Source organism: Rhineura floridana, chromosome 3, assembly GCF_030035675.1.
Source record: "Rhineura floridana isolate rRhiFlo1 chromosome 3, rRhiFlo1.hap2, whole genome shotgun sequence".
In the NCBI taxonomy this organism is placed as follows: domain Eukaryota; kingdom Metazoa; phylum Chordata; class Lepidosauria; order Squamata; family Rhineuridae; genus Rhineura; species Rhineura floridana.
The window spans coordinates 218,675,606-218,747,694 of NC_084482.1; the positions used below are offsets into that span (position 1 = coordinate 218,675,606).

The window sequence follows — 72,089 nt, forward strand, 5'->3', positions numbered from 1 at the left end:
TGAAGAAGAAGTTGAGGATACTCGTGAATCAGATGAGTAGTTTCTGGCACAGGGAGTCTAATGCTCATGTTCAGGTGCCCTGCCTACATTTCATAAAAGACTAGGCAACGTGCGTGTAGAACAATGCACAGCAGTAATTTAACTGCATGTGAATAAAATTCAGAAATTATTATTTTTTATTAATTATACAGCCACAAGAGTGGCTATATACTATAGTCAGTGGGGATTTTTCACATTCCGCAATGTTAAATGGAAAATATCCCCCCATGCCATTCTGAGGCTTCCCATATGTTACCAAATTCTTCCAAGCTACACAAGAAGTGGATTGGACTGTGGAAGACCAACCCAAATTGTGTTTGCATTTTGACCACTTTGTAGGGCAGTACAATATCTCAGAGAGGAGGTCAGGTCTCCTGCTTCCTTAGTGCATTCACTACAGCTGCCCAATTTCCCTGCTTTTTAAAGTTTGGTAGAAATATCTGTGGGCAATAGGTACATTCTTAAACTGCAAGGTTTTTTGCCTATTAGTGAATATGAATATAGCTAATGATAAGTGCACGTTTTCACTTATTTTAGAGATTTGTATTCATCTTCCTTTAGTTTTATACATTTCCTTTTTTGAAAAAGATGCAATCAAAACATAAGCTAACATTGTTAATGTCACATCATACTAATACATGTGTGATTTAGAACACCGTCAACCTTCACTTCAGTAGACATGAGATAGTTTCCCCATCTGTTGGCAATGAAGGAGCAATATGCTATTCAGGGTTTTTCCCCTCACATTCCTCACAGTACATATTCAGTTTGCTGCTTTATTATTTTTGCATAAGTTGTTCGACTGCTGTATGTGTTACGTCATTGCCTTGCACAATTTTAATTCCACTTGTGTTCATGATTTAGGAAGGGGTTTGCGTCGGAATCCCCTGCTAGGACTGAACTTGCTCAAAAGGACTTTCCCTCCAAGCATGTCCCCTTACATCTCAAAGTCTGCTCCAGAGGAACCTTGGAACAGATCTAGGGGCTGCGCGGGGGGAGAGGGAAGTCCCATTGTGCAAGCAGAAATCCTTGCACTGATGGGATGCATTCCATAGCACTACTTCGGATACAACTCAATGTGTCCCCCCGCCCCATAATCTAAGACAGCCTTTCCCAAACTTTGGGTGCCCAGAGGTTGCTGGACTACAGTTCCCATAACTCCTGACCGTTGGCCTTGCTAGCTGGGGCTGATGGGAGTTGTAGTCCAGCAATCTCTGGGGACCCAAATGTTGGGAAAGGCTGATCTAAGAAAATGCTTTGATAAAAGTTGCTGCCTGGTGTCCCTGATCTGTGAGATAAAATCATACTGCACTCTGTATAAAAATCAAATGTTTTAGCTTTGCATCTAGCTAAATGGTAAGACGTTTTATTTTTGCCAAGGCTATTTGCCACTGCTCGCTGTACCCAGAATTCAAGATCAAAAGTTTGGCCGTTTTCCATTTTGGGGAGCAAGAGAACATTTCGTCTCATCGCTAGGAACCAAACCCTACTGAACCATGGCTCTCTCAAGATGTTTCCAAAATCCATTCCTTGCCGCCAGGAGCAGAGGTAATCAACTTTTTTCTCCTTCGCCTCGGTCTTTTTTTTGCCCATCCTAAATGCTTTACATTTGCAATGTTTTTCGGAACAACGTGAAAACCTGAAAAATCTGGTTTGCCGGAGGCTGTGTGTCTTCCCAGCATGAGAAGAAATCCTTTCCAACGACCTTCAACTTACTAAAAAGACTGTTTGACGCTCTCCTGTGCAATGTTAGTTCGCTGGACTTGGATTAAGGGCTTTGGGAAAGGCTGCAGCTCCCACACATTCAGAGACCACAGAAAGTGGAGTGCCCATCGGGAAGGAGGCGGTGGGGGCGGGGAAATGGAATGGAGCATCCTGGGAAAGGGCATGGCAGGCCACCTGAGAAGGAGCACAACATATCGCAGCCTTTTGTTGGGGGTTTCACTTTATGCAATCAAGTCTTTAAAAGCAGTATCAATATGTATAGTGAATAATCATTCCAACTGCTGGTCATGTTTTCAACCCATGCAGACTTCAGTGTTGTTAGTCACCAGTATTAGCTGCTCTGGAGTAGGACGACTCAGGTGTGCATTGCTGAAGTGATATTCTTAAAGTCTGCATCTGTGTTGGAATTGCTTTTTAATTTTTTTTTTAAAAAACCTTTTTTAACAATACATTTTAACCCTTTTTTAACCCTCCTGATGGCATTGCTCTCAGCTTCGACACTCTCAACCCCACTCACCACGTTAAGTCGTGCATCCTAGAGGAGAGTGAGGGGAATTCTCCTAACAACACTCAAGCACCCTTAACAGTCCCTGGTGTTCTTTGGGGGAAGTCATGGCTAGTAAGTTATATCTCAATGCTTTAAAAGTACAGTGCAGATGTGGCACTGGGCTGTCATCTGTGATTGCCAACAAGCACCCGCTTCGCAATAGTGTTTAAAGCTCTTCCCAGCAGACCCTCTCAAGGTCAGTGGAGCAGGCCCTCTAGATAGTTTCAGTTCCCCTCAGAAGTTCGGGGGGTGATGGGCTGGGAGAGGGTATTATTGATGGCTGTGGAATTCCCTTCCCACAGAGATGTGCTTGGCAGTGTCATGACGCCATTTTCTTTGCATGCAGAACATCCACCTTTTCCCCCTGGCCAATGACACGTGAGATGCGTCGTGTTCAAGACCTACCCAGTTTTCTTGACTGCAATTTGCTTTATCTGATACTAATATTGTGTTTTTCAACTATCACAACCCGCTCTGGGACCTCGAGGTAAAGATCAGGCATGAAATCCAAACAGCTATGAAATCTCACAAAAGATTGCAGGTTATGGCATCAGTATTAAGGGACCAGGCTCTTGCAATTTATTAAGAACACCCCATGATATTAAGAACATATTCTTAATGTGAGCTGATGGGGGGGGGGAGGTCCCTGTTTGTTTTACTCGTTTTGCCCCTTAATAAACTTGCAATTAAAAATCAATTAAAATACTCCCTTATTAAAGATAGTGAGTTGTATGCGCATTTTTTCCCTTCTATGTTAAAATGACAGGATAACTTTTAAAAAATGAAAGTCTGAGGGGCCCAGCTTGGCAGCAATGCCAGCTTTGTTGGGAGCACCCGTGAGGGACTTTCCAGCTCGACCGGGATGTTAATTCCAAGGGGGCAAAAGGAGGAAAAGAAAGTGTGTGTGTGTGGGTCCCCACTTTTATGACTGTTTCTAAGGAAGGATATCCCGCATACGCCCTGGCGAACACACCCAAGATTATCAAGCACTTGACAAAAGCAAAAGTGCTTTCTCAGCAATAACTAATATTTCTTTTAACTATTTTTTATTTTTCATATATCCACATCTCCATACATCAGGCCGAGGAACCCATAGATCTATACACACAAAGAAACACACTTTCCTTATCAACGGGGGCTGTGGAAACTCCATCTGTGCCTCCAGGCTTCCCTTGTAAATCACCTTCACACCCTGCAGGGTCGCCTTTCCTGCCCCCCAGCCTCTTGCTGCCTTTATAGCCGTCTATGATCAGGGCAACCACATTTATGAGATGCTCAAAAGCCAACATAGGCTCAGACCAAAACCATTTTCTGAGAACTGGTCTTAGAGGATTTTCCTTCTGTTTGCAAACTATACATCTAACGCAGTATCATGCCACTTTTAAACGGTCATGGCTCCCCCCCCCAAATCCTGGGAACTGTAGCTTGTTAAGGGTGCCGAGAGTGGTCAGGTGACCCCTCCCACAATTCCCCTCACAGAACTACAATTTCCAGAGAGGTTTGACCATCAATCCCTCTTCTTCCCAAGGAACTCTGAGAATTGTAGCTCATTGGTAAATAGAGCCAGTGTGGTGTAGTGGTTAAGATGTTGCACTATGACCTGGGAGACCAGGATTCGAATCCCCACACAGCCATGAAGCTCACTGGGTGACCTTGGGCCAGTCACTGCCTCTCAGCCTCAGAGGAAGGCAATGGTAAACCCCCTCTGTATACCACTTACCATGAAAACCCTATTCATAGGGTCGCCCATAAGTCGCACTCGACTTGAAGGTAGTCCGTTTCCATTTTTCACAACTGTCAGCACCCTTAACAAACTACAGTTCCCAGGAATCTTTGGGGGGAAATCCTGACTGTTTAAAGTGGCACAATACTGCTTTAGATGTATAGAGCATATGGGGCACTATTTCCTTATTATGTTTCTGTAATAAAGTCTTTCAGCTATACAGAGAGATACAAAGGATCTCCCCAGAGTGAGATAAGTCCATGTTAGTTAGATATATTTATGGTATATATATATATTCTTGAATTCTAAGTACTGGCCTCATTGTTACCTTCTAAGTTAGAACCTCAAATTTCCTACAGCACATACGTGAGAATATACTCATTTTAAGCATTACTCTGTCTCCAGAAATACATGCGTTCACTAGTCAAACCATGACTCGCTACCATTTTCAAACTGCAAGACCTGTGGGTCAGATGGCACAAACCCCGCGCCATGGGCCAAAATAGAACTCATACTTCATCAACTTTGCCACCGCTGAAATCTCAGGAACATTTCCAGAACTCTTGAGATTTTTTGTAAGCTCAGCTCCATGAGATCCTTTGGAAACGAAGGGACCAGAAATGTGTATGGCATTCCAAAGGGTCTATCTTGCAAAGGGAGGCAGGGAGATCCCCTTTCGTACAACTGGACTGCTCACCCGATGATCAGCTGTGGTTTCTGGACCTAGCTGAAGATGCTTGCTCAGTAGCTTCCGACAGCTAAAAATAATTTTCTTTGCTGAGTCAAATCATACTACACAGGCTCAGGTTGAGGGCTAGGAGAACTTAATGCAGACAACAAAGGAAAAACTAGCCTGCAGTTCTGCAGCTGACGAAAGGAGGAGACTTGATGGGGCGGCGAGTGGATACTGCTGGCGTTGTGGCACAATTAGCATAGCCTGAGCACAACCGGCAGAGCCTGGATCTATTCCCCGCCCCTCTCTGGTCTGGGAAAGAGCACAGGGTAAAACAGTATGAAGAAATGGCAGACTCTATTCAAATGCTGATGGACTGGAGAACAGCCCATAGAATGACAAGGTTTCCTTTCTTCATAGGGGGTTTACCCACAGATTTAATCCTGGTAGTAGTAGGACTCCCCCTGCCACTGGAGACAAGGTAACCTCAAAAGAGCCTGTTTACAACATTGTTATTAGCTTGTATCCTGCCCTTCCTCCCAAGGGAGCCTGTTCTGTAAGACAAGTGCAGAGAACCTTTTGCTCTCCAGTTGTGGCTGAACTTCCACTCCTATCATCCCTGGCCGCTGGCCATGCTCGCTGAGGCTGGTGGGTGTTGTAGTTCCTGGAGAGCCAAATCTTCCTCACACCCGATATGTTGGCTCCGACTGCAGTTTGGCCCGTCCTGACACATTCTGTCTTTTCCAGGACACTTTGCATGAGAGTATAAGTTACTGCAACATTTCAAGCATTTGAACATAAGAAGTCTGCTGGATAAGGCCCATCTCGTCCAGCTTCCTGTTCTCACAGTGGCCAACCACATGCCCATGGGAAGCCTGCAAACAGGATCTGAGCGCGAGAGCACTCTCCCCTCCTGTGGCTTCTGACAACTGGTTTTCAGAAGCATACTGCCTCTGACTATGGAAGCAGAGCATAGCCATCACGGCTAGTAGCCACTGATAGCCTTATCTTCCATGAATTGGTCTAATCCTCTTTTAAATCCATCCAAGTTGGTGGCCATCACTGCCTCTTGTGGGAGTGAGTTCCATAGTTTAACTATGTGCTGTATGAAGAAGTACTTTCATCTGTTCTGAATCTTCCAATGTACAGCTTCATCGGACATCCACAAGTTCTAGTGTTATGAGAGGGAGAAAAACTTTTCTCTATCCATTTTCTCCCTGCCATGCATAATTTTATACACTTCTATCATGTCACCTCTTACTTATACCTCTTACACATTTGCGTGTGTAGATTCTCTGCTTTGTAGTAGGGTTTGTTTGGTTAGGAAAACCTCTAGTCTAATTCATTTATTACTACAGATATATACTCCACCTTTCAGTACACAAACTCCCCAAGGCAGCTTTTACAAATAACATCAAAACACGTTTTTTAAAACCACAATAACATAAACATATCACAGGTTATCAGGATACTTCTACAGACGGCAGCTGGTGGTTGATGGCCCTCTGGGAAGTGAGGGCACAGCAGAAGTTGGCCCTGAGGTGGTCTTCACCTGGCTCACTCTCTGTCTCCTGGGGTCCTTCCTACAGCACAGGATGTGGTAGAAGTTCATGGTAGCATGTGATTTTTTTTTTACATGACATTGCTGGATGTAAATAAATTGACATTAAGATCTGGGCACCTCCTTCAAGTTCCTTCTCCACTACAAACATTTCTAGTGTTCAAAGTCTCTTCTGTAGTGAATTCTTTACCTTGTGAAACAACCATTTCCACATTGAGTTTTGAAATGACTTATTTCCTTGAGTGGATTCTATGATAAGTGAAGCTGATGCTCTGACTGAAGATCTTTCCACATACTGAGCATTTGCATCAGGGGTGGGAAACATTTTCCAGCCAGAGGGCCATATCCCTTCCCGGGCAGGTTTCTGGCAGTGATGACATGGGGCCAGAGGCAAAAGCAACCAGAGCAACAGATGGTTTCACTTCGTTGTGGGTTCTCTGATGATAACTAAGGCTATTACTATGACTGAAGGTCCTTTCACACTCTGAGCATTTATATGGTTTCTCTCCTGTGTGTATTCTTTCATGTCTAGTAAGGGTTGTCCACTGACTGAAGCTCTTTCCACACTTTGAACATTCGTATGGTTTCTCTCCTGTGTGGGTTCTTTGATGGCTTGTAACATGGATCTTCTGGCTGAAGGTTTTTCCGCACTCTAAACATTTATACGGTTTCTCTCCTGTATGGATTCTGAGGTGTATAGCAAGGGTTTGGCTACAACTGAAGCTCTTTCCACACTCTGAGCACTTATACGGTCTCTCTCCTGTGTGGGTTCTTTGATGATGAGTAAGACCAGTGCTGTAAGTGAAGCTCTTTCCACACTCTGAGCATGTAAATGGTTTCTCTCCTGTGTGGGTCCTTTGATGGTTTATAACATGTATCTTCTGGCTGAAGCTCTTACCACACTCTGGACATTTATACGGTTTCTCTCCTGTATGGATTCTGTGGTGCAAAGCAAGGGTTTGGCTACAGTTGAAGCTCTTTCCACACTCTGAACATTTGTATGGTTTCTCCCCAGTGTGGGTTCTTCGATGATAAGTAAGGCCAGTGCTATGACTGAAACTTTTTCCACATTCTGAGCACGTAAATGGTTTCTCTCCTGTGTGGGTCCTTTGATGGTCTGTAACGTGTGTCTTCCGCTTGAAGCTCTTCCCACACTCTGAACACCGATACGGTTTTTCAACAGTATGGAATGTCTGATGATAAAGGAGGTCATCGCTGTGGCAAAAGCTCTCTTCAGGGACGTAACATTCATATGGTTTCTCACCTATGTGGATTCTTTGATGATAAGCAAGGCTGCTGCTCTGACTGAAGCTCTTTCCGCATTCCGAGCATTTGAATGGCTGCTCTGCTTTTTGCACTCTTCTAGGTGTGCTAAGGCTTGATATTTCAGTTGGGATAGTTGCACACGCAGGAAGTTTCTTTCTTTCGTTTCCTGTGTCACATTCTTCTTCCATTGGGATTGCATAGAAGTCAACGTCTTCACAAGCAAAAGATGCCTCCCTCCATTTCTGTTGTGTCTCAGGCTTCCTCCCCTGCTGTTCCTGCTCTTTCTCGCTCTCCCTTCCATAACCTGAAATAACAAAGAGGGGAACCTGATCAGGGAGGAACAAACCCAACTAATTTTTGTGTGAAAAGAGAAAACAAACAAACGGTAGAGAGAAGGCAGATTCTACCATATGTTAAATAGCTTCTGTTGATTGGCATTAACTGGCAATTAATGTTATGTACCAGAACTGTCACTAGAAGCTAAAATGATGAAACTGAGGTTATCATACTTTGGACACATCATGAGAAGACATGATTCACTAGGAAAGACAATAATGCTGGGGAAAAACAGAAGGGAGTAGAAAAAGAGGAAGGCCACACAAGAGATGGATTGATTCCATCAAGGAAGCCACAGACCTGAATTTACAAGATCTAAACAGGGTGGTTCATGACAGATGCTCCTGGAGGTCACTGATTCATAGGGTCACCATAAATCGAAATCAACTTGAAGGCACATAACAACAAAGTGTACTTCTCAAACTTTTTTCTCCCATGGACTGCTTGAAAATTGTTGAGGGTCTTGGCGGACCACTTAATGATTTTTTCTGCCTGTTGTAGCAACTGTAAAGTGCTGTGCTAGATGCTGTATGATTCTTAATTGTTATTTCATTATTTTATTTCTTATATTGTATTTTATTGTATTACAATTTGTGTTCCATGGAATTCAAATTGTAAGTCTTCTTCACAGACACGGCATACACCACTTGAATTGAAGCTCATGGACCACTGATGGTCCATGGACCACAGTTTGGGAACCCTCTGAATACAGCAACGACGGGGAACATCTGCAGCTCTCAAGATGTTGTTGGACTCGAACTCTCATAATCCTTGGCGGTTGGCTGCACTGGCTGGGGCTGATGGGAGTTGGAGTCCAACATCTGGAGGGCCACAAGTACCCCGCCCCAGTTATAAAGTTCTGGATGCTTTGTGTGCATGATGTTACATATTTAATTCCCAGCATTTCCAGCTGAAGAAGCTTAAACTGCATGGGATGGGAAGATGGCTGACAAGAGACCTTCAAGGCCAAGTCAGCCTAGAATAGACAAGACTGGGCAAGACATACCAGTGACAAAGTCACATGCTGGTATATTGAGTGAGCCTCTTCATATAGGCTTCATATGTGCGTTTCCCCCACAGTTTGGACAAACAATTCAGAGTTATATCCTGTTGTTTATTGGCAGTTTCCCCTGACGAATCTCTCAATAATCAAGTTGGTGATGAAGAAATATCTACCAAAAAACCCTCATTGCTAGGCATGCCTGACAAAAGGTCCCCACCACAGAATTAAGGAGCAACCTTCTGGTCTCATTTCATCCTCATAACCCTCCAGAAGTGGACCATCCAGTCTAATATCCTGTTCCCACAGTCGCCAACCAGATACTTATGGATGGGACATTAGGCCATATTCAACTAATTTGTTTTGCTAGTGGAAGCACTAACTCTTCTCCTCCCGCGGTCTCCCAAAATCTGTTCCAGAGGATCCGGAAAAACCCCGTGAGGGGAGCAGAGGGGAGATAGTTCCATCGGGCGGGCAGAAATGCTTGCTCTGACAGAATAATCTCATAGAATAGTAGAGTTGGAAGGGGCCTGTAAGGCCATCGAGTCCAACCCCTCACTCAATGCAGGAATCCAACATAAAGCAGTGCTATGTTGAATACAAACCATGGTTAGGAAAGTTTGGGGGGTGGGGGAGCTCTAGATCTTTTGCACCTGGGCCCAGGAACTGTATCCAACTGAGCAGAGCCACTGGAATTAACGGAGCTTATGTTAGCCACGTCAATCACTTTCAATGGGTCTGACTCGGAGTATGACAAACGTTGGACACATCCCCCTTATCTTAATTAAAAAAACAAAATTAAAGTCTGCTTAAACTTTATTTATAGGGCATTCCTCTCCCCGGCATGCCTGTTGGATGGCCAGAACCTTCTGGCCTCCCCTTGGCTTTCCCAGTAGACTTTGGGGACCTGGTCAACCTCCTCTTAGTCCCATCATGCTTGATCTTTCCTCCGTCTTCCTTTTTGACTCCCCCAAGTTGCTTAGGGACTCGTGTCAATTAAACTGACTAGTTCTATGGAGAGAAAGTGGAAGAAACCGAAGTGGCTGAGAGGAGGGAGGGGGACTTATTGTCACATAAGGAGAGGGAGGGAGATAGGGATCCAGCTTGCTGTAACGGAGGTCAAAGTGGAACAAGGTACCTCAGAATGTAAATGACACAAGTTACGCCCAAGCAAAGGTGGAGCGGAGAGAAAGAGGAAAACGAGGAGACTGTAATTAACCCATTTCCCCCTTTCGCTTTCATTTTCCTAAACTTGCTTTGCAGTCCGCCTCTGCTTGAGCCAAAGCTGTGTCATTTACATTCTGATTTTATCCTGTTCCACTAGATGAAGAATTGCAGCAATTCCACCGTCCAGGATCTATCAGGCAAAGCAAAGAGGGATCCTTACCTAGAGAGGCCAGATTCCAGTAATTCTCCGCCATGACTTCCCTGTGCAGGTCCCTCTGGCCTGGATCCAGCAAAGCCCACTCCTCCTCTGTGAAATACACGGCCACCTCTTCAAAGGTCACCAGATCCTGGAAGAAGAAAAAGAAAATAGTTCCTGCTCACAGGTAATGTAACAATTCATTTTTTTAAAAAAAGAAAGCAAAGGCAAGTTGGCTGGAGGTTCTCCAGAGCTTCTTCATGAAACTGAGAGCCTTCAGAGTGGGCATCTTCAAAAGAGAAAGAAGCAGATACTCTGTGTGACCCCTCCGAGGGAGGAGCAGGGGATGGCCTTCAGAGTGGTGGCTCCCTATTTATGGAATGTTTTCCTCAGGGAGGCATGTCGGACTCCATCTCCCAGGTAACAACATTCTTTTTCACCCAGGCATTTGGACCTTAATTTTTTGCTTATCCTTTAGTGGGGATCTGCTCTTTCATTCATTCATTCATTCATTCATTCATTCATTCATTCATTCATTCATGTATATCCCGCCCTTCTTCCCAGGAAGAGCCCAGGGTGGCAAACAAAAACATGAAAAACACTCTAAAACATCTTAAAAACAGACTTTAAAATATATTAAAACAAAACATCTTTAAAAACACATTAAAAGAAAGCATCTTTAAAAACATTAAAAAAAAAAAGCTTTAAAAACATCTTGAAAAGCAGTTCCAACACAGACTGGGATAAGGTCTCTACTTAAAAGGCTTGTTGAAAGAGGAAGGTCTTCAGTAGGTGCCAAAAAGATAACAGAGATGCCACCTGTCTAATATTTAAGGGGAGGGAATTCCAAAGTGCTGGTGCCACAACACTAAAGGTCCACTTCCTATCTATAGTATTTGGTGCATTTTTTGGTTACTTTGTTTCTGGTTTCACACTTGTTTTCAATGTTTGCTTTTGTAAATCACTTTGCGCTCACCTTTCTGAAAAAAGATCATCATCACCTCCACTACCACTACTACTACCTCTTCTTCACCAGGAAGAGCTGCAGGGCATGGTCACCTGGGCTGTCCCCATCTCAGTTCTCCAATGATTATTGTCCTACCTGATTTGGTGACGGCACAGCAACCATTTCTGCTCCAGCATAATAAGGAAAAGGCCTAGAAGCCATCTCTCCTGTACTTCCACCGCCTATGAGGGAGAGAAAAGGGAACAGGGAGGTATTTGACATCAGGCCTGTAGCTCGGTGGCTAGAACATCTGCTTCATATGCAGAAGGTGCCAGGTTCAATCCCCAACAGCATCACCAAGTAGGACTGGGCAAAGACAGTAAAAAGCTAGAAAAAAGGCAAATGCTGTACTAGGCTGCATTAACAGAAGTATAGTTTCCAAATCGTATGAAGTACTAGTTTCCCTCTGTTCAGCACTGGTTAGGCCTCATCTTGAATACTGCTTCCAGTTCTGGTCTCTGCACTTCAAGAAGGATGCAGACAAACTGGAACAGGTTCAGAGGAGGGCAACAAAGATGATCCGGGGACTCTTCAAGTATATGAAAGGTTGTCACATAGAGGAGGGCCGGGATCTCTTCTCAATGGTCCCAGAGTGCAGGACATGGAATAATCGGCTCAAGTTGCAGGAAGGCAGATTTCAAATGAACATCAGGAAAAACTTCCTAACTGTTAGAGCCATACAACAATGGAACCAATTACCTAGAGAGGTAGTGGGCTCTCCGACACTGGAGGCATTCAAGAGGCAGCTGGACAGCCATCTGTCAGGAATGCTTTGATTTGGATTCCTGCATTGAGCAGGGGATTGGACTTGATGGCCCTATAGGCCCCTTCCAACTCTACCATTCTATGATTCTGTGATTTCAGAGATGCTCAAGAAAGAGACCAATGCTATTCCTTATTCGTTCTTACCCAGCGAGGTGTCAGCCAACTGGGGGGTCTCCATAAACGGTGGCGTCAGTCCAGTGTCCATCGCAGCTCCCTCTCCCTCAGTGGCCACTTCTGCTAACAGTCCCTGAAAAGCAGAGATATTTGTAGAGCTGGAAGAAGTTCAGAAAAGGGCAACCAAAATGGGCTGGAGCAACGCCACTGTGAGGAAAGGTTGCAGCTTTTGAGGCTCTTACGTTTAGAGGAAAGGTGGGTGAAAGGGGGCATGACAGAAGTGCATAAACTCAGGCATGGCATGGCAAATGTGGACAGAGAAACGGTTTCCTCCCTCTCTCGTAGTCAGAATTCGTGGACACTCAACGCAGCTGAATATGGAAAATTCAGGGCAGACAAAAAGTACTTCTTCATAGAGCGCATGCTTAAAACTGTGGAATTTTGATGGATTCCCTTTGGGGAAGGGGCGTAGTTCAGTGGTACAGCACTTGCTTTCCATGAAGACGGTCCCAGGTATGATGCCTACCATCTCTGGATAGGGCTGAGGATATCTCCTGCCTGAAACACTGGAGAGGCCCTGTGTGACACCCTTCCCTGGCTCTCCCTGTCAGGTTCCTACCTGCTCGTGGTTACTGCCTGTCACTAGGCACCACCAGGGACTCCACCAGTCCGGACTGTCCTTTTTTATGGTTTCACTCCCCGCTCTAGCACAGATCTCAACAGATCCCCCTGCTAGGCAGCACCACCAGTCACGTCCTATAACCAGTCTTCCCAGAGACTGCCTGAGTCTCTCTATCAGGTTACCTCTGTGACTGAGTGCTTAAGCTGTCCCACTCCCTTTGTATCAATGCAGATAATTCTGGTTTGCTCTGAATACTTGTGGTGTTATATTCTCCCCTTCGCCGCTGCCACCATTTGTTAACCTTCAGCCTTGGTATTTACCTTACCCTCCCTTCTGGTCTGTGAAACCCCAGCCAAGGATCAGGTCTTTGGTAAACCAAAAGTATTTATTAAATAACAAAGATAACAAGATTACTTTAAAAGGCACTTAAGCATATGGTGTCATCTATTCCTGAGGTACTGGTCTTAGTATTAATCTGAACTCCACACTCTCCTCTCATAAACCTCCAAACACCCAGCTCCAAACACCTCTCAAACACCTCTAAAACCCACCAACGTCCACCCTCCACCTCACATCCACACTCCACCTCACCATGTATCTCCTATACAAACAGCACTTACCATATATACACTAATAGAGGAACATCACATTCCCCCCCCTTAAAACAACGGCAAAGTATTATTCCTGTTCCAGGATTTATACGTCGCGTTAACAATATAACAAGTCTCTATGGGGAAAATGTCTTTTTTTGGTTCCTTCGTCTGGGTCACGTCACTGCAGTCCTGGCCACTTGCCTGGAAAGTCCATCGGCCAGTACATTGTCCTTGCCTTTTATGAACTGGAAGTCCACTTGATAGTCTTGTAGGGCCCAGGACCACCTCTGCAGCATAGTGTTATGGTTTTTCATAGTCTGCAACCATAACAAGGCCCGATGATCCGTTGTTACCATGAATCTTCGTCCCCACACGTATGGGCGCAACTTGTTCAGTCCCCACACGACCGCTAGGCACTCCTTTTGGACCGATGAATAGTTTTTCTCCCTCGGCGTTAGCTTGCGACTCAGATACGCCACTGGATGTCTGGTGCCTTCTCTCTCCTGCAGCAAGACGACTCCCAGCGCCAGGTCTGACGCATCTGTAGCCACGATGAATGGTTGCTCATAGTCTGGTGCTATTAATATGGGTCCTTGGCACAAGGCTTGCTTCAGCAGATCAAAAGCCTTCTGACATTCATCCGTCCATACCACACGCTCAGAACACTTCTTCTTTGTTAATTCATGCAAGGGGTTGCTATTTCCCCAAAATTTCTCACAAACTTCCTATAAAAACCAGCCACACCTAGAAATGCCCTAACTTGTTTTTTGGTTAAGGGGATAGGCCACGCTTGTATTGCCTCCACCTTGCTCCATAAGGGGGTGATTTTCCCACTCCCCACCTTATGTCCTAAATAGATTACTTCCTTTAGTCCAAACTGGCATTTCTTAGCTTTTATTGTGAGGCCTGCTTATCTTAATGCCTCTAATACTGTGGTGATTACATACGTCACTGTGTCAAGCCTTTCTCTGATGGTATATGGTCCTTCCCAGTTAGCCTGTAATCTATCATGTTTCCTGGGTATGAATGCCATAACCATATCTCCCACATCATACACACGTTCCCTGGCTGTTCTGTCATACCAGTAACTTTGCTTCTGCTGAGCTTGACTCAAATTCTTTTTCACTACTTCCATCATTGATGTTAATTTATTGCGGAATTCCAATACAAAATCTACTACAGATGTTTTGTACTCTCCCAGGGTTCCTTCCCATGAATTTTTTAACAGTTCCAAAGGTCCCCTCACTTTTCTAGTGAACATCAGTTCAAAGGGTGAGAAGCCTGTTGACTCCTGAGGGACTTCTCTGTATGCAAATAAGAAGCATCCCAAACGTTCATCCCAGTCTTGTGGGTGATCTTGAACATAGCTTCTTATCATGCCCTTCAAAACTCCATTAAATCTCTCAGTTAGCCCATTAGTGGCGGGATGGTAAGTAGTGGTCTTTAGATGTTTTAGACCACAACATTTCCACATACATTGCATCACTTCTCCCATGAATACACTGCCTTGATCCGTCAGCACTTCATGAGGGAAACCCAGCCTCATAAAGATTTTTAATAAAGCCTCTGCCACCACAGGGTCTTCTACAGATCTTAGTGCTTCTGCGTCTGGGTACCTGGTGGCAAAATCCACCACCACCACTAGATATTTCTTGCCATGCCTTGTGGGTTTGGAAAAAGGGCCCACCAAATCTACTCCCATTCTATAAAAGGGTTGTCCAATTATAGGAAGGGGCTTTAAGGGTGCCTTAGTCTTTACTCCACTTTTTCCCACCTTTTGGCATATACCACAAGATAGACAATGTTGTTTTACATCTTTGGAGATGTTTGGCCAATAATAGTGTGCAGCCAATCTCCTCTTGGTCTTTTTTATTCCCAGATGTCCTGCACATGGGACATCGTGGGCTACCTCTAGCAATCTGGTTCTGTATTTGCTAGGTACTATCAATTGCTTCACTGGTTCACATTCATCCTTTCTCTCAGCAGGCATCCACAGTCTATATAAAATCCCATTCTCACATACAACTTGATTCCTCAGTTTGTCAGTGAAAGGAATCTGTTGGGTCAGGGCTTGCTCCTTTATTTGATTCAAACTGGTATCATTCAGTTCTTCTCTGAAATGCTCTGTCTCTTCCCCAGAGACCAGTTGATACAGTTTGTCTCCTTCAGCAGGCCTGCCAAGGGTTGCTATGGGGACCTGAGGCTCGCAGATTCTACCCTGTTTCCTTCAGCCCCCCTTAACATGGCTTCTGTTTCTCTGCCAAGTTGCTGTCTGGTCACCACATATATTTTCCCTTGTGCCCCCATAACATCTCTTCCCAGTATCACTGGTTCTTGTTGCTGGGCATTAATACTGACTTTATATTTTCCCTCTTTATTTCTCCATTTCATTTTCACTAGGGCTATGGGTAAGCTTTCTGGATCTCCCCTCACTCCTTGGATAGTCACCGTTTCCTGAGGTAATATTTCTTCAGATTTTATTAAATCTGGCCTCAGTAATGTCTGAGCGGCACCAGTATCAAGCAATGCCCAATAATTTGCCCCTTGTACACTCACTTCCTCTCTCAGACTTGAATCAAGGTCTGTTACTTCTGTCCAGTTTATCTGGCAGAACTGAACCTTTTTTGTGGTTAGTTCTTTTGATTCTATTTTTACTGCCCTTGCCTGAGCAGGATTACTAATGGGGTTGGCAACCTCACATTGAAAACGTAGGTGCCCCGGTCTACCACATTTGTAGCATAATTTCTCCTCTGTTTTAGGGTACACAGATCCACTCTGGGGTGTCCTGTGCCCTTCAGATTTTACTGGAGGACTCACTCACTGTGGCACCACATCCTTTCTGCCACCATTATATGGTCTGGGTTTAAACTCTCTTGATGTTTTCCCCACCCAGCCAGTTCTGTTGGAGGCAAAGTGATCCGCCATCTCTGCAGCCTCCTGCACCGATGTAGGGGAACGGTCTTTGACAAGGAGCCTTATTTCTGGTGGTAACTGATGGAATAATTGATCCAGTATCATGAGGCTTTTCACCTCTTCCACTGACTGAGCTTTGGCACTACTCATCCACTTTCCAAATATATCCATCAACTTAGCTCCCAGTTCAACAAAAGACCTCCCTGCTTGGATCTGACAGTTTCGGAATAATTTTCTAAAGTAGTCAGGTCCCAGTCTGAATCTTTTGTATACTGCCTCTTTAAACTCAGCATATGTGACGGGCTTGTCTGAGGGGAAATATTGGTATACCTCAGCCAATTCCCCTTTGATCAGGTTTGATAAATATTGCATATATTTATCCTCTGGTAGCCCCCACAACTGAGCTGCCTTTTCAAAAGTGCTGAGGTAAATCTGTGGATCTTGTCCAGGCTCAAACACTGCAAAGTCTTTTGGTGTAACCTTTATCTTTTGTTTCATTTCTGTCCTTTCTTGTTTCATCAGAATGAAACCTCTCCCTTTCAAACTTTAACTTTTCCACCTGTAATTCAGCATCCACTCTCATTCTCTCAAATTCCAACTCCCTCTGTTTTTCCTTCTCTGCACCTTCCATCCTCAATCTCTCAGTTTCCAACTCCCTCTGTTTTTCCTTCTCTTCCATTTCAAAGACCCTCTGCTTGTCTTTTTCCTCAGCCTCCCTCCTCAATCTCTCAGTTTCCAACTCCCTCTGTTTCTCCTTCTCTGCACCTTCCATCCTCAATCTCTCAGTTTCCAACTCATGCTCCCATCTTAACTTCTCTCTCAAGTACTCTATATAAGCGGGATTGCTTGAGTATCCTTCTGGGGTCTCTTTCCTGACAGGTTGTTTTTGCTGGGCAGTTGCAAACCCTATAAGTGCTACCCTCAATTCATCTACCCCTTTACCCTCGTGAGGTAAATTGAATGTTATGCACTTCTCCACCAGCTCCTCTCTTTTCATTTTTATATATTCAGCCATGGTCACTCACTCTTTGCCACACACTCTTTGCCAGTCACTCTCACAAGTAATCCTGTTTTGCTATTTCTGTTTGCCACACCACTGTTAGGGATTCTCTAGTATTCGTATCTGGATTCTCTGTTGTTCGTATCCCACCGCTGTGCTACCACATGTGACGTTCCTTCCCTGGCTCTCCCTGTCAGGCTCCTACCTGCTTGTGGTTACTGCCTGTCACTAGGCACCACCAGGGACTCCACCAATCCGGACTGTCCTTTTTTATGGTTTCTCTCCCCACTCTAGCACAGATCTCAACAGATCCCCCTGCTAGGCAGCACCACCAGTCACGTCCTATAACCAGTCTTCCCAGAGACTCTGCCTGAGTCTCTCTATCAGGTTACCTCTGTGACTGAGTGCTTAAGCTGTCCCACTCCCTTTGTATCAATGCAGATAATTCTGGTTTGCTCTGAATACTTGTGGTGTTATATTCTAACCTTCACCGCTGCCACCATTTGTTAACCTTCAGCCTTGGTATTTACCTTACCCTCCCTTCTGGTCTGTAAAACCCCAGCCAAGGATCAGGCCTTTGGTAAACCAAAAGTATTTATTAAATAACAAAGATAACAAGATTACTTTAAAAGGCACTTAAGCATATGGTTTCATCTATTCCTGAGGTACTGGTCTTAGTATTAATCCGAACTCCACACTCTCCTCTCATAAACCTCCAAACACCCAGCTCCAAACACCTCTCAAACACCTCTAAAACCCACCAACGTCCACCCTTCACCTCACATCCACACTCCACCTCACCATGTATCTCCTATACAAACAGCACTTACCATATTATACACTAATAGAGGAACATCACACCCTGCCACTCAGTGTAGACAATACTAAGCAAGGTGGACCAATGATCTGACGGTGTGTGCGTATAGAGATCATACAAAGAAGAAATTCTAGGGACGCATAGATCAGTAAATAAGCCAGGCCAGGCAAGTTTCTTGTAAGAGTCTTTACTGACAAAAAACTAAAGCACAGTTCTCTCTCTCCAAACTACTTTTTTCCCCCACACCAGAGCTTCTGCAAGTTCCTGCTTATCTACTTGCCCACCAGCTGCTGACCTTGGCAAACCTGGCGCTCTGTTCTGCTCTGCTTAACCCGTTTATTGCAGGTTTCCTTCTCTCACTAGAAATCCCTGTCTGTGAGTCTCATAGCTTGCTTTACTGAACAACAGCCCCCACCTGAGACTCACAGATTACAAAACTACATGTCATTGTAACTTTTATACATTCTTAACTTGTCATTTCAATACACTTCAGTACATGTTTCCTTACAGTATCTATTTACATTTACATTTCAGTTTTTGTTCTTTATTCATACAGGTTTTACAGAGTCATTTATATCACGCACGTTAAGCATCTGTACTAGAGATTGATACTTATCTTCACTGAGTGGCTTCGTCAGTATGTCTGCCAACATATGCCTTGTGTCACAGTATTGTAGCTTAATGACTCCCTGTTGTATACAATCGCGAATGTGGAAATATCGCACGCTGATATGCTTTGTTCTTTTTGTGTGAGCTTCCGATGTTGCCAATGCGATACAAGTCTGGTTGTCCTCGAATACTGTTATGGGAAATATAGTATTCACATGCACTTCTTGACCAAGTTGTGTAAACCATTGGATTTCATTACAAGCTGCAGACAGACCCACATATTCAGCCTCAGCACTGGATGTTGCTACAATATTTTGCTTTCTGCTGCACCAATCCAGTACTGAGCCATGCAATCTAAGTATAATGCCTGTTGTAGATTTTCGACTGGCTAGGTCTCCAGCATGATCTGCATCTACATAACAGTCTATGCCTCCTTGTTTCTGTGCTGACAGCATTAATCCCTTTGTTCTTGTGCCTTTCAGGTATCTCAGCACTCTTTTGACCCCAAGCCAATCATGTTCTGATGGTTTTTCAACTTTTCTACATAAAATGCCCACGGCATTGCATATATCTGGTCTAGATACCTTCACTAGGAATTGCAGTTTCCCTATAACATGTCTGTATAAATCTGGCTTTTCATATGCTTTGTTGCATTCTTCTTGCTGGAATGAAACTGTCATTGGTGTACTTACAGGATTGCATTCACTCATGCCACAAGTCTCTAGCAGACTATCTATCTTCCCTGTCTGCAATAGGGCAAAACCACCATCAGTAGTGCGTATTATTTCTGTTCCTAGATATTGTGCAACTGGCCCTAGGCGCTTTGTGTCCACTTGCTGTTGTAAGCTATCAAAGAACTGTCTTTCTTCTGCTTCTCCCGGGCAAAAAAACAGAATGTCATCAACATAAATAGCACAATACGTTTTCTTGCCATTTATGTTCTTCACATACACACACGTATCAGCAACACATCTGGAAAAACCCATATCTTTTAACACTTCATCCAATCGCGTGTTCCAGCACCTCGCACTTTGACGCAAGCCATACAATGATTTATGCAATTTACACACTAAGCCTGGTGTTTCGGTGAACCCTGCTGGCTGTTCCATGTAAATATCTTCTGTTAACACTCCATGAAGAAAGGCAGTGCTAATATCATAGTGGAACACCTGCATTTGACTTATAGCAGCAATCTTTAGTAACAGCCTGATTGATTCGAATTTTACTACAGGCGCAAACACATTATCATAGTCAGTGCCATAAATCTGTGTGTAGCCCTTTGCTACTAAGCGGGCTCTATATGTTGTGACTATACCAGCACTATTCCTTTTTCTCTTAAATATCCATCTACATCCCACAGCCTTTTTTCCTTCTGGCAATGTACATAGTGACCATGTTTGGTTTTTCTTTATGGCATTTAGTTCTTCTTGCATTGCAGCCTTCCATTTTTCTTGCTCAGCACGAGGTAATTGAGCAATATCAGCCAAATTAGAGGGATCTCCTGATGTATTGATTGAGGCTGAAATGGCCTCCTGGGATGGTTGTTCTACAACACATTTCTTCACCTCAGCTTGTTTAATATCATGCACCTGTCTTATGAATGCACCATTTTTGACATTGTTGACACCAAGCTTGCACTCTACCATAAACATTTGGTTCTGTAATTTCCCTTGCATACAGATTTCACCATCTTTTCTCACAAAACATCTATCCCCTTCAAATGTAATTTTACAACCTATTTGAGCTAGTTTTCGTACCGATAGAATGTTATATTTTAAACCAGAAACTAATAACACATCTGTCAATATAGTTCCCAAACTACTTAACTTGAGCGTGCCTCTTGCAATTGCGTCCTGAGTCGATCCGTCAGCCAGATAAATCTTCTCCTGCACTGGCTTTGATGTGTAAAATAAACTAGAGTCTGTGATCAGGCAATTAGACGCTCCGCTGTCTAACAGCCATTTAGAGTTAATTAGTTTATTGTCCTCCTTAGTAACAAAGTTCACGCTTGTTCTCTGACGTCCAAAGTCCCTGTTATTTCTCTTCTTACTTAAACAATGTCTCTGTATATGTCCCCGGGACCCACAAAAATAACATATTTTATTCTCTTGCCTGTTTCTTTGATATTGATGTTGTTGTACAGCCTCAGTCTCCTTTAATTCAGTCTTCTTACTCTCTTGTCTCCTATTCCATTCATGTTGAAGTTTTTGTTCTACAAAGTCCAAATTTAAATTTCCGTCTGGTAAAGTTTCTAAGCTCGAGACCATTACATCCCATTTTCAATCAAATGAAGATAACAGTATATAGACCATCTGAATGTCACTATGATGCACTCCTCTTTCTTGAAGTTCAGCAAATAATCTACGAAATTCAGCCAGATGCTCTGTCATAGTCACTTCATCTGTAAAACGCGTCTGATAAAGTTTCCGTGCTAAACACAGCCGGCTCCCTGCGGTTTGCTGCACATGAGCGGCCCTTAGCTTCTCCCACATTTGATTAGCTGTCGGCTCATTACTCACCAGCAACAGTTGAGAATCAGACAGCCCCAGAGTAATAAAAGCCTTCGCTTTCTCATCTTTCTTCGTCCACGCTGCTGAAGGAGCTGCCGGAGGGGGGTTTTCTACGACATCATTCAAATCTTCTTTGATCAGAACTGCTCTCATTCTCCATTTCCAGCTGGAGTAGTTTACAGCATTCAGTCTCTCCATCGGCATCCCGGATGACAGGTTTACAGCCATGTTGTCCACTCTTACTTGCCTCTTTCTTGCACTTTCTTTTCTCTGCAGCAACGTCACTCGAACCCCTTACTTTGTATGATAAGCTGGGCCCATGACCCCTGTCGGTGTGTGCGTATAGAGATCATACAAAGAAGAAATTCTAGGGACGCATAGATCAGTAAATAAGCCAGGCCAGGCAAGTTTCTTGTAAGAGTCTTTACTGACAAAAAACTAAAGCACAGTTCTCTCTCTCCAAACTACTTTTTTCCCCCACACCAGAGCTTCTGCAAGTTCCTGCTTATCTACTTGCCCACCAGCTGCTGACCTTGGCAAACCTGGCGCTCTGTTCTGCTCTGCTTAACCCGTTTATTGCAGGTTTCCTTCTCTCACTAGAAATCCCTGTCTGTGAGTCTTATAGCTTGCTTTACTGAACAACATGATCTGCCTCAATATAAGCAGGGCTGTGGAGTCGGAGTCGTGGAGTCAGAGTCAAAAGCAATTTTGGGCAGAGTCGGAGTTGGTAGAAATGTACCGACTCCGACTTCAAAATAAATTTTGGTTGACAATTTTTTTAAAATATAAATTCAAAATGTCAAAGAAGCTTCCCATGAAGTCAGCTGTAGTTGAGCATTTCACTCAAGATGGAAAACATTTTGTGTGTCAGTGTATGACACAGGACCCAGACAGACAAATGCTGTGATGCCAAGATCAGCACGTATTCAGGCAGCGATAAAAATGCTCCTATGAGAGCTTCCAATTTAAAAAGACATTTACAGCCCTTTCCAGGGTTGTGGAGTTGGAAGCAATTTTGGGTGGAGTCGGAGTCAGATAGTTGAAAAATAGAGGAGTCAGAGTCGGAGTCGAAGGTTTGGCGTACTGACTCCACAGCCCTGGATATAAGGCCCCTTCTTAGGTTCAGCTGCCCTGGTCCGCCCTCTTTTCCGGTCTCTGAAGGGAGCAGCAGAATTTAGCTTCCTCTTCTGGATTTTAACTTTTTTCTGTAATACAGAAGGATAGCACAGATATCTGCCTACAGCCATACCACCCTGAACAAGCCCGATCTTGTCTGATTTCAGAACCTAAGCAGGGTCAGGCCTGGTTAGTACTTGGATGGGAGAACACCTGGGACTACGACTACTACTACTACTATTAATATTACATTTATCTATTTATTTGATTTATATCCTGCCCTTCCTCGCAGCAGGAGCCCAGGGCGGGAAACAAAAACACTACAAAATTAAAACATCATAAAAACAAACTTTAAAACACATTAAAACAAAACATCTTCAAAAGCATTATTTAAAAAAGCTATCAAAATATCTTTTAAGATTAAAAACATTTTAAAAAAGAAAGTTTAAGAACGTATTAACAAGCAATTCCAACACAGACACAGACTGGGATAGGTCTCAAGTTAAAAGGCTTGTTGAACAAGGAATGTCTTCAAAAGGCACTGAAAAGATAGCAGAGACGGCGTCTGCCTAGTATTCAAGGGGCGGGAATTCCACAGGGTAGGTGCTGCCACACTAAAGGTCTGTTTCCTATATTGTGCAGAACGGACCTCCTGATAAGATGGTAGCTGCAGGAGGCCCTCACCTGCAGAGCGCAGTGATCGACTGGGTATAAAAGGGATGGGTGTCTTTCAGGTATCCTGGTCCCGAGCTGTATAGGGCTTTGTACACGAGAACTAGAACTTTGAACTTGGCCCGGTAGCAAATGGGCAGCCATACCGACTGCCATAGGCTTAGAGGAAGGCAATGGTAAACCACCTCTGAACACCTCTTACTATGAAAATCGTGTGTGTGTGTGTGTGTGTGTATAAAAAAAAGATTCATATGGTTGCCATAACTTGTAACTGACCTGAAGGCATATAACAACTACAGCAATACAGCTATCTAAGAGGGCTGTGGGATTACAGTGTTTTGATTGAAATCTTTGCTTCCAAGAAGGCTCAAAAATGTTCATGTCATTAAATAGGGTCAGAACGTAAGAGCCCCAAGGCTGGATCAGGCCAATGGCCCATCTAGTTCCAGCATCCCATTCTCACAGTGGCCAACCAGATCCTTCTTTGGAAGCCCACAAGTAGGGGAGAATGTTCTTGCACTCAGGTCCTGCTTGGGAATTGCAAATGCACGCAGTGCTGTTGCGCTCATGTATGAGCCTGACAAATCTGGCTAGCGGCCATCCAGTATCTTGTTCTCGCGGTGGCCAACCAGAATGTTCTTGCACTCATCAAGTCCTGCTTGTGGGCTTACCACAGGCATCTGGTTGGCCACTGTGAGAACAGGATCCTGGACTAGATGGGCCACTAGTAGCATTTGGCAGGCTCCTCTTACGTCCTTACATGAGTGCAACAGCAGTATGTGCACTTGCAAACCCCAGCTACTGGTGTTCAGCAGCATGCTCCCAGAGAAGGCTGAATGAACGTCTGGCAAGGGATGATTTCTGTTCCTAAATCTAAGTGTCCTTTCATCCCCCCCCCAAAGTAGATCTATTGAGGCAAAATCCTGTCTCACCTGCTCCTTTCCCTCCTCATCATCCTCTGCCTCCTGGCTCAGGAGGAAACCTTCCGCCAGGGCCACCGCCTGGGAACTGGTCTCCGCTCCACACTCCCTGACCCAGCTCTCCATCTCCAGCGGGAGGACAGCCAGAAACCTCTCCAGGATCACCAGGTCCAGGATCTGAGTCTTCGTGCGCTTTTCAGGATTCAGCCACTGGTGGCAAAGGCTGTGGAGTCGGCTGCAAACCTCTCGGGGCCCCTCGGCCTGCTGGTAGCAAAACTGTGTAAAGCGCCATTGCTGTTCGTCCGAGCTAATGTTGGCCTCGTCCAGGATCTTGCACACTGTCCTTTCCCAGAATGCCCTTCTGCTTTTAGTCTGGATGATCTGGGGGGCTCTTCCCACTTCAGGAGCAGCTGAGTCTTCCTCTTCCATCTTTGGTCTGCGCTCCGAGTGAAACGACAACAGGGCCAAGGGATGTCCTTGCTCTAAAGCCGCTATCATGCACGGATCCTCTTGAATTGGGTGACAAAGGCCCCGCTCAGCCTCCCAAGACAAACGAAAGTCCTTCTCGTTTCGAGCAGATGATTCAGAAACAAAACTGGGCATTCCCAGCTATCAGTCCAAGCGTTCCTGACGGAAAAAGGAAACAAGGCCATAAGAATTAGAAAAAGCCAAGAAAACATTGACACTATAACCCTCACTAGTTGGAAGCATCCCTCTCCCTTCTCAGGAAGAAAAGTCCTGTGCAACTCAGAAGCTAACATACTGCTTTGCGAATATTATTATTTATTGAATTTATATCCCACCCTTCTTCGCCGAAGGAGCCCAGGAATGCAAACATAAAGAAAACAAATTGACAAGAAAAATAAAAACATCCTAAAAACAGCCAAAAACGTTCCAAAACCCATTAACAACCAACCTAAAACACAGTTGCCTACAGCCATACTACCCTGAACATGCTGGATCTTGTCTGATTTCGGAAGCTAAGCATGGTCAGGCCTGGTTAGTACTTGGATGGGAGACTGCCTGGGAATACCGGGTGCCGTAGGCTTAGAGCAGCGATTCCCAACGTGGATGGGAGCAGCCCCCTGGGGGCGTTACAGCCTTTCAGCAGGGCGTTGGCGTGACTACAAAATTTAGGGGGGCGTTTGGGTTCATTAGGGGGGCGTTAACAGTTGAAGCATTTAAGTTTAATTTTATTTAATACACAAATCATTAATTTTAAACTGTTTTGTCCTCAGTTAGAATGTATTTAATGTCTCATTTCATGGAAATAACACTATAAATAGTGTGTGCTCTTTAGTAAAGAAATTCTGAATAGCGGCCAGTGTCATATCAAGGAATGGGGATATTAGCCACACCCCGGCACTAGGTAATGTTCCGATGCTGTCTTGAGGGATGTTGGAACCAATCACAAGAGAGTGTTTGATAAGCTGGGTGTATTGGTGGAGGGCGCATTCTTCCAATGGATGAGTGCCGTGTGCGAACGGGTGACGCAGACAGTTATTCACTGGTTTTCTTCAGGAATGGGACACACTCGCTACCCGTTGTTCCTGTGATGTTTAAATGAACTTGTTTAACGAAACAATGCCAGTAAACTGAATGAGTTTGTTGTTAAGTAACACAGTGTATTCTATTGGTTCATACTGTGTGGACTTAATTAGTTTTTGCTTATGTTTTTATATTGCCTTTCCATCTTCTTATCTCACTGAACGAGGATTTAGTGCAGTGAATCGCATACTAGTGAAGAATCGAAACCATTTGGATATTGTTAGTCATGGTGACTTAAGACTATTACTATCCAAGTATACTCCAGATATTATGAAGTTAGCCAAAACTTTATAATAAATCTCATTTTATTTACTTTTCTATAACTATGTATGTATATTAATAAGTCATACTAAGAATTCAATGTGTAATCTAATTGCAATAAAAAAGCATGATAAAAACGATCAGTAATAATAACTGAAAATACTTTTTATGCATTACTCATATTTTAAGGGAAGAATAGGAAGCACTGGCATATACTTAATCTGAGGGGGGCACTGGGCACAAAAAGATTTTGCAAAGGGGCGTTGGGTTGAAAAAGGCTGGGTAACGCTGGCTTAGAGGAAGGCAATGGTAAACCACCTCTGAATACCTCTCACCATGAAAATCCATTGAATATATCCAAAAAGAGATTCATCGCGTCACCACAAGTCATAATCGACTTGAAGGCGTATAAGAACAAAACACAGTTAAAAATATTGTCAAACACAGCCGCAAAACATTCTCATCGAACACAGGAACACTCATTGAGTGCAGGAACAGTTTTATTTTGCCGATTCTGCGTGTACGCATTTCATATGACGGGCTGACAAAATATGGCATAGCAACACAGTTCTGGAGTCCTCTAGCAGAGATAATCAGAGAAAGCCTCCAAGTTGACTTCCATTGGATCCCTTAATATGTCTTATTAAATTTGGTTAAGGATAGATCACTGCAACCATGTAAAATGAATATATTTTACCTTATGCAAGTCTCTTTTTTAATGCTGTGGCTTGGAAGAACACCCATATACCAAATAAATTAGAGATAATTGGGAAAATCTGGGAGAGGTTCAACTTAATTTAACTGAAAAATAATAAGTGAGAACTCGATACATGGAAGTTCGTCAGCCAGTTGTATAAAAAAGGAATTGGGAATACTGGGAACAGAGGCAACTTTTACTTTTGTAATGTCCAGCCGTGTGTGTGTGTGTGTAACAACTACTTTTCCATTTTCAATAGTTCTGCATATAGTCACTTTTTAAAATTTAACAGCATTGTAAGAAATTCTGTTTTTGTATGTTTTATATGGCCAAAGTAACTTAAAACAAAAACTTTTGCATTGGCAGTCCTCTCTCTCTTCCCCCCCACACAATCAAGAGCCTTTCCACTCAACTCTACCCCCCCCATATTCCCAGAGCCTTACTCTCTGACTGCAACAAACTCAGAAGGAATATGGAAGGCCGTCCTACACAGCAGGAGGGACAGCAGACTTAAGCCTTGTGGGGTCTACTTCGCTGCTGCTGTTTTAACTAAAATTTCAAGATTCACCAACCAGAGCCAACCAGGCAAAATAGGGAGGGGGAGGGTGCAGAGAAGATAGACCACCTCCTCACAGAATGAAGGAACACAGTGCCTCTGAATACTTGTCCAGCCCGGGAATTTGTTTTCAGTGAACTACTTAGACAGCCTATTGCCTGTTATTTATTTATTATTTTATTTATATCCCACCCTTCTTCCCAGCAGGATCCCAGTGCGGCAAACAGAAGCGCTAAAAACACTTTAAAACATCATAAAAACAGACCTTAAAATACATTAAAACAAAATGTTAAAAACATTTTTAAAAAAAGCTTTAAAAACATCTTTTAAAAAGGGTTAAAAACATTATTAAAAAAACATATTAACAAGCAATTCTAACACAGAAGCAGACTGGGATAGGTCTCAACTTAGAAGGCTTGTTGAAAGAGGAATGCTTGTTGGCATTATGCGTGTTTGTTATGTGCCTTCAAGTCGAGTATGACTTATGGCGACCCTATGAATGAGCGACCTCCAAGAGCATCTGTCATGAACCACCCTGTTCAGATCTTGTAAGTTCAGGTCTGTGGCTTCCTTTATGGAATAATAATCCATCTCTTGTTTGGCCTTCCTCTTTTTCTACTCCCTTCGGTTTTTCCCAGCATTATTTTCTTTTATAGTGAATCATGTCTTCTCATTATGTGTCCCAAGTATGATAGCCTCAGTTTCATCATTTTAGCTTCTAGTGATAGTTCTGGTTTAATTTGTTCTAACACCCAATTATTTGTCTTTTTCGCATTCCATGGTATGCGCAAAGCTCTCCTCCAACACCACGTTTCAAAGGAGCTGATTTTTCTTTTATCCGCTTTTTTCACTGTCCAACTTTCACATCCATACACAGAGATCGGGGATACTATCGGGAATGATCCTAACTTTGGTGTTCAGTGATACATCTTTGCATTTGAGGACCTTTTCTAGTTCTCTCGCAGCTGCCCTCCCCAGTCCTAGCCTTCTTCTGATTTCTTGACTATTGTTGGTTAAGGACTGTGCCAAGGTATTGATAATCCTTGACAAGTTCAATGTCCTCATTGTCAACTTTAAAGAGCAGAAATTAACAAACAACAACAACTTAGGCTCGCAGGGGTGCCACACAAATATCCAGTTCCTCTACAAATCAAAGCTTTCTTCATCTCAGCGTCAGCCTAAGAAGGCGGTAGGAGGAGGAGCCTATTTTGGTGTGTCATCACTACCCTAGATGTGGGATGGAACCTTTATTCTTTTGCGTCCCTTCCCACTTGTCATCCTTCTTCCACCCCCACCCCACTTTTTACCAAGCACCGGGGAACGGATCCTTCCCTTCCCTAGCCTTTCATGGGGGACTCTGGCCTGGCGCGTTTTGCTGACATTTTTTCAGTGCCAGGTAAAACACGTATTTCCCCCCAGGCTTTTGAGGGACTAGGATGATGCTGTTCGGCTCTTAGTTGTGCAAAGTTTTCGGCTGCTTTTATTTGAGAAGGGGATGGGGGGGTTGCTTTATATACTCTGTCTACTTTGTAAACAGAAGGTCCCAGATGCAGTCCCCCAATGGCATCTCTGGGTTGGGCTGGGAATGTCCCCTGCTTGAAACCCTGCAGAGCCACTGCTGGTCCGTGAAGACAGTACTGAGCTAGATTGACCAGTGGTCTAGCTCAGTTTAAGGCATCCTCCAATTCACCTATTTAACTAGAGGGCCGTAACTCAGTGGCAGAACAACTGCTATGGATGCAGAAGGTCCCAAGTTCAACCCCCCACAGCATCTCCAGGTAGGGCTGGGAAAGTCTCCCCTCCTGACCCCCTGGAGAGCTGCTGTCGATCAGCACTGGCAGTACTGAGGTAAATAGAGCAAAAGCCTGACTCAATTTAAGGCAGGTTCGTCCGTTCCTTTTTTTAAAAAAAAATGAATTGTAGCAAGATATGAAGGCCCAGAAAAACAATGGGAAAAATCGGGGGGGGGGGCGTCATCCACCCCCCGCAAAGCCTTTTTGTTTTTTCCCCCCCAAAAATGGGAAAAAATAGGAGAAAAGCACGCCTCTTCTTTAAATGTGTTTCGGAAAGCCTTAAAGACCTGGCTCTTTCAGCAGGCCTTCGGGGTATCCAGGGAGGGTTAATTGTTATAACTGAAATGCCTCCTGCCCAGTTTTAATATTGTTGCTGCAGATGTGTTGTTTTTATATTGTATGACTGTATTTTATCAATTGCATTTTAACAATGTTGTAAGTCGCCTAGAGTGGCCATTGGCCAGATAGGCGACGAAGAAATTAAATTTATTATTATTATTATTATTATTATTGTATTCTAAATTTTTCTGAGCCTTCATATCTCTAGAACCGTATGCATTTTTGTTGTTGTTAGAGTGTGTCTACATTATAATGGATTTTTACTTTTGCTTATGTTTTTATATACACTGCAAGGTGCTTGGAGATCTTTTTAGTATACATAATAAGAATAATATTTAAAATTCCATAGAGAGGTTGTCAGCCATTGCACCAAGACTACAAGATAATTTCAAGAAAGGTTTGAAGAAGGAAAGGCGTCTGCCTCGTCGACAGATGCCCAACCTGAGCTATATACATTTAAAACAGTATTATACCACTATGAAAGTCATGGCTTCCCCCCCCCCCCAAGAATTCTGGGAGCTGCAGTTGGTTAAGGCTGCTGAGTGTTATGAAAAAAATCTCCTATTCCCTTCACAGAACTACAATTCCCAGATTGGCTTAACAGTTAGTCCCTCTTCTTGGGGATGTAGCTCTGTGAGGGGAAAAGGGTCTCCTCATAACACTCACCAGCCGCAACAAACTACAGTTCCCAGGATTCTTTGGGAGGAAGCCATGACTGTACAAAGTGGTATAACACTGATTTAAATGTACAGTGCGGATGGGGCCTCATTTCTGCCCCTTCTCCCCCTTCTTGACCATCTGCAGTAACAGCCACAGTAGTCTGTCAAATATTTTCTCATCTTTAACTTTTTACAGCCAAGTGTCCAACAGTCAGGGCTGTTTCCATCTATTCCCAGAGTGCCTTTTGGCCAGCATGGAGCCCTGAGGCACTCTGGGAAATTAAAGATGGCAGCTGCAGCTGTTTGGTTTAATTGCAGCAGCATGCTCGCTGTAAACAATTAAGAAAGAAACACACACACTCACTGGGGACTGTCTGCTACTGTGGCTTTGTCCTTTGGGGGACCCAGGGAGACCCCCGGGGGACCCAGGGCTCTGGACCTGCACCCCATGGCCCCACTGGGAGCAACCAAAATGTCACAAAAGGAATAGAAAGCAAAAGAAGGAGCGAGGAAAATTATAAGCCCCGAAGTAGAACAAAAAATAAGCTGGGTGTTGCAGGCGTGAGACTCAGCTCCAAGATGGAGATTGCCCAGGACTGAGAAGTCTCTTGCAAGGTGCTACAGGTACTAGGCCACACAACCCTGGGATTCTGGGTTGTTGTTGTGTGCCTTCAAGTCAATTATGACTTATGGCGACCCTAAGAGACCTCCAAGAGCATCTGTGATAAACCACCGTGTTCAGATCTTGTAAGTTCAGGTCTGTGGCTTCCTTTATGGAACCAATCCATCTCTTGTTTGGCCTTCCTCTTTTTCTACTCCCTGCTGTTTTTCCCATCATTAATTTCCTTTTCTAGTGAATCAGGTCTTCTCATGATGTATCCAAAGTATGATAACCTCAGTTTCATCGTTTTAGCTTGTAGCGACAGTTCTGGTTTAATTTGTTCTAACACCCAACTGCAATTCCTCCCCCCCCCAAAAAAAAACAAAATTGGAAAACATAAAAGCTTAGCTGTTGCCCAGATCAATCCAACACCTTAAGGAAACCCTTCCACACACACAGGATCCTTGGCAGAAATAATAATAGCAATCCTAGGCATGCAGGAAAGTTGCCCTATTTGCGCAATCTGGCTCAGTATAGGTTACACCAGTGATTCTCACCCGTCTCTCTGTGGACCACTTAAGAATCGCTGAGGATCTTGGTGGGCCGCTGCATGGTTTTCCCATCTGCTGCAGCCATCGCAATGTGCTCTGCTACTTACTGCATGGTATTTAATTGCTTTTTTTTTTACAGACATACTTAATTGAAGCCAATGGGCCACTGGTGGCCCACGGGCCACTGTTTGGGAACCCCTGGTCTTCTCTGGCTAGCAGCAGGTCTCCAGGGCTTGAGGAGGGAGTCTATATTCCCAGCCTGGCCTGGAGTTGCCATTGGGGACTGATGCATGGGACGTTCTGCATGCAGATCAGATGCTCTGCTACTGAGCTAGAGACCTGTGTTATTAGCCAAGGTGGAGTATAATCTTAGAGGGAGGGGAGGCAGTCCACCTGAAGAGTCTAGACCAGCCTTTCCCAACCAGTGTGCCTCCAGATGTTGTTGGACCACAACTCCCATCTTTCCTGACCATTGGCAATGCTGGCTGAGGCTGATGGGAGTTGTGGTCCAACAGCATCTGGAGGCACACTGGTTGGGAACGGCTGGTCTAGATGCCTGGAGAAGTGTGGGAACCCTCGCTTCATGCCCTAACCTATCCAGTCCACCCTCCACTCCTTTTCCAAGGGAATCTGAGGGGTGAAGCAGGTTACAGAAGGAGGGTGGCTGGGAGGGGAGCAGGCGATGCAACCCAGTAAGGATATGCGTGTGCATTAAACTAAAGAAGCCACTCTCTGAGATTTCCAGACATACATAAAGGTAGATTTTATCTCTCTCTCTCTTTCCCGGATCCCTGGTGCACGTTAAGCTGTCCAGCTCTCCCGTCCCCACGGAGACGTATCGCTTCTCCGAATACCCCCTCCAGACCCCGGCCTGGTTTGCAAAGTAGGTCATGCAGTGCAATGCAAAAGATATATACAATGGAATAAATGCAAGTCCGAGCACGCTCGTTGCCTTCCCTCAACCCCCCCCCCCAATTTTTGCACCTCGAATTCTTCTCTTTCTCGTTCCACCTCCTCACCTGGGGAAAACTTACGAGGAGGCCATTTTCCCACGTGCATTCGTTATGGACTATAGAGCTAGGGAAAGGCAATCAGACGGTTTCACTTCCGGTTCCCATTCACACATACACGCCCGCAGGAGCCTGAACCCCCTCCCCCACCTCCAAGAGTGGAAGGAGCCGCTCTAAATATGGCCGTAGCTCTATGGCTCCCCGTCCCTGTGTCTTTGCGTTGGGAGATGCCTAAACGGCCGAAGCGTTCGAAAGGGAACCCGAAGTGTCGCTGCCGCTCGGGGGGAGGATACTTTTGTACTCAGTTTTCCTCCTGTGGGCTGAGCTGTGTGGTTCCTAGAGGGGGAGATCTTTGAAAAGGGGAGGGCGAGACTTTATAATGCATACACTCCCTCCTTGTGTCAGCCTTGTGTGAATCCTTTGGGGGAGAGGGTAACGGTGATGAGTGGAGGGGTGCAACACGGGGGGAAGGGGAAATATTTGGGGGGGTAAAGAAAAAGAGTGAAGACCCCACACACACTTCCACCCTCTCTCCACTCTCAGGCTCTGCAAAGACTGCCCCCCCCCAAAAAAAACCAGGTACATGGTTTATCCATTGCAATGAGTGCAGTTGAACTAAAGACACTTTGCAGGCGGGCGGAGGAGTTTGCTTTTCGGCCGTTCAGTCGTCCAATGGTTAAAGATCTGAGCTTGCATTCTTAAGAGAGGTTACTACCATTGCTTACTACTCCTATGTTATTATATATGTATATGGACTGTCTTCAAGTCGATCCCAACTTATGGCGACCCTACAAATAGGGTTTTCATGGAGGAATGGAAGCCTCTCTTAGACTTTTTGTTGAAAGATCAAAATAAAATGATGATACTGGGATTTGACGATTAATTAAGACAGCCTACGGAGAAAAGGGATTCTGTATGTATACATTAAGGGACAGGTTTGATGTATATTATATACTTATAGCTGATCTGCGACAAATCGGAAGTCAACTATTTTATTTTTATTTTTTGTTGATGTATTGCTATGTTTTTTTGACTTTGTTTTGTTTGTCTTTTGAAAAATTTGAATAAAAATTATTAAAAAAAAAATAGGGTTTTCATGGTAAGCATTATTCAGAGGGAATTTACCATTGCCTTCCTCTGAGGCTGGGAGGCAGTGACTGGCCCAAGGTCACCCAGTGAGCTTCATGGCTGTGTGGAGATTTGAACCCTGGTCTCCCAGGTCGTAGTCCAACACCTTAACCCAGCCTTTCCCAACCAGTGTGCCTCCAGATGTTGTTGGACCACAACTCCCATCAGCCTCAGCCAGCATTGGCAATGGTCATGAAAGATGGGAATTGTGATCCAACAACATCTGGAGGCACACTAGTTGGGAAAGGCTGCTTAACCACTCTCACCTTCCACCCCCACCCCCAAAGAGCTCATGGCAGTGTACATGGTTCTCACCTCCTTATTTAACCCCACAACAACCCTGTGAGGTAGGTTAGGCTGAGACGCAGTGACTGGCCCAAGGTCACCCAGTGAGCTTTATGGCTGAGTGGGGATTTGAACCCTGATCTCACAGGTCCTAGCCTGACACTCAAACCACTATGCCACACTGGCTCTCACTATGTTACTACTAAATGTAAATGTACTGCCTTCAAGTCGATTCCGACTTATGGTGACTATATGAATAGGGTTTTCATGAGGCTGCGAGGCAGTGACTTGCCCAAAGTCACCCAGTGAGCTTCATGGCTATGTGGGGATTTGAATCCTGGTCTCCCAGGTCGTAGTCCAACACCTTAACCACTACACCACACTAAATATATATATATATATAAATAACACAGTCATCATAACATTTTGCCGGTATTGTGGGTGTGTGAGAGCCAGTGTGGTGCAGTGGTTAAGGTGTTGGACTACGACCTGGGAGATGAGGGTTCGAATCACCACAAAGCCATGAAGCTCACTGGGTGACCTTGGGCCAGTCACTGCCTCTCAGCCTCAGAGGAAGGCAATGGTAAACCCCCTCTGAATACCCCTTACCATGAAAACCCTCTTCATAGGGTTGCCGTAAGTCGGAATCGACTTGAAGGCAGTCCATTTCCATTTTTCATTTCTGTGGGTGAATAGTGAATAATAAAATAACCTGATAAATCTTGACATTCACAAGTGCCACTGGTACACTCCACCCCCCAGGGTAAATTTTGTGAACACCCCCAAATTAGGCCTCTGATTTTCCCCCTCCCACTTTTCAGAATTCCTCAAATGAATCCAGCAGGTCAGACAGAAGCGATGTTTCAAAGTTCACAAGTGTATTTCTGGACGCCCATGAAATTATTCTGGAATTCAATCCATGCATAGCTGTGGCTACAGATAAATGGTTTTCCCATCCTATCGCCTTTTTGCTTTCTCAGATAGCTGTCAATATCTCAGATGAAGACTCTGGGTGGGAACTTATTTGCAAGAGTCAATGTATCTGATAAGAACATAAGACTGCCCATTAGCTATTGGGGCAAGTTCAAGGTTCTAGTTTTGGTGTACAAAGCCCTATACAGCTTGCGACCAGGATATCTGAAAGACTGTTTTAACCCTTATATACCCAGTTGATCACTGCGCTCTGCAGGTGAGGGCCTCCTGAAGATACCATCTTATCAGGACGTCCGTTCTGCACAACATAGGAAACGGACCTTTAGTGTGGTGGCACCTACCCTGTGGAATTCCCTCCCTTTGAATATCAGGCAAGCGCCATCTCTGTTATCTTTTCAGCACCTGTTGAAGACCTTCCTCTTTCAACAAGCCTTTTTAGTAGAGACCTTATTCCAGTCTGCGCCTGCGTTGGAATTGCTTTTTAAGATGTTTTTTAAAGCTTTCTTTAAAATATTAAAACAAAACATCTTTAAAAACACTCTTGAAAAAAAGTTGTTTTTAAAGATCTTTTAAAATATTTTTTATTTAGAGTGTTTTTAGTGTTTTTGTTTACAAAAAAAAAAAGGCAGGATATATATATCTAATAAATAATAATAATAGCCCACTGGATCAGGCCAGTGGCCCAACTAGTCCAGCGTCCTGTTCTCATCGTGGCCAACCAGGTGCCTGGGGGAAGCCCACAAGCAGGACCTGAGTGTAAGAGCACCCTTCCTCCCCCCCTCCTGCAGTTTCTAGTAACTGGCATTCAGAAGCATGCTGCCTCTGCCTGTGGAGCGAGAGAATAGCCATACTGTCTAGCAGCCACTGACAGCCTTCTCCTCCATGAATTTGTCTAATCCTCTTTCAAAGCTATCCAAGTTGGTGGCCATCACTGCTTCTTGTGGGAGCCAGTTCCACAGTTTAACTGTGTGCTGTGTGAAGAAAGGCTTCCTTTTGTCTGTCCTGAATCTTCCAGCATTCAGCTACGTTGAGTGTCCTTGAGTTCTGGGGTTATGAGAGAAGGAGAAAACCTTTTCTCTATCCACTTTTCCCATGCCATGCCTAAGTTTATACAGTTCTCTCACATCCCCTCTCACTTGCCATTTCCAGCCATTTTCTCACAATCTCTCCTACCTCATGTTCAGAAAATAAATGGGGATGGAGGGGGGGATCCATGTGTCCCCCTCTGCCCTCCTTGGCGGAAAGAGCAAATGGAAACGTAAACGCTGTCAAGCTATCCGCCTTGAACACCAGGGCCTTCTCCACTGCACCTTAAAGGGCATTTTCCTCCTCCTCTCCCTTGCCATACATCCCGGGAACTGTAGTTTCCTTTTCAGAGATCTACAACCCAGCACCCTGGCAGCACAAACCATTCACACTGCACATTTATTCCACTATTATTCCATTTTAAACAGTCATGACTTCCCCCAAACAATCCTGGGAAGCATAGTTTGTGAAGGATGCTGAGAGTTAGGAGACTCCTAATCGCCTCACAGGGCTAAAATTCCCAGTGTCCCCTGGGAAGAGGGATTGATGGTTAAACCACTCTGGGAACTGTAGCTCTCTGAGGAAAATAGGAGCCTCCGAACAACTCTCAGCCCTTTTCACAAACCACAGTTCCCAGGGTTATTTGGGGGAAGCCATGAGTATTCAAAGTGGAATAATAGTGGAATACACGTTTGGTGTAAATGTGACCTAAAGGGTTCTTTGCGCTTTAAACGCGCGCTCTGTGCACGCCCCCTAGCCTCCTGCCCTTGCAATCCCGCTTCCCCTCCTCAACCTCTGCCTTCATCTGGCCCAATCCCCCTTCCTTGCCTCCAGATCTTCCTGTATCTCCTGTCCTGTTCCTCCACACTTCCCTCTCTGCAATCCAAGCGCCCTGCAAGCAAGCATCCATCCATCCTGGGGCGCTCCAGAGCCACCCTCCGTGCTCACTCTTCGTGCGTAAGTCTAGCCCCCTTTACGCCGTTTCCAATAGCTGGTCCCTCCCCGCGTCTCCATTCTCCTTCCGGCCCGGCCCCCTGGTGCCGGACCGTCGTTCCGCGGAGGCCCTTCGCATCCCTCGTTCCGGTCGCTGCGGGGCTTCCCCGTGCGTAAAAATGAGGTCCCCGACCGTAGGCGCTCCTGCGCCGGGCCCGGTGAAGGGGCAGCGGTGGGGCGTGGAGGAGACCCTGGCGCTCCTCCGCCTCCTCCGCGCCAGCCCGGCGGTGGGGGTCTTCATGGGGAGCTGCTCGGCCAAGAACGAGGAGTACTGGCAGGAGGTGCGCCTCCAGCTGGCCGAGGCCGGGCACCACCGCACGGTCGAGCAGCTGCGGGCACGCTGGAAGCGGCTGAAGACGGACTTTTTCCGGGCCGGGCGGAGGGCGGCCGAAGGCCGGGGGAAGCCCTCCAACGCCCCGCCTTTCTACGAGCAAGTCCGCGGGATCTGGAAGGCGGCCAAGCGGCCCGAGTTTTTCAGCAGGCACATGCCCGGTGAGCGAGAAAGGGTGTGTGTGTCAGTGTTGGTTGTTCAGTGCTTTATACACGGACCGGCAGCAGCTCTACAGGGTTTCAGGAGGGGAGACTTTCCCAGCCCTACCTGGAGAGACCATGGGGGGGGGGGTTGAGCTTGGAACCTTCTGCATGCAAGGCAGGTGCTACGGCCCTTAAATAGGAACATAGAAAGGCTGCCTTAAAGTGACCCAGGCCACTGGTCCATCTAGCTCAGTACTGCCTACACGGACCGGCAGCTGCTCTGCAGGGTTTCATGCAGGGGCATTCTGGGGCCTGTCCGGAGATTCCATTGTGGATCTTCTGCCTGCAAAAGCAGATGCTCTGCCGCTGAACCAGGGCCCTGTAGTTAAATAAGTGAATTGGAGGGTGTTTTGTGCTGGGGAGATACTTGCCTGGTGAGTAAGCGAAGGGGCGGTCAAGAGAAATATTATGGGGGTGGGAGGAGGTCTGTGAGTTGTTACTATGGGTCATTGGCAACCCTGTGCCCATTAAAAGAAATGCACGAATTTAGAATTTGGGGGGGGGACATCCCCTTGCAACCCCATGCAGACACCCTTTGTATGTACCTATATAGTTGTGAAAGTTGGACAGTGAAAAAAGCAGATAAGAGAAAAATCAACTCATTTGAAATGTGGTGTTGGAGGAGAGCTTTGCTTATACCATGGACTGCGAAAAAGACAAATAATTGGGTGTTAGAACAAATTAAACCAGAACTGTCACTAGAAGCTAAAATGATGAAACTGAGGTTATCATACTTTGGACACATCATGAGAAGACCTGATTCACTAGAAAAGACCATAATGCTGGGAAAAACAGAAGGGAGTGGAAAAAGAGGAAGGCCAAACAAGAGATGGATTGATTCCATAAAGGAAGCCACAGAACTGAATAGGGTGGTTTACAACAGATGCTATTGGAGGTCGCTGATTCATAGGGTCGCCATAAGTCATAATCGACTTGAAGGCACAAAACAAGAACATCAACAATGTGTGCACACCACCTTGCACTGACATTCACACCATGTATTTGGAAAATGAAACATACTGCCTTCAGATCTATTCTATGGCAACACTATGAATAGGGTTTTCATGGTAAGCGGTATCCAGAGGGGGTTTACCATTGTCTTCCTCTGAGGCTGAGAGGCAGTGACTTGGCCAATGTGGGGGTTCGAACCCTGGTCTCCCAGGTCATAGTCCAACACTGTAACCACTACACCACACTGGCTCTCCACCATGTATTTATTCCACTATTATTCCATTTTGAACAGGCCTGGCTTCCCCCAAAGCATCTTGGGAATTGTAGTCTGTGAAGGGTGCTGAGAGTTGTTGGGAGACACGCGCACCCCAGTTCCCCTCATAGAAGCACAATTTTCAGAACCGCCTGGGACAAAGAGGGATTGATGGTTAAACCACTCCGGGAATTGTAGCTGTAACGCCTCTTGGCACCTTTCACAAACTACGCTTCCCAGGATCCTTTGGGGAAAGCCAGGACTGTTGAAAGTGAAGGATAGTGGAATATATGTGTTGTGTGAATGTGGCTTTTGTCAGAGCACTGGCTCGGGTAGCTTGGTGTTGCCTGCTCCGGTTGGCAGCAGCTCTGCAGGGTTTCAGGCAGGGGATCTGAAGATGCAGGGGATTGAACTCTGGGACCTTCTGCATGCAGAGCAGGTGTTGTGCCAATGAACTATGGCCCTTCCATGGGGTGTGTGTAGAGTGAAAGGTCTCTAATGGGAGTGCAAGGGAAGGTGCCTGTTGACCCTGGGTCTATCTAGCCCAGAATGGTCTATACCAGGGGGGTTCCCAAACTGTGGTCCATGGGCCACCAGTGGTCCGCGAGCTTCTTTCAGGTGGCCTGCAGCATGTCTGCGGATTCGTGGTTGAAGGTGGTAGAGAGGACATCCATCGGATTGAAAATACATACTGATTTTTGATTGCATTTTTGTGGCTGTTTTGATTTCTTGTGTTGTATTACCACTTGAATTCTGTGGAATTGCAATCGCTACAACAGGTATAAAGAACGTTAGTTTGCCAGACCCTCAGCAATTTGCAAGTGGTCTGGGGGGAGGGGAGTTTGGGAACCCATGGTCTACACCAGGGGTTCACAAACCTTTTGGACCACTTGACAGACCACTTCATGATTTATTTCTGCCTGTTGCAGCAGTTGTAACATGCTGTGGTAGATGCTGTGTGATTTTTTAAATTGCATTTCTATCGCTGCTTGTACTTCTTCATATATTGCACTCCGCAGAATTCAGACTGTAATACAATAAAATGCAATGTAAGAAATACAAGGGGGTGGGGTGGGGAAATGCAATTAAAAATCAATATGAATAAACTAATTGATGAGGTGGATGTGTCATCTCCTGGCTTCTACTTCAGATCCACAGACAAGCCGTGGACCACCTGACTGAAGCTTGTGGAACTTGATGGTCCACAACCACAGTTTGGATACCCCTGATTGACACTGACGGGTGGTGGCTATCCAAGGGTTCAGATGGGTCTCTCCAAGCTTACCCAGAGACTTTTTTCTAGCAAGGGGGGTGCTCTACCATTGAACTATGGCCCTTTCGGGGCCCTCTTTTTAAAAAAATGTTGAAGGTGGATCCAACCTAATATGGATGGTATTTGAGAGACAGTGTGATGTCCTGATTAGCGTAGTGGACTAGGACCTGGGAGACCAGGGTTCAAATCCCCAACCAGCCCTGAAGCTCACTGGGTGACCTTGTCTTGTGCAGGTCAGTGCCTTTCAGCCTAACCCACCTCACAGGGTTGTCGTAGGGATTAAACGAGGTGGGGGAGAACCATGTACGCCACTTTGAGTTCCTTGGAGAAAAGGCAGAATATAAATGCAATAAATAAATAAGTCCTACTCAGAGTAGAAATTAATGAACCTAAGTTAGTCATGTATCTGAATTTAAGTGGATCTACTCTGAATAAGGCTAGCTTTGAATGCCACCCTATGGAGATAAGGGGTCACAGAAAGATTGAAAGTTGTAGGGGTTTTGAAGATGCCTTTTTGGCAGCTGCTGAAGACATTTCCTCTTTCAACAAACCTTCTAAAATCTTTACTCCAGATGGTATCTGTCTTGGATCTGAATTGATTTTATGTACACCCTGTTGTTTTAAACTTGTCATGTTTATAACTGTTAATTGTTTTTTATGTTATTAGTAATTAAATGTATATCCCACCCTTTCTCCCAGATGGAGCCAAGGGCGGCAACCAAGAAGTGATCTTAAAAAGTCATCTTTTTAAAAAATCTTGAAAACAAAATATGCAATTGTTGTAACTGTTTTTATATAAGTAATGGCATTTTTATGCTGTTATATTGTAAATCACTCTGGGATGCCTCATGGGAAGCTATTCATAATTATTAATATTCTTAATATTGTATAATAATACTCAACGTTCAAAATATTTTTTTTTTTTTAAAAAGTCTTACACTCTAAAATTCTCATTGCATATAGACTTCTAAATGTCACGGCATGAGACTCTTGCAAGAAAGCATGTTTGCACGCATGATGAAAATGCACAGGGGTGTTGCAGTAGTGTGTGCCTTGCACCCAAATTATAATTGCACACCGCTGGGCGGCTCTGCATATTCCTTTTTTTAAAAGCCCTGCTGATTACGCTGTCTGGGAAGCGTTACTCTATGTAGGTGCTTATCATGCACGCTGGCAACGTGGCACTTTTGCGTCAACAGGAATTGCACATGTGAGTGCTGCCGTAGTGGACAGATTCTTCTCTATCCTGTTTACACGCAGAGACGCACCGGCAGCTCCTCATGGAGAAGGCAAGACAGGATTCAGAAAGAGAGGAGAGGGAGATAGAGATGGAGGAGGAAGAGGAGGAGGAGGAGGAAGGTCCTGTGCGGACGCTGGCGGTTAATCTCAGCAAGGGTGCAAGGACAGGTGAGTGGAGGGGAGGAGTTGGTGTTGGCGGGGGGGGGGGAATCGATTAAATAATAGATTGGGATGGGGGATGTTCGACCTGTTCTGGATGGGGTTGCACTCCCCCTGAAGGAACAGGTTCGTAGCCTGGGAGTTCTTTAGATCCATCCCTGTCACTTGAGGCTCAGATAGCCTCTGTGGCACGGGGTGCTTTCTACCAGCTTCGGCTGGTGGCCCAGCTGCGCCCCTATCTGGACAGAGAGAGCCTCGCTTCAGTAGTCCATGTGCTGGTAACCTCGAAATTAGATTACTGCAATGCGCTCTACGTGGGGCTGCCTCTGAAGACGGTTCGGAAACTGCAGCTTGTGCAGAATGCAGCGGCCAGATTGTTAACGGGGACCAGACGGTCCGACCATATAACACCGACTCTGGCCCGCCTGCACTGGCTGCCTATTTGTTTCCGGGCCCGGTTCAAAGTGCTGGTTTTGACCTATAAAGCCTTACACGGCATAGGACCACAATACCTGTTGGAACGCCTCCCCCGTTATGAACCTGCCCGTACACTACGTTCATCATCAAAGACCCTCCTCCGAGTTCCTACTCATAGGGAAGCTCGGAGGATGGCAACGCGGAAAAGGGCCTTTTCTGTGGTGGCCCCCGAACTGTGGAACTATCTCCCAGAGGAAATACGCCTGGCGCCATCGTTAATATATTTTCGGCGCCAGGTTAAAACTTTTCTTTTCACCCAGGCTTTTTAATTAATTATGTTTAGTATACACTGACATTGTTTTAATTTTTAATCATTTTTAACTTTTTAATATGTTTTATATTGATACATGTCTTGTACTTTGCTATTTCTTGTCTTGTGAACCGCCCAGAGAGCTTTGGCTATGGGGCGGTCTATAAGCTTAATGAAATAAATAAATAAATTGACAGATATTGTGTTAAGACAAGTTGAAGAGGAAAGCGATTACATCAGAACTTGGGATTTGTGAAGTTAATTTTTTTTTTAGATTTTGGCTGCTCACACACCACATACACTGGGGCTGGGCTCCTGCTGGGAGGAAGGGCGGGATTTAAATCAAATAATAAATAATAAAATAAATGAAATTTGGGTCACATTTGTGGCACATGAGTTCCTCCAAAGAATTCTGGAAACGGTTGTTTACGGCTCACAGAGCTATATCCTGGCAAACTACAAAAAACTGCATAGGACCTTTGGTCCATCTAGCTAAGTTGTGTGTACACTGACTGGCAGCAACCTCTTAAGGTTTCAGGCAAGGGTGTCTCCCAGCCCTATGTGGATCTGGGACTTTCTGCATTCAAAGCAGATTCTATACCACCTGGACTACCGACATTGTTTTTTGAAGAAGGATCCAACCTATTATGGGTTGTATTCAACTCGAGAATTGCTGGCTCTCGGCCTAACTTACCCCACAGGGTTGTTGTGGGGATTAAACGAGGTGGGGGAGAACCATGTATGCCATCTTGAGCTCCTTGGAGAAAAAGGTGGAATATAAAGGTAATGAATAAGTCCTGTTCAGAGTAAAGGTAAAGGTGTCCCCACACTTGTAGTGCGAGTCGTTTCCAACTCGTAGGGTGACGTCTTGCAACGTTTACTAGGCAGACCGTATACATGGGGTGGGATTGCCAGTTCCTTCCCCGGCCTTTCTTTACCCCCCAGCATATGCCGGGTACTCATTTTACCGACCACAGATGGATGGAAGGCTGAGTGGACCTCGACCCCTTTTACCGGAGACTCGACTTCCTCCTTTTCGTTGGAATCGAACTCCGGCCGTGAGCAGAGCTTCAGCTGTGTTACCGCCGCGTACCACTCTGCGCCACGGAGGATCTTGTTCAGAGTAGACCCATTTAAATTAAGGAACCTAAGTTAGTGATGTCTGTTAACTTCATTGGGTCTGCTCTGAGTAAGACTGGCATTGAATACCACCCTATGGAGATAAGAGGTCACAAAACTATTGAAAGATGTCAGTGTGAAGATGTCTTTTTGGCGCCTGTTGAAGACGTTCCTCTTTCAACAACCCTCCTAAAATCTTTAGTCCAGATGGTATGTTTCTTAGATTTGGATTGATTTTATGTATGTCCTGTTTTAAACTGTTATGTATATATCATTTTCTTAGCATTGTTTTTATATTTGCAATTATTTTGACCGTTTTTATATATGTAACAGTATTTTATATGTTATATTGTAAATCACTTCAAGATGTGTCATGGGAAGCGATTCATAAATAGAAATAATAATACACATTTTTAGAAATAATATTTATCAGGCTGTTAAAAAAAATTAGGCAGCCAGTCCCAAAATGTGTTTGGGGGGAGAGAGAGAGAGAGAGAAAATGGGCAGTTTAAAAAGTACATTTTGGCAGTTGAAAAATTCAGGCCACCATGCAGAAGCTTTATGGTGTAAGAGCCAGTGAAGTGTAGCGGTTAGAGTGTTGGACTATGGCCCGGGACACCTGGGTTTGAATCCCCAATCAACCATCACTGAGGGGAAGTCACTGTCTCTCAGCCTACCCTACAGGGTTGTTGTGAGGATGAAAAGGGGCACTTTGAACTCCATGGAGGAAATGTAGATTATTATTATTGTTGATGTTACTATTGTTATGTTTCATGTAAAAAGTGGCTGATAAAAAAGTAAATTGAGTAGTCTAGGCTTCCCTAGAGCTCTAGACCCTGATCTTTAAAAAAAATGTTTTTACTTGTTTTTTAAGTACAGATATTAATAAGAAAACAATAAACAGAGTCTCATAGTAATATATTGCTATGACAGTATATTTCAGACCTTGGTCAAGCACAGGCATTTATCCTCCCACTATCAAACTCCTTTGCTGGTCTCCTGGGAGCATTCGCCAGTGTTTTTAATATGAAGTAAATAATTCTAGGCAACTTGGAGACCCCTTTCCTAACAAGTCATGTGAAGTTGTCAGTCTTACGATGCCAGAAATACTCAGTGTGGCATTCTTAACAGGGACTTTATCGGGGCAAAGTTATATGTATATGTATATGTATATTTGATTTCATGCCCGCTCATCACTCCAAGGTCACAGGGCAGGTTGCAATAATTTAAAATGCAACATCGACAACAGTTTAAAACAAATTACAATCGCAGGAGTAGGATCTGTCCTGAAAACATTATGTATGTATGTATTTATATATTAGTACATTTCCATCCCACACTTCCTCTCAAAAGTACCCCAAGGTGGCAACATTTATGTCAGGTGTCAAAGGCCTGGGTAAAGAGGTGTCTTCAGCATACCGTTGAAGCTATATAATGAAGGTGCTGGAATGACCTTCATGGGGAGGGAATTCCCCAACCTTGGAGTTGTGGCTGGGATTCCCCCCTCCTGGACCCATCCCCCGTCAAGCTTCTGAGGGAGGTCCAAGAGGGGCCCCTCTGCTAATCTTAACACCCAAGAGGGTCTGTTGTGAAGGAAGAATCTCTGCCTGAAAGTATCATGACAGCACAAAGCCACTGAATTTCATTTTCCAAAAGAGAAATCTTCTGTGTAAGATTATCATTGCAATTAATCAATCAATTAATTAATTAATTATAACTCCCCTTCCTCCTAAAGGGATCCCAGGGCAGGGAACAAATGATAAAGCACTAAGAACATATTTAAAGCATCTTTAAAAACATATTTAAAATATTTTAAAAAGCAATTCCATCACAGACTCAGACTGGGATATGATCTCTACTTAAAAGGCTTGTTGAAAGAGGAAGGTCTTCAGTAGGCACCGAAAAGACAACAAAGATGGCACCTGTCTAATATTTAAGGGGAGGGAATTCCAAAGGGTAGGTGCCGCTACACTAAAGGTCCACTTCCTGTGTTGTATGGAACATACTATATCTCTCTTAATGAGATATATTTTTCAAATGTCATGGCATGTTGCTGTAAACCACCCAGAGAGCTTCGGCTATGGGGCGGTATACAAATACAACAACAACAACAACAACAACAACAATAATAATAATTAATAAATAAATAAAGGCATGTGTCTCTAGCAAGAAAGCATGTGTGCATGTATGAGGAAGTTGCACAAAGGTATTGTAGTGGTCTGTGGTGTGTGCTTTGTATGCAAATTATAATTGCACACTGCTGGGCGGCTCTGCATATTCCTGTTTAAAAAGCTCTGCTGATTAGGCAGGGTTTCCATGTAAATAGCAACGCATTCTGTGGGGTCCTATTGATAGGTTGTAATTCTAGAACAGTAACCCCCCCCCCCAAAAAAAAACATAACCCAGGTGAGGAGCTGAATGACTCCTTGCAACATGGCGGGTGGATGCAGGACGCACAACTGGAAGTGTTACTCTGTGTAGGTGCACATCATGCATGCTGGCAAGATGGCAGCTTTGTGTAAACAGGAAGTGCACATTTGATTGTTGCCATAACGGACAGGAACTTCTCTACCCCGTTTATACGCAGACACCCACCAAGAGCACCTCATGGAGAAGCGGAGCCAGGATTATGAAAGGGAGTGGAGGGAGTTTGAGAAGGAAATCGGGAAGGAAGGGGTGGCTCTTCTGTGGGAGCTGAACGTTCACGTTGGCGAATTGGCAAGGAGAAGTAAGTGGGTTCTTTTTTTGTGGTGGTGGTGGTGTTTGGGGGGAACCAGTTAAAAACAGTTTCAATGGACAGATACCGTGTTTTCCAAATTTTGGCTGTGTACACACCATGCATTTCCAGCACATGAGTTCTCCTGAATATTCCTAGGAACTGTAGTTTACCCCTCCAAGAGCACCCTTAACAAACTACAGTTCCCAGAATTCTTTGGGGGAACTCACATCCTTAAAATGTGCTTTCAATTTTTCGTGTGTGTACACACCCGAGTGGTATGGCTCGTTTGCCTGTTCCAAGTATCCATTACAATAGCTATATAAAACAGTTGTTCTTAGATTGTTTTTCTAAAAAAAGGTTAGTAAAGCAAATGAATAATGATGTGCTGATATAATTTAGCCCACAAATGACTAATAACTTGATTTGCCTTATTTTTTATTTACACAGTGGAAGATATGAGCAACTCGATCCAGGAGCTGAAGGAGACAGTTGCGCTTATGCGTATCCGTCAACAAAATAGCTCTGTGAGGGGAATAGGGACCAACTAGCACTTCTCTGCACATTACAATTTCCACGTTTCTTGCGGCTCCTGAGCATATGTGAACCCTGCGTGAAGGGTCATATCAGTGTATTGGCCAGGACTTGGCTAGGGTATGCAAAGACCAGGGTGTGATTAAATCCCTGAATTAACACTGCACAGGGGTAGGGTGGTGGTGAGGATAATGTAAACTTTGTGGTCCAATGGAAATGCAACATAGAAAAACAGGCTATGACAATTCCATTAAAGCTTCTGTTTGTGCAAAATAAATGCTGAATACTTAACACCAGCAGGCGTTGATGTAAATGCAGGCATCCTAGCATTGCTGCATTAATGAACATCTGCAGTGGGATATGAAACCGTTATCACGATTCTACGTGACAGAACTCAACTTCTTGATATGTCGTAATTCAGCAGTTTGACACTTGAGTCTCTTCTTGAAGGTCCTTTAAGAGAGGTCACTAGAAGGTCGACAAATAAGTGTCCTGGGAAGCTGAAATGCCCTCCTGCAGGTTTCTGAGGTCACGTCCACACCATACATTTAAAGCACATTTATTCCACTTAACAGCCATGACTTCCTCCAAAGAATCCTGGGAACTGGTTTATCCCTCGCAGGGCTACAGTTGCCAGGACCCTTAACAAATCACAGTTCCCAGGATTCTTTGGGGAAAACCATGTGCTTTACATGTATTGTTTGGCTGTGACCTCTGGTCCAAACTTTTTTGGGGGGGGGGGACCCTCTCCCCTGACTCTGGCCTCTCCTGTACTGGAGTGAGGGGCGAGGATAAAATCATCACGAGGGTGAGTGAAGGGCTGAAGCCTGAGTTCAGGGAATTTACTACAGGCATTTGAGTTTTCTGAGCAACAGTTTTTCTCTTCCCCCTGCCCACCCCCAATGAGTTCTGCTTGGCGTTTCCTCCACTGGGGATGGGAAAGGATAATAATCCTAAAGAAAAAATGGAAGAGTGAAGACTAGAGACTGGCAGCAAATCTGGAGGCAAGGAGGAGACCATTGAGGGCAAACATTGAGGGGAGACTACATAAGTGGCTCCATTGCCCCACCAGGAAGGATGCCCCCCTCCCTTAAAGCAAAGTGTCCTCAACATCTGAGCATCATTGTGAGGAGGGGGGACAGTGCAAACATGTAATATTGCCCAGCCACATCCCACAATACAATGCATAAATGTGTTACGAAAGAAATGTTCCCATTTTATTTCTGAATCGACAGCAGGGCCCACACAGGCTTTTCCGCTATTTTTGCTCTTTCGGGTTTAAGATAAAATTCATTTGGCTGTGTGTGTTCACTCCCCACTGGCACTCCCTGCCGCAGATTAGGGCTAGCTCGCAAGGTTCTAGGGGCCCTTGGGCACATGGTATTAGTGGGGCCCTTGACTCCCTTTCCTCTTGAAACCTCACCCCTCCCTCTTGCCCCCCTTTCAACTAAAACACATTTTGATCAGCATGACAACCCCTTTTTGTGAAAGGAAAGCATGAGCTCTAGTATATTACTAGTTGCCTTTCTATTTTTTTTTTATCAACAGTTTAACTGATTTATTTATTAGATTTATATCCTGCCCTTCCTCCCAGGAGTTAATTTACCTGGAAGTAAGTCCTGTTGAACTCATTGGGGCTTACTTCTGCGTTTTTAGAGTCTGGTGTATGTGACTCTCGTCACAGGGGTCTGTGATTCCAATTATCGGTGCCAGAAGGGCTTTGAAGTGCAGCTCGTATCAGAGATAAAAATGGAAATGGACTGCCTTCAAGTTGACTCCCACTTATGATAACCCTATGAATAGTGTTTTCATGGTAAGTGGTATTCAGAGGTGGTCTACCATTGCCTCCCTCTGAGGCTGAGAGGCAGTGACTGGCCCAAGGTGCATAGGATGATTTCGCAGGGCCAATTAGAGAAACCTGGGAAGAAACCTATTTCAGCCAGGCCTGCCCTTTACCCAGAAGCCTGAGCCCAAAAGCCATTTTCTGAACCAAGAGATCTTCTCTTGTGTGTACTGCTGGGTTCTGAAGCGGCAGGGGGCCATCAGGAACGAGACCTCGGAGTCTTAGTAAATAGATCAATTAAGAGGCTGCCCCACTGTATCGCATAGCTTTGAGCAGGAGGAATTCCGTATTATGGATCATTAACAAACACATTGACAATGAAACTCAAAATCTCAAAATGCCATTATACAAATATAAGGATGCAAAATATAGGATGTAATACTGTGTATGGTTCCAGCCATGCACTTCAAAAAAGATATTGTAGAGCTGGACAAGATTTAGCAAAAGGCATAAAACCCTACCCGTGTCCTTACTCTTGAATATCACACTTCTAGAAAGCATGGATATTTAGGCATGTATATTTATATTATATTATTTATTTATTTATTGCACTTGTATACTGCCCCATAGCCGAAGCTCTCTGGGCGGTTTCCAGCAACCAAAAACATTAAAACAAATATACAGTTTAAAACACATATTTTTAAAACAATTTAAAACACATGCTAAAATGCCTGGGAGAAGAGGAAAGTCTTGACCTGCTGCTGAAAAGATAACAGTGTTGGTGCCAGGCGCACCTAGTTTTCCTTATTTGTTGACAACTTTTTGTCAAATTTTGGACAGATTCAGTCTCAGTAGCTTGTAGCAACTCTATTGGTATGCCATATGTTCCTGGTGATTTGTTTCTTCCAAGTATTTTAAGAGCAGCTTTCACCTCACATTCAAAAATTGCTGGTTCTTCATCATATGGTTCCTCCGTGAATGAATCTGTCATCCTGGCATCTCTTTTATAGAGGTCTTCAGTGTATTGCTTCCATCTTTTATTTCATCTCGGTCAGTCAGTGTGTTCCCCTGTTGATTATTCAACATCCCTACTCTTGGTTTGAATTTCCTTTTAATTTCTCTACTCTTTTGGAATAGGGAGCTTTTTAGTTGTCCTCTTTCTATACAATAACTATTGTAATTGTTCTCTTTGTCCTTACATACTAGTCGCTATATTGTTTCATTTAGGGTTCTAGCCGTGTTTCTATCTCCTTTTGCTTTTGCTTTCCTTCTCTAACCATTTTAAGAGTTTCTTCAGTCATCCATTGAGGTCTTTCTCTCTTTTTAACTGGAGGTATTGTCTTCTTGCATTCTTCCCTGATAATGTCTCTGACTTCAATCCATAGTTCTTCTGGTTTTCTGTCAACTAAGTTGCCTCAAACCTGTTCCTTATTTGATCTTTATATTCTTCTGGGATGTTATTTAAATTTTATTTTGGCATTATGATTGCTTTGTTCTTTAGCTTTACTTTGATTTTCGATATTAACATAATTTGTACTGCAATCTGCTCCTGGTCTTCTTTTTGCGGAAAGTATGGAAGTTCTCCATTTTCTGCTACCGATTATATAATCAATTTGATTCCTATATCTGGTGATGTCCACATGTACAGTCATCTTTTTAGTTGCTCAAAATATAAGTTTGCAAGAAACAAATTATTGGCTTCACAGAATTCAATAAGTCTTTCCCCTACTTCATTTCTGTCTCCTAAGCCCCATTTCCCCACAATTCCTTGTTCTTCTCTGTTCCCTGCTTTTGCATTCCAGTCCCCCATGATTATCAGCACATCTTGTTTTGGTGTGTGACCAATGTTTTCCTGTACTTCTGCATAAAATCTCTCCAATTCCTCTTCTTCTGCGTTTGCTGTTGGAGCATAGACTTGGATGATGGTTACGTTAATAGGTTTCCCGTTAAGTCTCATTGATATCACTCGCTCAGACCTTGCGTTATAGCTCCTAACTGCTTTTGCTACATCACTTCTCACTATTAAAGAAACCCCATTTCTTAATTTCTCATTTCCTGAATAGAATATTTTGTAGTTGCCTGATTGAAAATGTCCCATTCCCTAAAAATTATTTATTAAAAATTATTTATTTATTTATTTGATTTATATCCTGCCCTTCCTCCCTAAAACATTTTGAAAATGGAAATGGACGGCCTTGAAGTTGATTCCGACTTATGGTGACTCTATGAATAGGGTTTTCATGGTAAGCGGTATTCAGAGGTGGTTTTACCATTGCCTTTCTCTGAGGCTGAGAGGCAGTGACTGGCCCAAGGTAACCCAGTGAGCATCATAAAAACAGACTTTAAAATACATTAAATCAAAACATCTTTAAAAACCTTTTAAAGCTTTCAAGACACCTTTTCTTTAAAATAGTTTAAAAACATCATTTTTTAAAAAAAAGTTTTAAAACATATTACAAAGCAATTCCAACACAGACACAGACTGGGATAAGATCTCAACCTAAAAGGTTTATTGAAAGAAGAAGGTCTTCAATAGGTGTCGATAACAGAGATGGTGCTTGTCTAATATTTAAGGGGAGGGAATTCCACAGGGTAGGTGCTGCCACACTAAAGGTCCACTTCCTATATTGTGCATAACTGACCTCCTGATAAGATGGTATCTGCAGGAGGCCCTCACCTGCAGAGCGCAGTGATCGACTGTGTATATAAGTGATAAGATGGTATTTCAGGTATCCTGGTCCCAGAGCTTGGAAGATTACTTTTAAAAAGTAATAAGTTACAGTTACATGGCCCCAAAAGTGGTAATTACTGTTAAAATTGCAATTGCTCTGAAAGTAACTGATTACTTTTTCTCAAAAGTAATCACTACAGTTATATGTCAATTCCTTTTTTAAAAAAAAATGACTACAAGGTGCTGGCCTTGGCTGCTGCACATCTAAGTACAGTAGGGCCCTGCTTACCGGTGCTCCGCTTACCGGTGTTCCGCTAATGCAGCATCTTTCCTCCCCTCTTTTAAAGCTGCTTTTGTGGCATTTTCACGACATTTGGAGTGGTGTGGTTGCATGCCCCTTGGCATGGAGTTTGGGGCAGATGAAGAGGATGCATGCTGAGGCGCAGATGTGCAGGTTGAGTGCACACCCAAGGCTTGCTTAGCAAGAAGGGAGAATTTGCTTCCCCATCCTTGGCTGGGGAGCCACAGGCTGGGTGTGGCGGCAATGAGTGGTTACGAGCCATTATGGCTATGCTCTCTCAGTTGCTGGAAACAGTAGGAAGGGAGACTGCTATTGGGCTCATGTCTGTTTGTGGGCTACCCCTAGGCATCTAGTTAGCAACCATGAGAACAGGATGCAGGACAATTTATTGTTTAACAGAGCCTTGCATTAGGCAAGAATAGGTTTCTGACTTGTGCTTTAAGAGTGCAACGACACATTAGAGGAAAGTCAGGACACAAAACCACTGCTGAAAATAGCACTACCATCAGAGCTTGGAAAAGTTACTTGTTTGAACTACAACTCCCATGAGCCCAATAAAGTGGCCATGCTGGCTGGGGCTGATGGAAGTTGTACTTCAAAAAAGTAACTTTTCCAAGCTCTGACTACCATGCTGCTAGGAAGACAGATTTACACACAGGGAACAACACAAGGAACAACATTCACATGAGAAGTCTATGGGTATCATCACTGCTGTGCTGGATATCAATGGATATTTGAAGAATCAGATGCCGTCTCTAGTTTTTGTCGTCAAATGCTCCTTTGTATTCAGATCTGGCCTCAATACAATGATGTAGCACTTGGGCATGAAGATGCAGCCCAGAAGCCCAGCACTGGAGGCCAAGATGGAGAAGACCTGCACGGCTACCATGTATTTCCCCTTCGTGCTCAGGTAGGTGGGCACAAAGGAGACCCAAACACTGCAGAAGACCAGCATGCTGAAGGTGATCAGCTTGGCTTCATTGAAGGCCCCAGGCAGCTTCCTGGCTAGGAAAGCCACCGTGAAGCAGATGGCAGCCAGGAAGCCCATGTAGCCAAGGGCAACATAAAACACAGTGGCAGATCCTTCATTGCATTTCAGAATGATGTGTCCAGGCTGGGAGTGCATGTCTGACTCTGGGAATGGGGAATAGGTCACCAGCCAGATGGTGCTGATGACAGCTTGGACACTGGAACAGGAAATGACAATGGAGTTGGCCAGACTCCTCCCCAGCCATTTCCTCACCCTGTTCCCTGGCTTTGTGGCCAGGAAGGCCAGCACCACAGTGATGGTTTTTGCCAACAGAAGAGACAGCAACTGAGAAGATGACACTGAAGACAGTTTGTCGGAGAAGGCAAGTTACTTTACTTGGCCAAGCAATGAACAGGAAAGAAGACAAAAAGGAAAGCAGCAGGGAAACAAGGAGGATGAAGGAGAGGTCCTGGTTGTTGGCTTTGACTATTGGCGTTTCTAAGTATTTAATGAAAATTCCTAACACAACGCCTGTGGTTAAAGACAAGAAGAGGGCAAAGAAAGCCAAGAGGATCCCAAAATATTCTTCATAAGACAGAAAAGTGATTAACTTGGGTACACATTGATCTTGGTCCTTATTTGAATGCTGATCTTCTGGACATTTGGTGCACTCATCTGCATCTGAAAAAAAGAGGGCAGACTTTATTCTATTGCCTTCCATACAATATAAATTTCAGAGTGAAAGATTATAATCCAGAATAAACGGAGTGGAAACAGGCCTATCTCTTTAGAAATCGACACATAGAACAGACGGTCATTGCCACCCCAAAAGCAGTGTGCAATATGGCCAGCCTCCATCAAACCCTCTCCATCCTTGATCTCCTGCAGCTTGCTTTCCATTGTCATTCCTTTCCACTCAATGGTATGACAGGAGTTCTCAGACTTTCCTCAGGGCCTGTTCGATATACATGAAAATTACTGAGCCCATCAATCACAATTTCTAGGCAAATTGCTACAGACGTTGCCTCAGCAATTTCCTTGTGGCAGAGGGTTCCAAAGTCCAGCTTTTCTCAAGTTAAGTACAAAGAGTGTATCTAAAAACATTATGACTTAGCCCCCGCTATTTTAGGCAGAATATACTGATCCAGGAGTATATTCTAAGTGAAGATTATTTAAAATTTTCTTCCCTCCCTCACATGTCTCTTAGCACTTTTTTACTCCTCCGCTGTCATTTTCTTCAACTTTTCTCCTTGCATACTCAATTTGTCATCCCCCCAAAAAACCCCCCACTTCCGGTTGATTTCAAATCCCCCCTTTTACATTTATTTATTTATTTTGGTTGTTTGTCTGTCACTTTTCTTCACAAAAAATGAACCCAAAGTGACTTACAATCAATAAACTAGCTGGATAAATTCCTATAAGATTTAATTTCTACTTGGAAGGAGATGGAAAAGCTGCCTCAACTGGAGGTTTGGGACAGTATTATTTTTTATGCCAGTGCTAGTCAGACACAAAACAATAAGAAATGTACATTGATAGTTTTGGTGTTGCAGAAATTCTATGGTAAGGACACAGAACATGAATATACGTCTGGTACAATTACAGAGCTGAAGTGATTCTAAACAAATGCACTGTTTTGTGTTTTTTAACAGGGATTTATATAAACTTTTTTTATAAAGCACACTTTGTTTACAATCTTTCTTTATAACGGTTATAATTTTTTTTAACAACCCAAAATGCGTCCCATAGAAAGGAATGGCAAGTTATGTAGCTATCAAGATTTTACATGTAGTTTTCTTATTTTTTTGTACAATTGCATAGATCTGCAAAACCTGCCATTGTTAACAAAACAATAACAGACTTAAGAAACTGCTGAAATCTACAGTATAGTACCACTACCTTTCACAAAAATATAGATTTGTTTTCATGTAAACTCTTACAGTCTAATCCTTTTGTCATATGAATATTATGAAAACCATGTGAGTACTGAAGTTGTAAAACACACCTTGTTGTCTGTCATCATGGTCACTAAGGTTTCCATCGCTCGTCCCAAGTCATCTGCCACGTGACAGAGGCTGCCTACATTGTGGCCTCTTGTACTTGGGAAAGAATTGCTGAGCTGTTCCATGACCTCTTCCAACCCTGTGCTTGGGTCCTGGGCAGGACTGAGCAGATCATCCTCACCCATGGAGTCTGACTGCCAACTACACGGAGAAGCATTGGTCATTTGCTCCTCCTATAACAGCATTTCCTTTGAGAGAGAGAGAGAGAGAGAGATTGTCCTTAGCCACAGGCAGCAACATCACTTGGGCTCATTCTGGCTGGACGCCAGCTGGGAAGGAAGGAGGACTGGCATGTGGAGTTATGAGCACGAAACATCCTTTTCAGCTCCCTCAGTCCAGCTGCCCTTCTCACTTTCCTCCTCCTTCTCTTCCTCTCTATCCTCTCTTCCCTTCTCTTCCCTGAATGGTGCAACCGCGCCATGTTGCAACCTCCAGCCAGCTCTCACTCTCAACTGTGAAACCCATTCACAGTGAATGCCGTGAGCTACTGATGCTTGGTAGTGGTTCAACCAAAAACCAATAGGACATCTAGTTGATGGGCCGTGGTGCTGAAGCCCATCTGAAAGAGGACTGAGGCCCACTGACTGCCACCTCGCCACAGTCTGAGAAATGCTGCATTATGGAGATTGGAATTACAGTAGCCAAGAAATGTGGTGCTGGAGGAGAGCTTTGTGCATACCATGGTCTGCGAAAAAGACAAATAATTGGGTGTCAGAACAAATTAAACCAGAACTGTCACTAGAAGCTAAAATGATGAAACTGAGGTTATCATACTTTGGATGCATCATGAGAAGACACGATTCACTAGAAAAGACAATCATTCTGGGGAAAACAGAAGGGAGTGGAAAAAGAGGAAGGCCAAACAAGAGATGGATTGATTCCATAAAGGAAGCCACAGACCTGAACTTACAAGATCTGAACAGGATGGTTCATGGCAGATGCTCTTGGAGGTCACTGACTCAAAGGGTCGCCATAAGTCGTAATCAACTTGAAGGCACATAACAACAACAAGCCAAGAAAGGATCCATATTCAAAACATGTCTTTACTATGGAAGATGGAAGATGGAATTAATAGGGATAATGGAATAATGGCTATTGAAATTATTGGACCTAACAGATTTTGGTGAGATGGATTAATCGATATGTTTATTTGGACTATGGTTATGACAATAAGATTATTATTATTATTAACGAGATGGATTAATCGACATGTTTATTTGGAGAAAAATTGATAGATATATTTCTTAAAGAATTGAAACCTCTCTTTGACTTTTTGTGGAAAGAATAAAGTAATGTTTATGAGATTTGATGATTAATTAAGATAACTACAGGAAGAAAGTGATTTTATAATATAATTTAAGAGACAGGATTGTTATATATTGTAGACCTACAACTGATTTGATCTGCGACAAATGGGAAGTCAACATTTTATTTTTTTGTTTAATCATTTTTGTTTTGTTTTGTTTTTTGTCTTTGAATGTTTTATGATTTTGTTTTGTATGTTTTTTGAAAATTTGAATAAAAATTATTGTAAAAACATGTCTTTAGAATCTTCACAGGAAGTGTCTCTGGGTAAATCTTTGCCCTATTTCTATTCTCCCAAGGAATGCCCTCTCCCTTGGAGTCACCCACCTTCATGAGTTGAGATTGTCCCTTCTGCACACGGAGCACAATCATAGCAGCAAACCTGCTCTCCCTCTTTAGCCACTTTGACGTATCCAGGATGACAACTTTCTGTACACCTTGAGCGAGGCACAGTCTTACCATAAAGACAAGGTGCATCAAGAAAAAATTATTAGGAGTATGAGAGTGAATCATAAGAGTTTGGAAAGGAACAAACTGAAAGGAACACAAACCCCTCCCTTCTTTTAAGTAAACGCACAAGTGCATGACTGAGAGTCTACTTTGGTGCACAGGGTTTTGCTGTTCCATAATGTCAGGTCAAACTCAGAACCAATCAGACGGAGGGCAACCATGATGGCCAATTGATCTTGACCCAACTCAAGGGGCACCTCAAATTTAGACACAAAATAATTTTTATTTTATTTGCATTTGCTAAATATCACCACTTTCTCCTCTTAGAGCAGCACGTGTTTTTTAAAAATAAATGGCAAAATATTTGCTATAAGAAGCATTTTTCTCCAACTGATAAAGATTACCTCATATTAAAGTGTTTGTAAATATTTATATAAATATATAGGCTCTGATGGCACAAGTTTAAAGGATTACGATCACTTTTCCAAGATCAGGCGACTATATCAAGGCAGGCATAATTCATTTCATTCATATACACTTATACATTGCATAAAATTATACATTGCATAAAAACCTATGACCTCCCTGTCTCTAGAGCACTCTATAACAGCGACACATCACTCAACATTTGGGCCTCTGCCCCCATGATATACCTCCTGGCTGGAGGCTATCCCCACGTCCCTCTTTACAAGAAGGAAGACAAGGCTCCCACAGCCTTCCACCACCTGATTTCTTGCATGTCCCCAGTTTATTCCTATAGAAGCAAAGTGGGTGGGCCCTCGTTGACTGGTGCATCCGCAAAATGGCAACCACAGACAATGACTCACTACTTATGCAGAGAAACATCATCTTTTAAAGATGAAAGAAGAAAGGCAGAAAAAAGGCAGTCACAATATCAATATCATAATATTGCATAATATCAACTGTGACACTGCATAAAAGCCTAGAACGTCCCTTTCTCTACAGCACTCTACAATGGTGACATGTCACTCAATCTTTGGTTGTGGCATTACAGCATGGAGAGGAGTGGTTTACGGTGCTCCCACGATATACCCCCTGGCTGGAGAACATGCCTACTTTGCTCTTCACAATCAGAAGGAAGACAGAGCTCCCATAGCTCTCTGCCTCCTGATTTCTTGCATGTCCCCAATTTATTTCTGTAGTAGCAAAGTGGGTAGGCCCTCATTGACTGGTGCATCCGCAAAATAGGTGCAACCACAGACAATGTCTCACTACCTAAGCAGAGAAACATCATCTTTTAAAAAGTAAAAGAGGGAAAATAATCCTTAAAATAGGAAGATTTGGATGAGGTGGGCATTAAGCAACAAGAAGCAAGCGGACTTCCCGATACTTCCCATCACTCAGTCAGGGACAGTGTATGCGATCTTTATTGCTCACTCCAGTCAAGTATAGTGTGTGAGCTCTAGGAGGATCTGCCCCCTTTCCAGCTTTGTGGGGGGAAGAGTTAGTTAGGATTTGGGGGAAATAACCACACTTTATAATTCAATTGAGTTGTTAATTTAAAAAATGGCACAGGTAATGTCCTATACCTTGTTAAAGTACACGGGCCACACAACGGCTTCCAGGTTAACAGTGAGCTTCAGGTCTGAGGATGCCTCTCTCTCTAGACTCCCAACTTTCACTCTGCCACGAGATTTATTGGGGAAAAGCACCCAGTTCACAATATCGTAGTCGGCTGCCAGCTCCCCTTTCTCATCCAAATACAGTCCACCCACAGAAGTGTTAGAAAACTGGACTTTCCTTAAGAAAGGATGAAACTACAATGCCAGAGAATACACCAGCGTTAAGAAAACATGCGTGCATATTGAGAACCTCACCCCTGTTGACTTTTGCACTCTAACCACCTATGAAATGGAGCCAGTTCGGTCTGGATCCATCTGGACAACTGTCGTTGCTCCGGATTGCTCCAATACACAGTAACCCATTCCAAGCCACCTTGAAGACATGGGGCAAGCCAGATTCCAACAACAAGAACAAAAAAAAAATAGTCTATATGAACAGGGTGTTTCTCATGGCAAAAGAGCAACTCCAGTGATTCATTTCTCCCCATCGCAACTGCTGCTGGCAACATTCTGCCCTCTGTATGGCAGGGGCTTGAGTCAAAAGTCTCTTGCATTTTTTTCTTATGCAGCCTGATACTGCTCTGCCCCTGTACACCTCTCTACCTTTCAACTAATCTCCATATCTAGGAGATGCCTCTTCCACCTGTCTTTCTTTGCCATTTTTTTCAAAGTTCAGAAACAGTTTCAGTCCTCTATTACTGTTTACAGTATATAAACAGATGTGTTTCATTATCCCTCATTCATCCAGTTCCCCAACACCATTACTTTCATAAGAAGCTATAATATTTTATTACTTTACTACTTAGAATTATTATTTAGTACTATTATTTTGACTATATTGTTTCTTCCTAATTGGTAGCTGGATACTTTTTAAAAAAAGAAAGTTCATATTTCTACAATTATTTCTTGCTTTTCCCTCTACACTATTTCTCTTCTTAAATACTTACTAATCATTTCCCAGAAATATCGTATCAAGTTAGATTAATCATATTAAACAAAAAAGATCAAATCCGCAGAATAAATCATATGAGACAAAATACATTATCTGTCTTTCTTTGACTTTCCTGGTTGGGAGACAGAGTTGCATCCTTCAAGCAATTATTTTTTAAATATTGTCTTGTACTAGAAAAAACTCTGGCGCATGGCAGGACTGAACACTAAGACTGCATCCTGAGTCCCGTGCCATGTGGGGGAGATCCCAGGAAAGCAGACCGTACTTTTCTCCTGTCACCAAGTGAAAGGGAATCTCACCACACAGCCTAAAAAAAATCAACCAAAAAACAGAATATTTCCTTGTGTCTCCTCAAGAACAAATCAAATTAGTGTGTGATTTGGCTACAGGCATGGGTGGTGAAGAAACAAAGACCACAAAGTTTGAATTAATAAAAATAATTTTTTTGCTAAAATGAGCTTAAATAATAGTTCATATTTTATATATTATTTATTTATTAAATTTATATCCCATCCTTCCTCACAGAAGGAGCAAACAAAACTACGAACACTCTAAAATATCATAAAAACTGACTTTAAAATATATTAAAACCTCTTTAAAAACAGTAAAACAAAACATCTTTTTAAAAAAAGCTTTAAAAAAGCTTAAAAAGCAATTCCAGCACAGACACATTCTGGGATAAGGTCTCTATTTAAAAGGCTTGTTGATAGATGAAGGTCTTAAGTAGACTCTGAAAAGATAACAGAGATGGTGCCTGTCTAATATTTAATATTTTAGTGTGTGTGCCACTACACTAAAGGTCTGCTTCCTATGTTGTGCAGAACGGACCTCCTGATAAGATGGTATCTGCAGGAGGTCCTTACCTGCAGAGCGCAGTGATTGACTGGGTATATAAGAGGTAAGATGGTCTTTCAGGTATCCTGGTCCCAAGCTGCGTAGGGCTTTGTACACCAAAACCAGAACCTTGAACTAGTTCTTAGAAAAACTGGTTACACTGGGAAAGTTACGGGAAACCAACTTAAACCACCATGGAGCAAATAAATGAGGTTTTATTTTAAAATATTTATTAGAGTTTCAGAGCAAACTACAGTATAGCACATTAAAAAAGGTATATTACAAGGAACAAAAACAGTAAGAAAACAGTCAGTTATACAATCCAAATGGCAATGTGAAATAATGGGTGGAAGAGGTGGGAATAAAAGATGGAGCCATCACAACTGAGCCCCTTCAAATAGAATTTTGATAACACGGAGGAGGTAGTCCTACTTCCACAGTATTAATAAAAGAAAAGAATGGAAACCAAACAGTCTCAAAGTGTTATGAACGTGAACAATCTGCTGCTCACCCCTAATTCCAGGTTGTTTATGAAGAAGATTAACAGCACAGGGCCAAATACACATCCTTGATACTCCATTTTCTACATTCCTCCACTGCGAGAACTGCTCATTTCTTCTAGTCTCTGTGTCCTGTTATTCAACTGGTTACTGATCTGCAAGAAAACTTCTCCTCTTACTCCATGACTCCTAAGCTCACTCAGGAGTCTTTGGTGGGGAGAGTTGTACTCTGCTTGTCCTGTTTGTGGGCTTCCCAGATGCATCTGTTGGCTATTGTGAGAACATAATGGTCTGATCTAGATATGGGATCTGCTTGCTAGTGCCTGTTCAATTGCATTGTGTTGAACTGGCAGTTAGTTCCATTTCAGATTAGTTATTTTTCTGCTGTCCTTCGCTTTTCCTATTCAAATAGTTTTCCCTTCCAAAACATCACTATATGGTTAACAATGATTTCCTTTTGGAAAGGAAAGGAAAGTGCCTTTCCCTCTGCCCAGTGTCTAAGTTTCAAGTTAGCAAAGCAAAGAGATAGTCTGGTCAGTTTCACATTACGAAAGCAAAGTTCAATGCATTTAAAAAAAACAAACTGGTGGCAACATTCAGGATTGATCCGCAAAGACGATGAACTGGCAGACTATCGGGAACTCTGGTGCCAAGTTCGATTTTAGCGAAAATTCTCATCCATGTCTAGTCTGAGTTTTGGTCTGATCCAGGTGGTGGGATATTCTTATATTCTTGAAGAGCTAAGAATAGCTCCCCTGTCTGAAGGAACTCCGATATACATGAAGCTATCCTCAGTGGAAAACCTATGGAATGAGACCCTGCAAAGAAGAGGGGGTCATGAGGAACATCCGACCTCACCTAAGAAAAGTAAGTCTCTCTCGGGGCACCAGGAAGGTACATGTGAATGAGGGAGTGTCTTCTGGTGTCACGAGAGCAGGCTAAACATTGACCTGTGTCTGGAGACTCACAAACTGAATCGCCTCAGAAATGGGGAGGGTTTGCATGCTTTTTATATTTGACTCTCATATTTGACTCTTAATGCAGAATGATGATTCCAGAGTTGGACAGTAGATTTCAGTTTGCAGTCATGTTGCAAAAATTAAAAGGAATACCTGCCACGGCTGCAGCACTGGAAATACCAATCTGTCTCCTCTTCCCACCTTCAACATCCATTGGGATTTGGATGAATATGCAGAGTTTAAGGCAAGTGCCACAGCTTGGACACTGTTGTAAGTGATGTAGCTATCTTGGGACAGGGCTCTCTCAAGCTCCTCTTGGGACAAAGTCTCTATTTTCTCCTTCTCTGTGCACCTTGTCCAGCCTTTTATGGACAACTCATCTTCTGGACATAAACAGTGAAATGATTTGTCCCAAAATTGTTGTGTTGCCATGGATCTTGGCACATAGTAGTCATGTTTTGTCCTTTTACTGATCTTCATTATGAAAGACAAAGAACCATGGATGTACATGAACAAATTTCTATAGGACAAGTTCATGTCCCGAAAAGCTATCATGATCCAGAGTTTTGCCCCAGTTTGTATCTTATTAAGTATTCTTTGTATCGCGATGATTGGGCGAGATGCATGAAGAGTGTCCCCGTAGTAGACATATACATTGACTTTTTGCCATATGACAGGTGGTTCCCTATATAAAAACATTTGGTATAGAGTCTCAATTAGCACTCTTTCTGAGAAGGCGACACAAATTTCATGGCGGATCATCAGAGATGTCAAGGTACTTAAGAACCTTTCTCCACTGTCATTGTCTGGAGCAATCAGGCCAATCCACGTCCATCCAAAATGAAGGAGCAGTTGGATGATCCCCAGGTAGTGGGTTTCTTCCTTTGGAAACATCCGGTAAATGAAAGGGAACTGGGCTTTATCATTGAGAGCAAAGCCAAGGCTGATCTGGTGATGAAAGGAAGAATATCAGATATTTATCAACCTGGAATTATTAATAACTAACAAAAAGATCATATGGCTCAACCTCTGTGCAGTCCTTGTCATTGGGGGCTACCCCACCCAGCATCAAAACAACAGCATTCTAAAGACTCTAACTCTCTCTCACACACACTTGCCCACTCACTCTCTTGCTCTCTGTCACACACATTCACTCTCTCACACACAGTCATCCCAGTTCCTACCTGTGGGATTTTGTAGATGCCTGACATGCCTGAAATATGGATGGAGATGTCAGATTCAGCCCATTCAGCAACAGCCAACAGGTTCTTCCGTCTTCCACAGTTATAGTTTGGAATATCCTTTTCCCCATCAGAATCCAGGTCCAACATGGCATCAGAAGTGAGTCTGCCATCAAAATATGTGTCATAGAGGTTGTATCCCAGGGTGATGTTCGGCAAGAGCGTTGGATCCTGATTGATATCTTGAGTAGCAAACAAGAAGGACAGGATATGCCAGTACCTTGATTGATACAAACTGCAAGTGAACAAACAAGCACTTGTGAGCACACTGCCTTTCTGCATCAAGTGAAAACCAGTGCACCATTTCTTCTTTCATAAAATTAAGGGCTTTTCCAGGCAGCATGGATCTCACAATAGTGTTGCATGCCACCCCAATCTTCGAGCGGTGAGAGATCTCACTGCACTTGCCCAGTGTTTGGTTTTCTTGGAAAGAAAGTCAGTGGAGGCTATGGTGTCTTTATGGAACATGGTTTATTTATTTACACACATTCCAACCTGAGCTTAAGACGGAGGGTTTCAAGGCATTAGCAGTCCAACAGATCTAAGAACCAAAAGTGGAGGATTATTGCTTGTAAGGGGAAAATCCTCAGCAAACTTGAAGGAACAAAATCAACGGTCTTTTCAGGGTTAATGGAAAGGTGGGAAGCCGCTCAAAGGTAGCTGTAGCTTTGCTGGTTTTGGCTGCTTTAAAAAGATGTGGCGACACAAATGCATCTGTGCTGAAGCTTAGTGCTCATCCTCAACACTAGAAAGAAGGATGAGGCTGCAATCCTGTACCAACTTAGCTGGGAGGAAGTCCCATAGAGCTCACTGGGACTCGCTTGTGGCTCATATTGTGCTTTATGTCAACAAGCATAGCTTTAAGCCTGACTAGTTATGGGCAGTCCAGGAGCCCGTTTGTGTCCTTGTGTCTCCTTTCTGTGAGTGAAAATGAGCCAAGGGCCACAACATCTTAGGGATGTGGTGGTTTTATGTTGGGCACCAGAGAAAGAGTCCCCAGAGCCAGATTTTCTCTATCTAACACTGTACACAGCTAAAAAAGAGAGGCCTGCCTTTCTCCGCAGAGGGGAGAATTTGCTGTGTCATTTTTTTCCTCTCTCCTCAAGTCAGTGGCATGGCCAGACTTAGGACATCTACTTCTGCTAATGCCTTTCAGGTAATTCCTTCAGAAAGGGACTGGAGAAGGTATGAAAAAAAAATCACACACACACACACTATATATATATGTATGTATGTATGTATGTATGTATGTATGTATGTATGTATGTATGTATGTATATATATATGTGTGTATGTATGTATATATATATATATATATGTATATATATGTATGTATGTATATATGTATATATATGTATGTGTGTATATATATATATATGTGTGTATATATATATATATATATATGGACGTAATTGTGATTAACCAAAAATAGGTTTTTATTATATTAACAAAACGTTTCAGCTTCCACCTTCATCAGCTGCTAACATACAAATGCTGTTACAAGGTGGCAGTTATAGAGCCTTGAGGCTGGAATGCTCAGAGGGGCTTCATTTGCAGAAGCTAAGTCGTGCTGGTCCTGTCCTCCAGGTTCAGGCCATGTGGTGCCAATGTGCCCAAAGAATAAATCCAAAAGTTCTCCCTTTTGGTCAATGCTGCTGGATCTGCTGGCATCTCTATTGCTGTAATGGAAAAGTCCAACAGGCTGTGACCCTCGATGTTAAAATGCTTTTCCATTACAGCGATAGAAATGCCAGCAGATCCAGCAGCATTGACCAAAAGGGAGAGCTTTTGGATTTACTCTCTGGACACATTGGCACCACATGGCCTGAACCTGGACAGTACCACCACGACTTAGCTTCTGCAAATGAAGCCCCTCTGAGCATTCCATCCTCAAAGCTCTATAACTGCCACCTTGATAACAGCATTTGTATGTTAGCAGCTGATGAAGGTAGAAGCTGAAACGTTTTGTTAATATAATAAAAACCTATTTTTGGTTAATCACAATTACGTCCATATGTATTTTAGGGGATCCAGAGCAAGCTTGAGTGAAGTTCTGTTTGTTGCTTTCAAAACTGTCATATATATATGTATATATATATGTGTGTGTGTGTGTGTGTGTGTGTGTGTGTATTCTGCTCCAAAATATCAACAGAAAATATTTGTAGTCGCTGATTCACAGGGTCACCATAAGTCATAATTGACTTGAAGGCACATAACACCAACAACACCATGAATGTGACTGTAAGGGTGACTTTTAGCACCTGCCAAGGCAGTGTGACGCTCACCTCAATACCCCGGGTGTAAGTGCGGGCAGAGGAGAGCCAGATGGGCCCCTGTGCTTTCGGCCAAGTAAGAAGTAAAGACACAGACGCACAGCTCTTGATCAAAAGCGACCTCAGTCTCACACAGGCACGTCAGCCAGGCAAGAGTGAAGGCCCCCTTTATTGTAAGCAGAACCAATATATAGGTTTCAGGAGTAAAAGAGCAACAACAACATGTAACATAACATTATTGACAACGTCAGAGACAAAGAACAGATCCTTGCTACAATTCAAAAGCCAGGACGTTCCTCCCTTGAATCTCTGGAGCCCTTGAGTAATACATTGTGAGATAAGAGTGGGGATGAGGAGAGTAACTGACACTTCTAGCGGTCATAAACATGGGAACATATACACAGGAAAATGCGTGTAGCCTGAAAAGGTCAAATCTCAGTAACTCTATGTGATCCTATTACTACTTTTCTAAGGGAGTATACAAAGAGAATTCAGAAAGCAGTGCAAGCCTCTGATTATTTACAAGGCTGATAATAAAGTACAAGACACTTGAGAAAGTAAAACAATCGAAGACAGCTGAGTGCTTATCTTCTCAAAACATTGTTGTGGACTGAGAGGCATCTTCAAGTTCCCAGAGGCGAGGAAACGAAACCTAGAGCAGTTGTGCTCCCCCTCCCTCAGTGTTCCATCGTGCTTTGCAATGTTGGTTCACAAAGCCTGACAAGTGTCTCCAACCCCATTGTGGGCCCAAAGGGGTTTTCTACCTAACATGACCAAGCAAAATTTTAAAAGAATCTTGCCATATATATAATTCCATACAGAAGCCAGGGTATGCCTGGAAGATGGCTGATATATACTGTTAGGAATTTGACTTAACCTGTGAGGCTCATATGATAAAGGGGAAGTCATATAAGATAAAATATTCAAAGAGGAAAAAGTTAGATTGCATTATGAGGCATTCTAACAGTATTTTTTTCTATAACTCTAGATTTAAAACATCTATTGACCTGTTCTAGACCAAGAGACTGAGTAGGATACATATTTAATTGTATAGGTTTTTCCTGCAGATACAGAAGATTTATACATACATTTTTTGTATATTTACAGTATATATATATATACTGATTGGCTGAATTTTTTTATGATGACTCTAAGAACAACATAGACCTCTACAATAGAGATCCTCTGCTACAGTTTCTGCCACCTAAAACTTGGACACCAAACATTAACAGGAATCCAGTCCTAGAAACCTTTCTCTTATCAATAAACAGAGTCATCAACAATCACACACCAACTCCTACTCACGACAACCTTTCAAAAGAAGAAAGAATAGCCCTGAGGAACCTTCAGATGAGAAGGGATATTGTCATCAAGCCTGCAGATAATGGTGGTGCTGTTGTGGTACTTAACACTACAGACTATATAGCAGAAGGTCAAAGACAACAAAAGGATGAAACAACATATGAATTTCTTGACAAAGACATCACCACAGATCTCAATACTTGTATCATTACATCTATACAAAACCTTACAAGTAGGAAACTTCTTAAAGAGGAAACTGCTGATCTCCTTGTTAATCCAAATCCCACCCCTGGAAGGTTTGACATGCTGCCTAAAATCCACAAAGCCAACAATCCTGGTCGCCCAATTGTCTCAGGTAACAACACAGCTACTGAAAGGATTTCTCTGTACATTGACTTAAATTTACAAAACATGGTGCAAAACCTCCCATTGTATATCAAAGACACCAAGGACTTCTTGCTTAAAATTGAGTCTTTAAACAAGCAGTATCAATTCCACAACAATACTATGCTAGCTACTTTAGATGTCACATCTCTTTACACCAATATACCACATAATGATGGGATTCAGGCTTTAAATGAGTTCCTTAACACCAGAGATATGAACAGTCCTCCAACAGAGGTTCTCACAACTTTAGCTACGCTAGTCCTGACTTGTAACAACTCTACATTCAATGGAGAACACTACCTGCAACTGCAAGGGACAGCTATGGGGACTCGCATGGCTCCATCATATGCGAATCTCTTTATGGGTAAACTGGAACAGGAGATCCTCAAAAAGGCCATCAACAAACCACTTATATGGTGGTGATACACTGACGACATCTTTATGGTCTGGACAAATGGTAAAGAGAGTTTGGAACAATTTAAAAATTACATCAACTCTATCCATCCCTCTATTAAGTTTACATTTAATAGTACAAATGACATTCCGCACATTCCTTTTCTGGATGTCCTTCTCACAATTGAAAACAACAAAATAGCCACTGATCTCTACAGGAAACCCACTGATGCCCACACCTATTTAAACTGGAAATCCTGCCATCCTAGGCATATAAAGAACATTGTATATAGCTTAGCTCTGAAAATCAAACTTATTTGCAACACTGAAGATAAATACCAGAGAAGGATCAGTGAACTTAAAGAACACCTTCTTCGAAGAGGGTATTCTCCACATATTATCAATTGCAACATCCACCGAGCCTCCATTCTGTCCAGAGAAAACCTCCTCCATCATACTGAGGTGTCAAGGAGCAGGGAGCAACAGATTCCATTTGTGGTAGATTTCCATCCAGCATCTCCTAACTATCACCGAGCAATCAAGAAGAGCTACCCATTGCTGGCAAACTCTGAACATCTTACCAGAGCCATCAGCAGGCCTCCTGTGGTAGCATTTCGCCAACCTCCTAATTTGCGCAGACTGTTGGTGAGAGCTGTGCTTAAGCCACCTATCACCAATCCAGGTTCTCATCCTTGTCACTCCAAACGCTATATCACCTGTGTGTACCTCAGGGAGACAGCCACTTTTACAAGCACTAGGACAGGCGGGACATATTACATCATACAGAACATCACCTGCAGGTCCTGCAATATAGTTTACATCATCGAGTGCAAAAGACCAGGATGTCATATCCAATACGTAGGAAAGACCACAACTGACCTAGGCACGCGCTTCAGGAACCACAAGTTGGCAATTTTGACCAAAAAAGTGGAGCAACCAGTTGCAAAGCATTTTAACATCGAGGGTCACAGCCTGTTGGACTTTTCCATTACAGTGATAGAGATGCCAGCAGATCCAGCAGCATTGACCAAAATGCTCCACTTTTTTTGTCAAGATTGCCGACTTGTGGTTCCTGAAGCTCGTGCGTAGGTCAGTTGTGGTCTTTCCTACGTATTAGATATGACATCCTGGTCTTTTGCACTCGATGATGTAAACTATATTACAGCGATAGAGATGCCAGCAGATCCAGCAGCATTGACCAAAAGGGAGAACTTTTGGATTTACTCTCTGGACACATTGGCACCACATGGCCTGAACCTGGAGGACAGTACCAGCATCGCTTAGCTTCTGCATATGAAGCCCCTCTGAGCGTTCTATCCCCAAAGCTCTATAACTGCCACCTTGGTAACAGCATGTGTATGTTAGCAGCTGATGAAGGCGGAAGCTGAAAAGTTTTGTTAATATAATAAAAACCTCTGTTTGGTTAATCATAATTACGTTTATATATATATATATATATATGTAAGTGCTTTTCACTATCTATAGGTCATATTCACTACAATCAAGATTTAAAAGGAGCTAAGTAATATACATCCAATATTCATACAGTCTACCGGAGAAGACATGATAAAGGTCAAGATGTGTTTGGTTAGAGACCATCTTGCTAGTGTCCATTGTTCTTTTGCAAAGTCCTCACAACAGAACACTTTTGTGAAATTGGCATATACGTTTGTAGTTGTATTGATGGTATTTTAATAGTATACCTTTTGGATTTTATTACTATGTCTTTGACAAGACTGTTTTATAGTATTGTGTTTTAACAATTTTATCTGATTACCTCATGCTGGTCATTGACCATAACAATAAAGATTATTATTATACAGCCACAAGAGTGGCTGTATACTATAGTCAGTGGGGATTTTTCACATTCCGCAATGTTAAATGGAAAATATCCCCCTATGCCATTCTGAGGCTTCCCATAAGTAGGGTTGCCATATTGCCCGGATAGCCGGGTTTTACCCGGATTTTATGCATGCCACCCGGCGCCCGGCTAGCCCCTTACGTGGCCCGGATTCTCAGCTTTAATTTAAAAAAAAATTAAGTTTCTAGGTGGTCCGGTTCTCGAGATATACATAAAAACATCAGCCACCCCCCTCGACTGTTAAATCTTTCTTTAAACAGTACTGTACTATAGCACTTTGTAGCTTTAACCCCGCCCGTTCAGCATTGCAGCCAATCAGGGATTGTGTTTCAGTTTCATTGACCTCAGGCAGTGTCTAGAAAACAAAATGGTGGTTTCACACCCGCCCCCCCCCGTTTATCTGAAAATCTCATAAATTGGGTAACTATATACATTTCAGTTTTTTTTCCTCTTGTGTGCAGGAGTCAGAGCTTGGGCAGTGTTTTGAAAACCTTCCCAATACTTGCTTTTTGTAAAAGCAATGCTAATCCCATATGCCCAAAGTAAATCCCATTTAATTCAATAGGACTTACTTTGAGTAGACATGGTTATGAATGTGCTGAAAATCAATGGGACTTTGGAGTGAATGTAAAAAAGAATTATGTTTGTGTTCTAACTCTTTCTGTCTCCAGTCCAATTTTAAAGCAAGTAGGCAGGGCTTACTTAGGTATTACAGTTTTTATTCTGTAGGAAACTAATACTGATTTTTTAAAAAATAATACTGATTTTTCTGCAATGACCAACTGGTTTGACAATAAACTATTATATGGGCTGTATGTATTTATACATCTGCTGTGTGTGCGTGTGCGTGTATGGAGTCTTTCCAACACCCCTGTGAGGTAGGGTTGGAAACCAATGCAGCTCACAACAAGAAATAAAGCCATTTAAAATCCAATGACCATAAAACAAGTATAAGCAGTTGCAAAACAGCGTAATGTGGCATGATTCAGAATTTTGGGTTGTGTGAATGAAGTTGCTTATCACTTGAGGTTGCAGTTCTGCCCCTGTTTGAGTAAGCCCCACTGAATACGCTGGGACTTGCTTCTGAATAAATAAACTTAGGATTGCACTATAAATATCTTTACAGTTTGTGTAAATAATAAATATATTTGATAGTCATGCTTATATACATATTTCTTCATTTATCATATTTTTGGGTTTTGGTTAGAAATCCTGACTGGTTGTGAGATGCTTAGTTTTTTGCCTTACTCATAGGAATCTTGCTGTGGTTGGTATGGTATTACATTTAGGAAAGTGTTACTGCCTTCTGTATTTTTTTTTCCTATTTGCATTTCACTTATCTTTAACCTCACTCCGTTACAGCCATAGAAGCAACAGCAGCAGATGCAAGATAATTAACTCCCATTAGTGATAAGAACAAGAATTTATAATTATTATTTCAATTAAAACAAGAGGCTTATCAATACTTTGAAGAGGACCAGATATTTATTTTCTTTCTGAGCCCAGGACAGGGTCTTTCATGATGCCCGGTGTGTGTGGGGGAGCAGGAGAGTAGTCGATAAGAAAGACATCCTGGCATTGGTAATCTAATTAGCAAGGTATGTGTGGGGTTGTTGCACACTTCCAGGCCCAGTTTCATTTTGAGTATGGAGGTGGAACCTGTGTAGATGTGGTTGAGAAATTTTGAGTTAAGCAAAGCTCTGCTTTTATAAAACCTAAGAAACATACAGATACTTTGAATGTCTGAGTGCCTGCACCAGTGGAATACTGGAGGAACTTGTAAAACTTGCTGCAACAGTATTTAGAACTGAGGATGTGGTGTGAAAGACTCCTTTTCCTAACATTTTGGCTTGTTTTTCTCCACCCACCACATCTCTGAAATATATTGTATATGTTATGGTTAACCGTGCTGCTGCCCTGACTTACTTTATGTTTGTTGCTATTTTGTGTTTTTATTATGTTTTTATATTGATTGTGTAGTTTTATTGTTTTTATTATATTTGTAAGCTGTGCTGAGCTCTGTTTTTAACAGCAGAAGGGCAGGATATAAATCCTCTTACTCAATCAATAAATATTCCATAGTGTTGGAAACTAGAGTCTAGGTATTTAAGGCTGAAAATGTTGCTTTAAAAAAAAAGATTTCTCACATCTTTCCCCAGTTTTTGGTGGTAATTCCTAGGCACAAAAACAAAACAACTGGACAATCCAAATATTAATATGCAAATACTTGCATAATATGCAAATTAACCTACCCGGATTTGTGGAACTCAAATATGGCAACCCTACCCATAAGCCCATTTCAAAACAAAACCTTACAAAACTTATAGTTCTGAACTCAGAAACGCTTGCTTAATAACCCTGTCAATGTTCATGGCGATACACAAAACAGTCAGAGAGAACTGAGAGTTCAAAGTGTTAAAAGAGAGAAAAAAACTTCAGAGCCCTTTTGGACTTTTTTTCTGCGAGTTCTCATAATCTGTTGAAATTCATTAAAAATCAGCCATGTTCACAGAGTACCTGTAATCCTAATACTGACCTTGCCCCATACTCTGACCTTCATCTACTGCAGTTTAAAAGTTAAAAAAATGCCTGGTTGATTTTTAATTAATTTAAGAAATTTTGGCTGGAAGCCTATTATAACGCAGGGCATGCTCAGTAAGGACCAACTGTCAGTGTTCTAAAAGCCTCACAGCTGCCGGGCTTGGCTAATAAGAGGGCCACACCCACACCAGACTTGATTTCACTTGAGACAGTCATGGCGTCCCTAAAAGAATCCTGGGAAGTGTAGTTTGTGAAGGGTGCTGAAAGCAGACTCCTATTCCCCTGAGAGAATGGTTAACAGTCAGCCACTCTGATTGAAGGTCTGTGAGGGGAACAGGGCGTCTCCTAGCAACTCTCAGCACCCTTCACTAACTACACTTCCCAGGATTCTTTGAGAGAAGCCATGATTGGCTTTGAGCCATGGCTTTGAGAGAAGCCATGATAAATTGTTTTAAATTGTTTTTAAAAGATGTGTTTTTAAATTTGTATATTTGTTTTTAATGTTTTTAGTTATTGTAAACCGCCCAAAGAGCTTCGGCTATGGGGCAGTATATAAATAGACTAAATAAACAGATAAATAAATAATGATTGTCCAAAGTGTAATAGAGGCCTGGTGTGGATGTGGCCAGGGATAGCTTTGTTTTAAATTTGGGTGGGAGGTAGGGTTGCCAGGTTCAGGGCCTGATCCTGATCCTGTATCTTTAGGAGAAGAGAAAGTCAGCCAAGTGCAGGTGTTCTTGCAACATTGTAATGGGAAAAACCACAAGATAGAATTGTTCCTTCCCCCTGCCCAACTGTGAAAGATACAGAAGATGTCTTGGTTGGCAGGCCAAGCCTGGTCAGTTTTACCTATCCTAATCATGATTGCATAGGAGTATATCCGATTCAACACAATAATCATACAAATGATCAGACCTGCTTTTTCCCTCCTTCCCCTTTCCTCTCCCTTTCTCCTCCCCTCTTCCTTCTTCCACCTTCCCTGCCCACTCCAGCCCTCCGTCCCTCCCCCCCAGTCAGTTTTACCTATCCTAAGCATGATTGCACGGGAGTAAATCCCACTGAACTCAATAAACATGCAAACGACCACATCTGACCTTCTTCTCCCCTCCCCCTCCTGCCTGCTCCCAGTCCTCCCCTCTGCCTTTCCACCCCTCCCTCCTCCCCCTCCTCCCTTCCCCATCCCCTGTGGTCAGTTTCACCTATCCTAAGCATGATTGCCTGGTGTGTGTGTGTAAATCCCACTGAACTCAATAAGCATGCAAATGATCAATCCATTCTCAGCAAACTTGCACAGGATCCCATTTCTTACCTCCCAGTTTAAAAAGCAAGGAAATTCACTAATACGCAAAAAACCTTGCGGTTTAAGGATGTACCTATAGCCCACAGATATTTCTACCAAACTTTTAAAAGCAGGGAAATTGGGAAGCTATAGTGAATGCACCAGGGGAGCAGGAGACCTGAACTCCTCTCTGAGATATTGGACTGCCCTACAAAATTGTCAAAATGCAAACACAATTTGGATTGGTCTTTCACAGTCCAATCCACTTGCTGTGTAGCTTGGAAGAATTTGGTAACATGTGCCTCTGAGCATATGGTGAGTGGTGGCAACACCTGTAATCAGCCCAAATTATAGAAAGAAGATATGTCCTGTGCTGATTTTGTTTTAGCCTGGAGGAAGCAACATTATTAAGACAGTTAATATAGTTGATATGGTCACTTTAAATATGTCTGATTTACTTTGCAATTTTAGTGAAGTTTCCTATAGGAAATCACTTTCTTTTGCTTTTGTTTCTATGAATATGTGAAGTACAGCAACACTTTGCAAAATTTATACTAAAAAAACTCCAAACATAATTGTGGAATAATGGCACTGACGTCTGCAAAATAGTCTCCGGTGAACCTCAGAAGTATCTCAATTTGCACAAGATAAGATAGTGGACGGTGA

General features: G+C 43.2%; 2 protein-coding genes and 1 pseudogene across 3 annotated transcripts; 2 read left to right on the forward strand and 1 right to left on the reverse strand.

Moving 5' to 3' along the window:
* Nucleotides 1–3,377: 3,377 nt before the first annotated feature.
* Nucleotides 3,378–31,992, reverse strand: LOC133381658 (zinc finger protein 436-like). Of its 2 annotated transcripts, none has more exons than XM_061621011.1 (6): nucleotides 31,915–31,992; nucleotides 23,903–24,517; nucleotides 12,149–12,251; nucleotides 11,336–11,421; nucleotides 10,258–10,384; nucleotides 3,378–7,838 (listed from the first exon to the last, which is right to left on the reverse strand). In XM_061621011.1, exons 2-6 carry the CDS (start codon nucleotides 24,491–24,493, stop codon nucleotides 6,577–6,579), a joined length of 2,169 nt encoding a protein of 722 aa, XP_061476995.1. In that variant the 5' UTR covers nucleotides 24,494–24,517; nucleotides 31,915–31,992; the 3' UTR covers nucleotides 3,378–6,576. The 2 variants fall into 2 exon arrangements, with proteins under 2 accessions (XP_061476995.1, XP_061476996.1); XM_061621012.1 differs by having other exon boundaries at nucleotides 31,880–31,966.
* On the forward strand, nucleotides 24,820–24,938 carry LOC133382501 (5S ribosomal RNA; annotated as a pseudogene).
* A 3,456-nt stretch (nucleotides 31,993–35,448) lies between the features above and the next one.
* On the forward strand, nucleotides 35,449–46,071 carry LOC133378987 (uncharacterized). Its single transcript, XM_061613600.1, has 5 exons — nucleotides 35,449–35,509; nucleotides 36,112–36,762; nucleotides 40,542–40,688; nucleotides 45,113–45,253; nucleotides 45,692–46,071. The coding sequence occupies exons 1-5, from the start codon at nucleotides 35,449–35,451 to the stop codon at nucleotides 45,790–45,792; spliced, it is 1,101 nt and encodes a 366-aa protein (XP_061469584.1). The 3' UTR covers nucleotides 45,793–46,071.
* Nucleotides 46,072–72,089: the final 26,018 nt, after the last annotated feature.

Excerpts from the sequence above, each read along its gene's own strand:
- LOC133378987 (XM_061613600.1), top strand. The coding sequence starts at position 35,449 with ATGGAGGGGGGGATCCATGTGTCCCCCTCTGCCCTCCTTGGCGGAAAG. Across the intron at positions 35,510-36,111 it reads CGGAAAGAGCAAATGGAAAC|ATCTTCCTGTATCTCCTGTC; the intron begins GTAAACGCTGTC and ends CCTTGCCTCCAG. Across the intron at positions 40,689-45,112 it reads CAGCAAGGGTGCAAGGACAG|ACACCCACCAAGAGCACCTC; the intron begins GTGAGTGGAGGG and ends GTTTATACGCAG.
- LOC133381658 (XM_061621011.1), bottom strand. The coding sequence starts at position 24,493 with ATGCCCAGTTTTGTTTCTGAATCATCTGCTCGAAACGAGAAGGACTTT. Across the intron at positions 12,252-23,902 it reads ATGAGGAGGGAAAGGAGCAG|GGACTGTTAGCAGAAGTGGC; the intron begins GTGAGACAGGAT and ends TCTGCTTTTCAG. Across the intron at positions 7,839-10,257 it reads CTGGAATCTGGCCTCTCTAG|GTTATGGAAGGGAGAGCGAG; the intron begins GTAAGGATCCCT and ends TTGTTATTTCAG.